The 72,089-nt window shown below is 45.6% G+C and overlaps 2 protein-coding genes across 2 annotated transcripts; one reads left to right on the top strand and one right to left on the bottom strand.

Annotated features, from left to right (window-relative positions):
* Positions 1-16,834: 16,834 nt before the first annotated feature.
* LOC125528588 lies at positions 16,835-23,490 on the top strand. The gene is made up of 17 exons (XM_048693037.1): positions 16,835-17,190; positions 17,700-17,763; positions 17,986-18,094; positions 18,309-18,371; positions 19,032-19,132; positions 19,231-19,297; positions 19,400-19,468; positions 19,766-19,927; positions 20,599-20,672; positions 20,766-20,863; positions 21,544-21,651; positions 21,793-21,890; positions 21,977-22,117; positions 22,207-22,254; positions 22,389-22,503; positions 22,920-23,017; positions 23,099-23,490. Exons 1-17 carry the CDS (start codon positions 17,112-17,114, stop codon positions 23,189-23,191), a joined length of 1,587 nt encoding a protein of 528 aa, XP_048548994.1. The 5' UTR covers positions 16,835-17,111; the 3' UTR covers positions 23,192-23,490.
* LOC125528576 (MACPF domain-containing protein NSL1-like) lies at positions 23,428-25,809 on the bottom strand. The gene is made up of 2 exons (XM_048693029.1): positions 24,596-25,809; positions 23,428-24,511 (listed from the first exon to the last, which is right to left on the bottom strand). Exons 1-2 carry the CDS (start codon positions 25,566-25,568, stop codon positions 23,628-23,630), a joined length of 1,857 nt encoding a protein of 618 aa, XP_048548986.1. The 5' UTR covers positions 25,569-25,809; the 3' UTR covers positions 23,428-23,627.
* Between the last annotated feature and the right edge of the window lie 46,280 nt (positions 25,810-72,089).

The raw sequence follows: 72,089 nt of genomic DNA, 5'->3' as shown, positions 1-72,089 counted from the left end.
TCCAAGAGGAGCAAGTCCACCGTGCCGGTGGCCCCCGTCCAACCGGAGGCGCCGGACAATATGTTGGAGGCGCTCCAAGGCGCCTCCATCGAGGAGGAGCACCGCACTATTATGAGTGCGGTGGTCCAGAAGGTTCAGTCCGCCAAGAGCGGACTAACTGAAGCTTGTACTAGCCTTTTAACAGGCTTTGAGGTAAGTAAAGAATGTGTAAATAATATTACCACATAGACAGTAGCCCCTGATGCTCTGTTTGGCATTCGGGAAGAAAAGCCGAATAGAGGATCAAATAAAATTTGCAGGAGTCTAACAAAAATGAGTCAATATGCATATGCAGGCTTCTCTGCTTGCGTCCGCCGCACTGACTGCGGAAGTGGACATGCTAAAGCAGAACCTCGATCGGTCCGAGCAAGAGCTCGGGCGTGCCAAGAAGCAGCTCGAGGACAATGAAGGTAAGAAATACCTTGTTTTTTAAATATATATAAAAAGGTGCAATTGCAAAGAATGACAGGATTATCGTGGCTATTGTAGGGGCCACGTCTGAAGTGGCGACCCTTAAGCAAGCGCTGGTCGAGGTCGAGAAGAGGGCGGCCTCGGAGCGCACCGAGTGGGAGAAGTATGAGGCCGAGGTTGGCAAGGTGCGGCAAGAGCTCTAGGCTCTCATGGAGAAACATCAGAGTTTGGAGCTTGACTCAAAGACGCGAGCGGTCGAGCTCGCGGTGGCTATTGAAAATGCCAAGTCTGCCAAGGCCAAATCCAGAAGACCCTCCAGGAGTTGGATGAGGTGAAGAAGATAGCGGCGGGTAAGGCATTCTTTATGCAAAGCAAACACATAAATGTGAGTTACTTGTTACTTACCCGAATCCGGAGCTCTCCAGGAAAGTTCGCAGATCTTCCCCGGAGTGTGTCCGATGCCGCCGCATTCTATCGAGCCGAGGAGGGAACTCGACAAAGAAGGTGTTCTGGTCTCAGTATGCTGAGGCCGGACACCCCGTGCCCCTGAGCGACCAGCTGAAGCAACTGGTCGAGCTCCACAAGGCGGCCGAACAGGCCATGAAGGGCCTCATTGTTCGGCTGTGGCCTGGAGGGGCTCTGCCTGGGAGCTATTTCGGGCTGGTGCAGCGGCTAGTGGAGGCCTGTTCAAGGCTCGAAGTCATCAAGCGCTCCATCTGCATTGAAGGTGCCCGTAGGGCCCTTGCCCGTGCTAAGGTGCACTAGGCCAAGCTGGATGCTGAGAAGCTTGTGAAGGACGGGCCACCGCCGGGGAAAGAGCATCGCAAGCCCGAGAATTACTATAAGGATGTTCTGAAGGGTGCCTGCCTTGTGGCGGATGAATGTTCTAGGGATGTAATTTTTGAGTGAAACTTGCTCGTTTTGTCCTGTGCGCTGAAAACTTGTTCATATGCGCTAAGCAATTCTATTGGAATTTAAAATATTACCTTCTGTGTGGTTGTTTATCAATTCTGAGAGATGGCGAGTCGTCAGCTTCTGCCCCCGTGCCGCTAGTGCTGCAGTGTTCAGGGATAAACCTGAGCGCTCTTTTTCCCATGTTTGGCTCCTTCGAGGGAGGCGCTCAGCCCAACGAACAAGGCAATCGGACTATAATGCGTGAACACTCTCACTTAGCCATAGAATTCTATAATTTTAAATTTCGGCGAAGCCCCTGGTATTCGGAAGACCGAGTTCGGGGCGCTATCCACGCCTTGGCCGGACAGAGTCGGCTCCTCGCCCTAAGCGGCATAAGTCTTTAGGGACTCGAAAAACCTCTCGAACAGCGACCAGCTCTCGCTTCATCATGACAGTCAGTTTTAGCTTTCTCCACTGAGGTGCTCGACCCAGCTCAACTGGGTCACAATCGCAGTGGTTCTCCTAGTGCTACCTTAGCCGATATAGCGGAACGTAAGGCACCAAAACATAGGAGCTGGGCAAACCCAACTATTGACCCAAGACATGATTCGGAGTCGATGCATATAATGCTATAAGCTCGGGGTGCCGCACTTGTTAAAGTGTTCGGACTTCTCACACCATATTGAGGGGTACTAAACCCCTGGCGTATTTTGGCCGTACCAACGTGTACGGGTGCAACATGTCGTTAAGGAACATATATAAAGAAAAAAAAGGTAATGCAAAAATAGACGAAAGCTATGCATTAAAAAGGGCTGCGATCAAAGCAGAACGATACAAATAATGCGATAAGTGGAAGGTTGGACTAGTTAACATGTCCGTTCCAGGGGCAAGCTGCGGAATAGTATGCGGAGCAGGTATACTGCTCATGATAGAGACCACCTGGGAGTTCCGTAATGCAGCGTGGTTTGTCTGCTTCCCTGGTTCTTGCATCGTTTGTGCGGCAATTGAACTGCCGAACAGGCCTTCCGAAGGATGGAGTCCTGAAAATAAGAGAAAATTAAAAAAATCAGCAGCCCCTGGTACGGTTTAAGCCGTGTTTTGGGCGTGCCGTGATGTTGGGGAACGTAGCAGAATTTTAAAATTTTCTACGCATCACCAAGATCAATTTATGGAGTCATCTAGCAACGAGGGCGAGAGGAGTGCATCTACATACCCTTGTAGATCACGAGCGGAAGCGTTCAAGAGAACGGGGTTGATGGAGTCGTACTCGTCGTGATCCAAATCACCGAAGATCCTAGCGCCGAATGGACGGCACCTCCGTGTTCAACACACGTACGGAGCGAGGACGTCTCCCGCGCCTTGATCCAGCAAGGAGGAGGGAGAGGTTGAGGAAGAGGGCTCCAACAGCAGCACGACGGCGTGGTGGTGGTGAAGCTGCAGTACTCCGGCAGGGCTTCGCCAAGCTCTTACGGAGGAGGAGAGGTGTTGGGGAGGGGAGGGGCTGCGCCTTGGATGTTATATGCAGCCCTCCCCTTGCCCCTCTATTTATAGGGGAAGGAGGAAGGGGGCCGGCCCCCTCTAGATGAGATCTAGAGGGGGGGTGGCGGCCAAGGGGAGGGGGCTTGCCCCCAAGCAAGGGGGGCGCCCCCTTTAGGGTTTCCCCCCAACCCTAGGCGCATGGGCCCAAGGGGGGGATGCGGCCAGCCCATGTAGGGCTAGTTCCCTTTCCTCTACAGCCCATTAGGCCCTCCGAGAGAGGTGGCCCCTCCCAGTGGACCCTCGGAACCCCTCCGGTGGCCCCGGTACAATACCGATATGCCCCCGAACCTTTCTGGTGACCGTATGACAACTTCCTAAATATAAATCTTCACCTCCGGACCATTCCGGAACTCCTCGTGACATCCGAGATCTCATCCGGGACTCCGAACAACATTCGGTAATCACATACAAGTCTTCCTAACAACCCTAGCGTCACCGAACCTTAAGTGTGTAGACCCTAAGGGTTCGGGAGACATGCAGACATGACCGAGATGACTCTCCGGTCAATAACCAACAGCGGGATCTGGATACCCATGTTGGCTCCCACATGCTCCACGATGATCTCATCGGATGAACCACGATGTCGAGGATTCAATCAATCCGTATACAACTCCCTTTGTCAATCGGTACGTTACTTGCCCGAGACTCGATCGTCGGTATCCCAATACCTTGTTCAGTCTCGTTACCGGCAAGTCACTTTACTTGTACCGTAATGCATGATCCTGTGATCAACCACTTGATCACATTTAGCTCATTATGATGATGCATTACCGAGTGGGACCAAAGATACCTCTCCGTCATACGGAGTGACAAATCCCAGTCTCGATTCATGCCAACCCAACAGACACTTTCGGAGATACCTGTAATGAACCTTTATAGTCACCCAGTTACGTTGTGATGTTTGGCACACCCAAGGCACTCCTACGGTATCCGGGAGTTGCACAATCTCATGGTCTAAGGAAATGATACTTGACATTCAGAAAAGCTACAGCAAACGAACTACACGATCTTTGAGCTATTTTTAGGATTGGGTCTTGTCCATCACATCATTCTCCTAATGATGTGATCCCGTTATCAATGACATCCAATGTCCATAGTCAGGAAACCATGACTATCTTTAGATCAACGAGCTAGTCAACTAGAGGCTCACTAGGGACGTGTTGTGGTCTATGTATTCACACATGTATTACGATTTCCGGATAACACAATTATAGCATGAACAATAGAAAATTATCATGAACAAAGAAATATAATAATAACCATTTTATTATTGCCTCTAGGGCATATTTCCAACAGTCTCCCACTTGCACTAGAGTCAATATTCTAGTTACATTGTGATGAATCGAACACCCATGCAGTTCTGGTGTTGATCACGTTTTGCTCTAGGGAGAGGTTTAGTCAACGGATCTGCTACATTCAGGTCCGTATGTACTTTACAAATCTCTATGTCTCCATTTTGAACACTTTCACGTATGGAGTTGAAGCGACGCTTGATATGCCTGGTCTTCCTGTGAAACCTGGGCTCCTTGGCAAGGGAAATAGCTCCAGTGTTGTCACAGAAGAGAGTCATCGGGCCCGACGCATTGGGTATGACTCCTAGGTCGGTAATGAACTCCTTCACCCAGACTGCTTCTTGTGCTGCCTCCGAGGCTGCCATGTACTCCGCTTCACATGTAGATCCCGCCACAACGCTTTGCTTGCAACTGCACCAGCTTACTGCCCCACCATTCAAAATATACACGTATCCGGTTTGTGACTTAGAGTCATCCAGATCTGTGTCGAAGCTAGCATCGACGTAACCCTTTACGACGAGCTCTTCGTCACCTCCATAAACGAGAAACATTTCCTTAGTCCTTTTCAGGTACTTCAGGATATTCTTGACCGCCGTCCAGTGTTCCATGCCGGGATTACTTTGGTACCTTCCTACCAAACTTACGGCAAGGTTTACATCAGGTCTGGTACACAACATAGCATACATGATAGACCCTATGGTCGAGGCATAGGGGACGACACTCATCTTTTCTCTATCTTCTGCCGTGGTCGGGCATTGAGCCGTGCTCAATCTCGTACCTTGCAATACAGGCAAGAACCCCTTCTTTGACTGATCCATTTTGAACTTCTTCAATATCTTGTCAAGGTATGTACTCTGTGAAAGACCAATGAGGCGTCTCAATCTATCTCTATAGATCTTGGTGCCTAATATATAAGCAGCTTCTCCAAGGTCCTTCATTGAAAAACACTTGTTCAAGTAGGCCTTTATGCTTTCCAAGAATTCTATATCATTTCCCATCAACAGTATGTCATCCACATACAATATGAGAAATGCTACAGAGCTCCCACTCACTTTCTTGTAAATGCAGGCTTCTCCATAAGTCTGCATGAACCCAAACACTTTGATCATCTCATCAAAACAAATGTTCCAACTCCGAGATGCTTGCACCAGCCCATAAATCGAGCGTTGGAGCTTGCACACCTTGTCAGCATTCTTAGGATCGACAAAACCTTCCGGCTGCATCATATACAATTCTTCCTTAAGGAAACCATTAAGGAATGCCGTTTTGACGTCCATTTGCCATATCTCATAATCATAGAATGTGGCAATTACTAACATGATTCGGACGGACTTCAGCTTCGCTACGGGTGAGAAAGTCTCATCGTAGTCAACTCCTTGAACTTGTCGATAACCCTTAGCGACAAGCCGAGCTTTATAGATGGTCACATTACCATCCGCGTCTGTCTTCTTCTTAAAGATCCATTTATTTTCTATGGCTCGCCGATCATCGGGCAAGTCAGTCAAAGTCCATACTTCGTTTTCATACATGGATCCTATCTCGGATTTCATGGCTTCCAGCCATTTGTCAGAATCCGGGCCCGCCATCGCTTCTTCATAGTTCGAAGGTTCACCGTTGTCTAACAACATGATTTCCAAGACAGGGTTGCCGTACCACTCTGGTGTGGAACGTGTCCTCGTGGACCTACGAAGTTCAGTAGTAACTTGATCTGAAGTTTCATGATCATCATCATTAACTTCCTCTCTAGTCGGTGCAGGCACCTCAGGAACATTTTCTTGAGCTGCGCCACTTACCAGCTCAAGAGGCAATACTTCATCAAGTTCTACTTTCCTCCCAGTTATTTCTTTCGAGAGAAACTCTTTCTCTAGAAAGGACCCATTCTTGGCAACAAAGATCTTGCCTTCGGATCTGAGGTAGAAGGTATACCCAACAGTTTCTTTAGGGTATCCTATGAAGACGCATTTTTCCGACTTGGGTTCGAGCTTTTCAGGTTGAAGTTTCTTGACATAAGCATCACATCCCCAAACTTTTAGAAACGACAGCTTAGGTTTCTTCCCAAACCATAATTCATACGGTGTCGTCTCAACGGATTTCGATGGAGCCCTATTTAAAGTGAATGCGGCAGTCTCTAAAGCATAGCCCCAAAATGACAGCGGTAAATCGGTAAGAGACATCATAGATCGCACCATATCTAATAGAGTGCGATTATGACGTTCGGACACACCATTACGCTGAGGTGTTCCAGGCGGCGTGAGTTGTGAAACTATTCCACATTTTCTTAAGTGTGTGCCAAATTCATGACTCAAGTATTCTCCCCCATGATCTGATCACAAGAACTTGATTTTCCTGTCACGTTGATTCTCAACCTCACTCTGAAATTCCTTGAACTTTTCAAAGGTCTCAGACTTGTGTTTCATTAAGTAGACATACCCATATCTACTCAAGTCATCAGTGAGGGTGAGAACATAGCGATAGCCACCGCGAGCCTCAACACTCATTGGACCGCACACATCAGTATGTATGATTTCCAATAAGTTGGTTGCTCGCTCCATTGTTCCTGAGAACGGAGTCTTGGTCATTTTACCCATGAGGCATGGTTCGCACGTGTTAAATGATTCGTAATCAGACTCTAAAAGTCCATCTGCATGGAGCTTCTTCATGCGTTTGACACCTATGTGACCAAGGCGGCAGTGCCACAAGTATGTGGGACTATCATTATCAACTTTACATCTTTTGGTATTCACACTATGAATATGTGTAGCATCATGCTCGAGATTCATTAAGAATAAACCATTCACCATCAGAGCATGACCATAAAACATATCTCTCATATAAATAGAACAACCATTATTCTCGGATTTAAATGAGTAGCCATCTCGAATTAAACGAGATCCTGATACAATGTTCATGCTCAAAGCTGGTACTAAATAACAATTATTGAGGTTTAAAACTAATCCCGTAGGTAAATGTAGAGGTAGCGTGCCGACGGGGATCACATCGACCTTGGAACCATTCCCGACGCGCATCGTCACCTCGTCCTTCGCCAGTCTCCGCTTATTCCGCAGCTCCTGCTTTGAGTTACAAATGTGAGCAACCGCACCGGTATCAAATACCCAGGAGCTACTACGAGTACTGGTAAGGTACACATCAATTACATGTATATCACATATACCTTTCGTGTTGCCGGCCTTCTTGTCCGCTAAGTATTTGGGGCAGTTCCGCTTCCAGTGACCACTTCCCTTGCAATAAAAACACTCAGTCTCGGGCTTGGGTCCATTCTTTGGCTTCTTCCCGGCAGCTTGCTTACCGGGCGCGGCAACTCCCTTGCCGTCCTTCTTGAAGTTCTTCTTACCCTTGCCTTTCTTGAACTTAGTGGTTTATTTCACCATCAACACTTGATGTTCCTTTTTGACTTCTACCTCTGCTTATTTCAGCATTGAATATACCTCAGGAATGGTCTTTTCCATCCCCTGCATATTGAAGTTCATCACAAAGCTCTTGTAGCTCGGTGGAAGCGACTGAAGGATTCTGTCAATGACCGCGTCATCCGGGAGATTAACTCCCAGCTGAGTCAAGCGGTTATGCAACCCAGACATTTTTGACTATGTGCTCACTGACAGAACTATTTTCCTCCATCTTACAGCTGAAGAACTTGTCGGAGACTTCATATCTCTCGACCCGGGCATGAGCTTGAAAAACCATTTTCAGCTCTTCGAACATCTCATATGCTCCGTGTCTCTCAAAACGCTTTTGGAGCCCCGGTTCTAAGCTGCAAAGCATGCCGCACTGAACGAGGGAGTAATCATCAGCACGTGACTGCCAAGCGTTCATAACGTCTTGGTTCTGTGGGACGGGTGCGTCACCTAGCGGTGCTTCTAGGACATAATCTTTCTTGGCAGCTATGAGGATGATCCTCAGGTTCCGGACCCAGTCCGTATAGTTGCTGCCATCGTCTTTCAGCTTGGTTTTCTCTAGGAACGCGTTGAAGTTGAGGACAACATGGGCCATTTGATCTACAAGACATATTGTAAATATTTTAGACTAAGTTCATGATAATTAAGTTCATCTAATCAAATTATTCAATGAACTCCCACTCAGATAGACATCCCTCCAGTCATCTAAGTATAACATGATCCGAGTTAACTAGGCCGTGTCCGATCATCACGTGAGACGGACTAGTCAACATCGGTGAACATCTTCATGTTGATCGTATCTTCTATACGACTCATGCTCGACCTTTCGGTCTTCTGTGTTCCGAGGCCATGTCTGTACATGCTAGGCTCGTCAAGTCAACCTAAGTGTATTGCGTGTGTAAATCTGGCTTACACCCGTTGTATTCGAACGTTAGAATCTATCACACCCGATCATCACGTGGTGCTTCGAAACAACGAACCTTCAAAATGGTGCACAGTTAGGGGGAACACTTTCTTCAAATTATTTCAAGGGATCATCTTATTTAAGCTACCATCGTTCTAAGCAAATAAGATGTAAAACATGATAAACATCACAGCAATCAAATAGTGGCATGATATGGCCAATATCATTTGCTCCTTTTGATCTCCATCTTCGGGGCTCCATGATCATCGTTGTCACCGACATGACACCATGATCTCCATCATCATGATCTCCATCATCGTGTCTTCTTGAAGTTGTCTCGTCATCTATTACTTCTACTACTATGGCTAACGCTTTAGCAATAAAGTAAAGTAATTACATGACGTTTATGTTGACACGCAGGTCATAAATAAATAAACACAACTCCTATGGCTCATGCCGGTTGTCATACTCATCGACATGCAAGTCGTGATTCCTATTACAAGAACATGATTGTCTCATACATCACATATATCATTCATCACATCCTTTGGCCATATCACATCACAAAACACTTGCTGCAAAAACAAGTTAGACGTCATAGGTGTTGTTTCAAGTTTTTACGTGGCTGCTATAGGTTTCTAGCAAGAACGTTTCTTACCTACGCCAAAACCAAAATGTGAATTGCCAATTTCTATTTACCCTTCATAAGGACCCTGTTCATCGAGTCCGATCCGACTAAAGTGGGAGAGACAGACACCCGCCAGCCACCTTATGCAACTAGTGCATGTCAATCGGTGGAACCAGTCTCACGTAAGCGTACGTGTAAGGTCGGTCCAGGCCGCTTCATCCCGCGATGCCGCCGAATCAAGACAAGACTAGTAACGGCAAGCAAATTGACAATTTCGACGCCCACAACTGCTTTGTGTTCTACTCGTGCATAGTAACTACGCATAGACCTAGCTCATGATGCCACTGTTGGGGAACGTAGCAGAATTTTAAAATTTTCTACGCATCACCAAGATCAATCTATGGAGTCATCTAGCAACGAGGGCGAGAGGAGTGCATCTACATACCCTTGTAGATCACGAGCGGAAGCGTTCAAGAGAACGGGGTTGATGGAGTCGTACTCGTCGTGATCCAAATCACCGAAGATCCTAGCGCCGAACGGACGGCACCTCCGCGTTCAACACACGTACGGAGCAAGGACGTCTCCCGCGCCTTGATCCAGCAAGGAGGAGGGAGAGTTTGAGGAAGAGGGCTCCAACAGCAGCACGACGGCGTGGTGGTGGTGAAGCTGCAGTACTCCGGCAGGGCTTCGCCAAGCTCTTACGGAGGAGGAGAGGTGTTGGGGAGGGGAGGGGCTGCGCCTTGGATGTTATATGCAGCCCTCCCCTTGCCCCTCTATTTATAGGGGAAGGAGGAAGGGGGCGGCCCCCTCTAGATGAGATCTAGAGGGGGGGCGGCGGCCAAGGGGAGGGAGCTTGCCCCCCAAGCAAGGGGGGCGCCCCCTTTAGGGTTTCGCCCCCATCCCTAGGCGCATGGGCCCAAGGGGGGGATGCGGCCAGCCCAAGTAGGGCTGGTTCCCTTTCCTCTACAGCCCATTAGGCCCTCCGAGAGAGGTGGCCCCTCCCGGTGGCCCCGGTACAATACCGATATGCCCCCGAACCTTTCCGGTGACCGTATGACAACTTCCTACATATAAATCTTCACCTCCGGACCATTCCGGAACTCCTCGTGATGTCCGGGATCTCATCCGGGACTCCGAACAACATTCGGTAATCACATACAAGTCTTCCTAACAACCCTAGCGTCACTGAACCTTAAGTGTGTAGACCCTACAGGTTCGGGAGACATGCAGACATGACCGAGACGACTCTCCGGTCAATAACCAACAGCGGGATCTGGATACCCATGTTGGCTCCTACATGCTCCACGATGATCTCATCAGATGAACCATGATGTCGAGGATTCAATCAATCCGTATACAATTCCCTTTGTCAATCGGTACGTTACTTGCCCGAGACTCGATCGTCGGTATCCCAATACCTTGTTCAGTCTCGTTACCGGCAAGTCACTTTACTCGTACCGTAATGCATGATCCTGTGATCAACCACTTGATCACATTGAGCTCATTATGATGATGCATTACCGAGTGGGCCCAGAGATACCTCTCCGTCATACGGAGTGACAAATCCCAGTCTCGAATCATGCCAACCCAACAGACACTTTCGGAGATACCTGTAATGAACCTTTATAGTCACCCAGTTATGTTGTGATGTTTGGCACACCCAAGGCACTCCTACGGTATCCGGGAGTTGCACAATCTCATGGTCTAAGCAAATGATACTTGACATTCAGAAAAGCTACAGTAAACGAACTACACGATCTTTGAGCTATGCTTAGGATTGGGTCTTGTCCATCACATCATTCTCCTAATGATGTGATCCCGTTATCAATGACATCCAATGTCCATAGTCAGGAAACCATGACTATCTTTTGATCAACGAGCTAGTCAACTAGAGGCTCACTAGGGACGTGTTGTGGTCTATGTATTCACACATGTATTACGATTTCCGGATAACACAATTATAGCATGAACAATAGACAATTATCATGAACAAAGAAATATAATAATAACCATTTTATTATTGCCTCTAGGGCATATTTCCAACACGTGATGGTGCCCCTCCCCCTGTACCCATGGTATCTCTAGAGTGTAGTTATGTACGCGAAGTACTGGCGTCGCCTTTTTTGCGAGGGTTGGGGTTGGGGCCGCATTGCTACGCCTGCTCGGATCGTGCCAGACGGTCTTGTTGTAGGTTACTCCGGGCGCGCTTGACGGTGTCCGGTCGTTTAGTGGCCGGACTGGAGAATTGCCTGGAGAGGCTGCTTTGTACTTCCGCTGCAAGGGCCGCCGTGTGCTCCTCCGTTCGGAGGGAGCGTTCGGTGTTTCCATTGACCGTAATTACTCCTCGAGGGCCTGGCATCTTGAGCTTAAGGTATGCGTAGTGTGGTACCGCATTGAACTTAGCGAATGCAGTTCGCCCGAGCAGTGTGTTATAGCCACTGCGAAACGGGACTATGTCGAAGATTAGCTCCTCGCTTCGGAAATTATCCGGAGATCCGAAGACCAATTCAAGTGTGCCTGAGCCTGTACAGTTGGCCTCTACACCTGGTATTACGCCTTTAAAGGTCGTTTTGGTGGGCTTAATCCTTGAGGGATCTATGCCCATTTTCCGTACTGTATCCTGGTAAAGCAGGTTCAGGCTGCTGTCGCCGTCCATAAGGACTCTAGTGAGATGAAATCCGTCAATAATTGGGTCTAAAACCAATGCGGTGAATCCGCCATGACGGATGCTAGTGGGATGGTCCCTTCGATCAAAGGTGATCGGGCAGGAGGACCATGGGTTGAACTTTGGGGCGACTGGCTCTACCGCGTATACGTCCCTTAACGCGTGCTTCCGCTCCCTTTTGGGGACGTGGGTTGCGTATATCATGTTCACCGTCCGCACTTGTGGGGGAAAACCCTTCTGTCCACTGTTGTTCGGCGGCCGGGGCTCCTCGTCGTCATCGCTATGCAGCCCCTTGTCTTCATTTTCGACATTTAACTTGCCTGCCTGCTTGAACACCCAACAATCCCTGTTGGTGTGATTGGCCGGCTTTTCAGGGGTGCCATGTATCTGGCACAAGCGGTCGAGTAATCGGTCCAAACTGGACGGGCCCCTAGGATTCCTTTTGAATGGCTTTTTCCGCTGACCGGATTTAGAGCCTCTGAATCCGGCATTAACTGCCCTATCCTCAGCGCTGTCGCCGTTAATGTGGCGCTTCTGCTTGTTGCACGCGACCTGCCACTACTGTCTCTGGTGTCCGAATTACCAGGGTTCTTGGTCATATTGTTGCTACGAGCAAGCCAGCTGTCTTATCTCGCGCAAAAGCGGGTCATGAGTGTCGTGAGTGTTGCCATAGATTTCGGCTTTTCCTGTCCAAGGTGCCGGGCCAGCCACTCGTCACGGATATTGTGCTTGAAGGCTGCTAGGGCCTCAGCGTTCGGAAAGTCAACTATTTGATTTTTCTTTGTTAGGAACCGTGTCCAGAATTGCCTGGCCGATTCCTCTGGCTGCTGAATTACGCGACTTAGGTCATCGGCATCTGGGGGTCGCACATAAGTGCCCTGGAAATTGTCGAGGAATGCGGCTTCCAGGTCCTCCCAACAACTGATTGATCCTGTTGGCAAGCTGTTAAGCCAATGCCGAGCTGGTCCTTTAAGCTTGAGTGGGAGGTATTTGATGGCGTGGAAATCATCGCCGCGGGCCATGTGGATATGAAGGATATAATCCTCGATCCATACCGCAGGATCTGTTGTGCCATCATATGATTCGATGTTTACGGGTTTGAAACCCTCGGGGATTTGATGATCCATTATTTCGTCTGTAAAGCATAGTGGGTGTGCGGCGCCTCTGTACTGGGCTATATCATGACGTAGCTCCAATGAGCCTTGTCTACTGTGTTCGGCCCTGCCGAATTTGTGGCCGGCGTGATGGTTACCGTCTCGAGCCGTGGGGCGCCCACGCGATCCGTAGATCGATCTTGTTTGCCTTGCCTTGTCCTCCAACATGTCTCGTAAGTCCGGCGCATATTCCCGTGCCTTGGTACGGGGTGCGGCTTGAGTGGAGGGCCGAGAGGCCTCTCTGTCGCGGCCACGAGGTGGCCGGTCGGCCGCATCAAATGCTTCCTCCTCTAATCGGGGTAGCAACCTGCGCTTTGGGTAGCTCTTGGAGGGGCGTTCAAGTTTATGCTCTTCGGCCGCAAGGATTTCAGTCCATCTGTCGACTAGCAAATCTTGATCAGCTCTAAGCTGTTGCTATTTTTTCTTGAGGCTTCTTGCCGTGGCCATAAGCCTGCGTTGAAAATGCTCTTGCTCGATGGGATCCTCTGGCACGACGAATTCGTCGTCATCGAGGCTTGCCTCGTCTTCGGAGGGAGGCATATAATTATCGTCCTCGACCTCTCTGTCTGCCGCTCTCTCATGAGGGCTGGTTTCTCCATCCTCCTGTGCTAAATCTTGCTGGAGGGGGTTTTCTTTGGCGCTTTCCGGAGTATTATTATCTCCCGTGCTGGAATCACCGTATTTGTTTTGGCGGGATTTTGAGCGGCGCCGCTGACGCTGGCGCTTAGGCTGTTTCTTGGAGGGGTCATCCTCCGCTGTCCCATCGCCATCTCCCTCTTTTGGGGTGTCCACCATGTATATGTCATATGACGAGGTGGCTTTCCAGGGCCTAGTAGGCGCTGGTTCTTCATCATCTCCTTCATCGGCGTCCATACCGTCGATGTCTTCGGAGTCGAAGTCGAGCATGTCGGTTAAGTCGTCGACAGTGGCTACAAAGTGGGTGGTGGGTGGGCTTTGAATTTCTTCATCGTCCATACCCCAACCTTGCTGACCGTAGTCCGGCCAGGGCTCTCCTGATAAAGAGAGAGACTTCAGTGACTTCAGGATATCGCCGAAAGGCGAGTGCTGAAAGATGTCCGCGGCAGTGAACTCCATGATCGGCGCCCAATCGGATTCGATCGGTAGGGGCGCGGAGGGTTCGGAGTCCGGAGAGGAGTCCGGCTCCTTGGGGTCACGAGTCTCGCAGAGTACGGGGCTGGTGTTCGGCTCAATCGTCGTTGGGGTCGCAGCCCCCGGGGTGGCGTCCGACCGTCCATCCTCGATCGGCGCAGTTGGCTCCGAATTGAGGGTCGGAGCTGATGCGGGTGCGGCCTCCAGGGCACTGTTCGGCGGCAGAGCTAGATCATGCTCATCGTGACAGTGCGGCGCGCTAGGCAGTGGCTCGAATCCGTCGAAGATCAAGTCCCCGCGGATGTCAGCCGTGTAGTTTAAACTTCCAAATCTGACCTGACGACCAGGGGCATAGCTTTCGATCTTCTCCAAACGATCGAGCGAATCGGCCCGCAGTGCGAAGCCGCTGAAGACGAAGATCTGTCCGGGGAGGAAGGTCTCACCCTGGACTGCATCGCTATTGATGATCGTAGGAGCCATCGAGCCTGACGGCGACGACACAGAGGAACTCTCAATGAAAGCACCAATGTCGGTGTCAAAACCGGCGGATCTCGGGTAGGGGGTCCCGAACTGTGCATCTAGGCCGGATGGTAACAGGAGGCAAGGGACACGAAGTTTTACCCAGGTTCGGGCCCTCTCGATGGAGGTAAAACCCTACGTCCTGCTTGATTAATATTGATGATATGGGTAGTACAAGAGTAGATCTACCACGAGATCGGAGAGGCTAAACCCTAGAAGCTAGCCTATGGTATGATTGTTGATGTGTATGTTGTCCTACGGACTAAAACCCCCCGGTTTATATAGACACCGGAGAGGGTTAGAGTTACACAAAGTCGGTTACTATGGTAGGAGATCTTCATATCCGTATCGCCAAGCTTGCCTTCCACGCCAAGGAAAGTCCCTTCCGGACACGGGACGGAGTCTTCAATCTTGTATCTTCACAGTCCAGGAGTCCGGCTGAAGGTATAGTCCGGCCATCCGGACACCCCCTAATCCAGGACTCCTCAAGCACCTCATCCTCTTTTAATAGTACTGACTTTCCTATGGACTCAATGTGATCTTGGATCACTAAAATGAAAATGTAGAGTCTTGAGCTTTTGCCAATCCTTGTCCTTAGCTTCTTGAAGAGGTTCCACATCCTCTTGTCCATGCCACGCCTTTGTTGAACTTTCTGAAATATACTAGATAAAAGTATTAGTCCAACAAGAGATATGTTGACATTAATTACCAAAATCACCCAGGGAGCACTTGTGCTTTCATCTCTCTTACAGGATTGGGGATTGTCTTCACAAGAGTAGTCCATTGAGAATAGATATCGTCTGTTAGGTAATATCCTTTATTGTAGTGGTGGGCACTGATCTCATTATTGACATCTGGGCAATTGCCTTCTGTAAGCCTTGCAAACACACGAGAGCACTGAAGCACGTTGATGTCCTTGTGAGATCCGGCCATGCCGAAGAAAGAGTGCCAAATCCAGATGTCTTGTGAAGTCACGGCCTCAAGTATGATAGTGCAATCTTTGACATGGCCCATACACTGCCTCTACCGAGCAGAAGGGCGGTTCTTCCACTCCCAGTGCATACAATCTATGCTATCAAGCATCCTCGGAAAGGCCCTACTCGCATTGATCGCCAACAACCGGGTTGTGTCTGCAGCAGTTGGCTCCCTCAAGTACTCCGGGCCAAACACTGCTACCACAGCCTTGTAGAACTTATACATGGAGTCTAAGCACGTGGACTCGCTCATTCGGACATACTCATCAATGAGATCACCGGGTACTCCATATGGAAGCATCCGAATAGCTGTGGTGCATTTCTAATAAGAGGATACGCCAATCTTTCCCAGGGCATCCTCCTTGCAATCACAATAGTTATCGTACGCCACCACCCCCTCCCGGATACGGTTGAACACATGTCTAGCCATCCAGAAACGGTGCTGGAATATGTGGTGTTTGAAGAGCGGGTTAGGGGACTCGAAGTAGTCCTGCCTAGTAGGCAATGGCCGCTCTCTCTATTGCGATTCAACAGTATGCCCCGGGACGTGCCCCCGAATATCGGCCTCTGCCTAGTAACGTGGTCATGGGTGACCAAAGCAGCAGCCACAATCTCCTCGTCATTGGATGAAGAATCATCCGAATCGCGAATGAAATTGTGAAAAAGGTACTCGTCACTAGAGTCCATTTGTACCTTGCGGGGCGATCCGTCGAACACCTTGCCGGCGTGGTGGAAGAAGCCGGTCGGTGAAGAGCCTCGCGTCTCTCTGAGGCCAAGTAGCAGGCCTGTCGACGTGGAAGCGTCCGACGAGCGAGGTAGCCGCGCTTGTGTGGTGCCGGTAGGGGAGGCAAGGGGGTGGTGGCGTCGACGTCGGGGTGTTGTGAAGGCGGGTAAAACGATGCACCAAACGCCGGAGTATGGGGCCATCGGGGGGTGGCAATGCTGCTGGGGGAGGTATGTGGGTACGTTCAGCCTGGGCACCGGAACTGGGCGGCCGGGTGTGCCGGCTCTTGATGGGAGGAAAGGGGAATGACCAATGTGCCCCCGACTGGCGGGTCAGGAGAGGACAAGGGCGAGCGTGGCGCCTGTCCGCGCCGAAGCAAATGCGGCCCAAATTTAGGCTGAATGGGTCGCGCGAACAAAAAAGCAGACGCTGGTCCGTTTGCATCGTTCTGTTGGACTGATATTTGTGTCCGTTTCAAGTCAAATGGACACGTGCACAGACTGTTTAGGTGGGCGCGTTGAAGTTGCTCTTGGTGTAGCCTCTCGAGTCTCACGGCGGTGGGACACGAGCACGGCGGGGATCACGCACGGTTTGCGGATAGACCCGTCCCAGCGAGGTCGGCAGCGCCGGGGGCCCCGTCCCCATCTGCCCCGGAACAAGGAGGGGCACGCGGCACGCGCACGGGGAAGGCACGGCACGCATCACTTCTCCAGTCCAGCGCTGGTGGGCGGCGTTCAACTTCGTTCCCAAGCCAAATCCCTCTCCCTCTCCCCACCTTGCCCCCCAAAAGCCGAAATCAAAACCCAGAGCGAGCCCGCGGCGGCGAGAAGCAGCAGCAGCACCAGATGGATCCCCCGGCGGAGATGGATACCGGCGAGCTGGACGCGCTGCTCCGTGCGGCGGCCGACTTCGCCTCCTACCCAGGTTCGGCGCGACGCCTCCCCCTTCTATCACACCTTTCCCCGCCGCATTGGGTCCGGCTGCTCGGGTCATTTCCGCCGCGCCGCTCCTCGCCGAGGCGCGGGGCCAATCCCCTGCTCGCCTACCTACGTCTGGCGACGGGGAGAGCGAGGAAATACGATCTCGGCGGTAGGGCTCGAGCCTGGAGGGGGATCCTGGTTTGTCCCCACAGTCGAACGATTTGGTCGCGGCCGTGTTCCCAGTGAGGATCGTGCGCCCCAATACAGCCTCACTGGTTCAGCGCCTTGGGGTTTGTATTATTCCGTGGTTCGCTGGAATTCTAGTGTAGCTGCGTGTGTGCTTATTTTCCCATCTCCGATTTGGGGTTTAATCCCCTTCTCCCAACAAATCGAAGGGGATGCGTTTGTGAATCCAGGTGGTGGATCGCACTAGTTGCATTTAGAGAAGGCATCAGGTAGTTGATTTGTTGGTGGGTGCTGACCTATCATCGTACCCTGTCTTTTATATTCTAGGGACGCATGGTGAGGACACAGTGAGGCAGTTCCTGGAACAATTCCCTCTGCCTAAGCTGCTAGGGTAAGTTTTGTTCCCCCTCCTCTAAATGTTTCAGGTTCATGTAATTTTCTCTACCAATGTTTGTTTGTAGGCTGCATCTCTCTCACATTACAGCCTTGTCCTGTTCTAGTCGTACCAATGCATCTCTTCTTTACAGCAAATGCCACGAAGAATGTATGCTTTGACTGGCATTTATGTGGACTATTGTGATTGCCGTTTTAATTCTTCTTCTTGGTCCGCTAGTGTATTGCAGAGCCAGGCAGACGTACCTGAGACGGTTGAAACTGTTGCAGCATGCTTGGACAAAGTATTTTCATCCAGATATGGAGCATCGCTTCTGCCAAGCTATGGTGTATGTGTACCCTACCGTCTCTGCCTCTCCGGCGGTTTATTTATTTATTTAGACATGGCCACCTAAACCTCTTGCCTTGACCAGCGCAGTTACGATTTATTAAGTATCTTACAAAATGATCAACATCTTGATGTATCGTATGCTCTTTTGTGCATTATGCATTATGCGCTCGTTTGATTGTCGAAAATGTTGAATTGTCAATTGATTCTTTCAGGAATTTATTCAAGCTGGGTTGCTCACAAACTCAAATAGTATCAGACAATTGGCCTGCAAAGCGGTATGTATCTGATTATATTTCTCTAGCAGATGCTTTCTGTGGATATGGTTTCCTTGCTTTGTTTACTGTAATCATTTAGGTCATTTAGAAAATTTGGCACCAATTGGTTCTTGTAATCAGAAATAGTATTTCATGTCATGCATTTGTTATCTTGAGATGGTAAGTGTGTAAAGAACAATCCCAATCAATGTTGAAATGTTAGCTGTGTACCTTTCAAGGTTTAACTCTTTAAGCACACTTGGCCTCCTGATTTAGCTTACTTGTCTGTTTTTTTGCTCTGTTTTTGCCTTTTTGTATAGCAGCAGGTAGTTGGTTTTGGTCTTGGCCGTGTACTGTGTGCCTTGTGGTATTCTCCTTGAATACAAATGAAACAGATTTCAATGCATGTTTGAGAAAAAAAGTACAAGTTTAAGCTGGTTTTTAACTCCTTTGCCTTCTACTCTCTAATATGGTAGCAAACAGAGTGAAATTTGTGTACAAACAGAACACTGATGTGCTTCACCAACTCCTGCAAATCCATTTCATGCATGATCCTTCTTATTTGTCCAAAATAACCATCCACATACTTTTTAACATCGTCTTGCAAAGAATATCTTCTGTAAATCCTTTCTCAGCCAATGTCTCCAGAGTCCGGACCCTCACTTTCAAGTTCTATACCAGGTGGTTCATCTTCTTGACAAGGCTGGAGATATTGCTGTTGCCGTGGACACATTTGTACAGCACAATCTGTACCCTCTTCTGATCAACTGCTTGATTGAGGGGTATCCTTATTATCACAAACTACATCTGACAAGTCATGTCCCATGACATGCATTATGGTTGTATTTTACTTACTATTAATTATGTTTGCTTTCTGTAGAGACGAAGAGATCTCAGCAATTGTTTTGGATGCCATAAAGCGTCTAGCAGAAATTCCTACAGGGACCGTGAGTATTATATTCTTTTTTCATAAATGTTGAGCGAATCTCCCTCTCAATATGGATAGCAGATGCTAATATTTTTATTTTTGTTTTTGCTTTTGCTTTCAGGATATCATATTTCCACCAGATGGTCAAGGATTGCAACTCAACAAAGTGGCAGCCCAGTCATCCTCAATGGTATGGTATCCAAAAGCCACCGTTATTAGGTCAATTTGTGAAACAATCGATACATGACCTTCTAGGCCAATGGCAGCCTACAACTACAAGCCTACATTTAGTAATGTCTAAAGTAGTTTATCAATGAGCTCTTTTGCTAATACTGGCAGATTACTTACACGTGTTGAGATGCAAAGTTGTAGCTATCTAGTGTAATACAGAGGAATTGTTATTTATGTTGTACTAGATGCTATGAGTATGGTTCTGTACTTCTGTTAAACCTGCTCAAGGTGTTGTTCATGTTCCTCTTCTTTGCAGGCACGGATTCGCATTCTATCTTTGATAGCTAAGCTCTTTGGTGCATCAAGTTGTACTGCTACTGCAATTCGTGACTCAAACCTTCTCAGCTTATTTGAGGACGAGATAAAAGATAGAAAAGATATGCTTAAAACCCTGAGTGCATTAGAGGTCCTCTATGAGGTAATATTATATGTCTTACCTGGATTGCCTTCTCAGGTTTCCCTTGTTATCACCTTATTCATGCATCCCTCTTTTCCTGAGAGAAGGATGCATTTATCTGTTAGCCTGGTTTCTGTAAGAATGGGGTGGATTCTCCATTTCTGCTGCATAATTATGTTGATTAAAACAAAAACATAACATAATTAAAAGAAAGAAACCCCAAACAAGCCAAGCTTGACAAACCAGCTACTACAGGTAAAGAGAGTCTAATTCTTTGTCACTTCAAGTCCACCATCGATTGCCTCTTTAATCTATGTTTGTTAGGAGGGTCTTTTGAAGATCGTGCAATTTCTTTAAATGGAGGAAGTCTAACTTTGTGCCACTTTGAGTCCACAATCAGCTTCAGCCATCTATGTTTGCTAGGAGATCTTTTTACTATATTATACCATTGAAACCAAATATTTTGCGCTTTTTCCTTTGTCACTTCATTTGCCTAAACTCACACTAGTATTTGTTGTTCATCACATGCTATGTAAACGAATTTTATTACTTATCAAATGACAGTAAATACGTAATGATCACAAGGTTTTTGTTACGTAATTGTTGATGATAGAGATCTAAGAATGCAAGATCATAGAATTTCTGAGATAAACTATACATTTTAGCTAATTATGTCTTTACTTGTTTTGCAGCTTGCGGAGCACCCTCACAGCAATATGTTCTTGTTAAAGACCAGTTTGCTTCAACACATAACTGATGTGATCAAGTACTCAGCTCTTGCCTCCATAAGTCCATATTTGTGTTTTTCCTTTTGCGTTTTTCAGCCAATTTATGTTGTTTATTTTTGGTCCTTGTGTAGCGATCCCTCAGCTGATTCTATTGTACGGTCAAGGGCATCATTGATCAGTGGGAGGCTTCTTTCTTCAGCTGATGCTTTTATGACTATAGAAAAATCTTGTAAGCATGACTTGTCTTGCAGCTACTACACCTTCAGTCTATCAGCCCTGCTAAATATTTTTACTTATATTGTTGATCTTTTTAATTGTTTGCATTATTGATCATTATATGTTCTACAGTGTGTTCTCCTCTACACTTCGTTTCTTCGTATCGTACTCTGCTAAAGAGAAAGGTGTTGATACATTAATAATTCAAGAACAGCCCCTTCACTAAAAAAACTTGATTCTGAACATAGCTTCTATGCTAAATTCTGATTTCTTGTGCGTTGTCCTCTCTGCGTATCATTCTCTGCTAAATGGAAGTGTATTCTGACGTTAATAATTCAGAACAGCCCCTTAACCAAAAAAACATGATTTTGAACACAGCTTTTTAATGCTAAATTCTGATTTCTAGTACGTTTTCCTCTACATTTTCTTTCTGCATATCATTCTCTGCTAAATGATAGTGTATTCCTTCATTAATAATTCAAGAATAGCTTCTTCATTAAAAAAATGATTGGGAGCTCAACTTTTATGCTAAATTCTGATAACCCATTTGTTGGGTTGTTGCTGGGACCTTAAATCAGAACATTTATATGCATCTAGGTATTGTTAGCGTGAGAGACTGAGGGTATCTTTGGTGGGATTCTGTAAAAAAAAAGGTACTAGATTGATATGTTAATCGAGATTTCTCCATGTTAGGTGCTACGAATCTGCTCTTGGCCATAGACAAAATATTGAGGACGGAGGAAAGTCAAAATACTGATGAAATTGAGAGCGCGTTGGAGACCTTAGGACTAATTGGTACAAGTAAGTTATGTTTCTATTTCTTTCTTATAACTTTCTGCTGTACTTAAACCTGCATCTGTTTGGGAGTGGTCTCATTAACCATAATACTTCATTTCACTATCTGACCTACTCTTTGTTTGTCTGGCTCCGTTGGTGAAATAGCAACTCAAGGAGCATGCTTGTTGCTCTCTGATCCACCAAAAATTGCTAGACATGTGGTTGAAATGTCCTTTGATAGGCAGGGCAGAGGTAAACAGCTGGTAAGTTCGTCTACTACTAACTCTGTAAGTCACTTGAAAGTCTCCAGAAACTATTCCTCTTAAGAGTGACGCTGTGAAACTTTCAGGCCGCTTTACATGCCTTTGGAAGCATATGTGGTGTTGATCGACAAGAGGACCAGATGAAACTGGATGATCATCAAGCAGAAGAGTGCCTGAAGCGCTTAGTCTACAGTGCCGCATCAAACAGTCCAAAATTAACTCCTTCAGTTAGTGCAACACAATTTGTCTAGTTTTATCTTTCTCACTGAATGTTATAATTAGCCTTTATAGTGATTTTTCTTTAATTTTTTGGCAGGCTCTTCTTCTATCAATTCTACAACAAGATCCAGACGTTCGGATTGCTGTAAGCAATTCCTGCCTGTTAAAGTCTACTTGTTGCTGATATATTCTTTTCATCTGTTGCTGAGTTATGTCTTGTTTGAGTGATCACATTGACTATACTCATTATACTGATTGCATCGCATTGAATGTTTGCAGGGTTATAGAGTACTGTCAGGACTGGTTGTCCGAGAATGGTGCCTAAGGGAAGTTTGCTCAAAGCCAGAGATAATCGGAATTGTTACAGATCCAAAAATGGAGACAACAAAACTTGGTAAGGACTTAGTACTTCTACTACTAAATGCAGTAACTATAGACATGTCATTTCTTATAAAAGCATATATCTGTCACTTCAAAGAAGATTTGTTCCCTGCCAAAGTTAGTGTGCTGCACTGCTGCAATGTTCCTTTTAGCATTTGAATACCATCTATCATAATTGATTCGGAGTTCGCTGCTGGTGATGTAATGCTTACACATAATGTGCCCACTTAACTTCCCTCGATCCAAATGTTTGCTCTGAAGTTTAGTGCACGTCCAAGTGTCCAACTGCCTTCTGACCTCGTAGCATCATTGGCTCTTGGCAATACGCTGGAGCTGTTCTTTGCTGCTAATCCAGTCATGAAGCATGCGATATTCTGTTTACTGAACCAACTGTTCTGATGATGACATTGGTTCGTTATACTATCATAGGCATGGAGGCACGGTACGCTTGCTGCGTGGCAATCAACAAGGCCTTGTCATCGTCGCACCTTCTTCATGAACCGAGCCTTTCTGAACTCATTGGAAAGGTATGTCCCTGGTTCTTGCATCCGCTGGTTGTCGTTTGAAGCGTGACTGTTGAGTGAGGAAACAAATGCCTCTTGGTGCAGCTGAATGAGGCGGTCAGAAGGGGTCCCTATCTTTCCGAGAAGAGGCAGCGTGTGGAGGCACAGCCGGTGGTCGGTACCATGGAGAGGTTTTAAGGTGGCCTTTCGAGTTCTTCGTCCGAGAAACCGAGCACCCTCTGTGCTCGATGCATGTACATTAGGTGCAACTGTGTATCTTCTTACCTGAACTTGTGTGACGAGGATGATGAGATCAGAGGTTCAGTTCTGTTGGGTTTTCTGATATAATTCGGTGGATGCTGGTTCATGCCATTCCATCTTACAATTACAGTTACCAGTGGAAGTTAAAACGGACGACATCTTCGGCAGGGAAATATGCTTAAAATGTGTAGTAGTTTCTATTTTCTACTTTGGACAAATTTCAACATCTCTTTTCAGAGGCTCGCAGTCGCAGCTCTAACTGGTCCTGATTTACAAGAATTGACAAGCACTCTCTAATCTACTGTACTAGTCTGTACTACCTCTTTGATGTATGTGCGCACTCTGTAGTCTGTACACGATATGCACAACTGGTTCAAACCTCGTCGTCCTCTGGCGCCGAGATGAGCAGCGAGTACTTGGCCTTGAGCGCCACCTTGCCGCCTTCCACGCAGAGCTTGGCGCCGGTGACCACCCAGTACCCCGGCAGGTCGTCGGGGCCCCTCGTCACCTCCGTCGTGTCGATGTACTTTGCCATCTTCTGCACGGGCAGCGGCACCGGCGGGCCCTTGGGGAACACGGCCGAGTTCACCTCCACCTTCCCCTCCATCGGCTCCCCCTGCGGCGGCACGGCGGCGGTGCCGGACAGCGCCGCGCTGAGCATCGCCGACAGCGAGCCCGACTTGCGGGTCGTGGCGAGCGGGCCGTCCCACTCCGACCGCCGTATCTTGGTCCGCGCCACGCCGGAGAAGCCGAGACGTAGGAAGAGCACCTTCTTCAGGCATGCCTCGCGCACCTCGAGCCAGGCCGCGGTCACCACGGCCGCGCAGTCGTCGATGCGCGCGCCGTTGTGCTGCACCGGCGCCGTGCACGCGTGCGTCAGCAGCGACGACCTCACGGGCTCGAAGTAGGCGCGCTCGTTCACGGCGTCCCCGACGGCGGTGGTGACCGCCTCGCCGACGACGATGGGGACCGCGCGCGGCGTCGCCGACAGGTGCTGCAGGTGCACGCCCAGCCGGCTGTTCTTCTTGCCCTCCAGGAACAGCCGGATGCCCGTCACCGGCCGGCCCCCGGAGTCCACCTTGGCCGTGTTGACCCGGAGCTTGGGCCCCATGAGCGTGAACTGGAGCGACGGCAGGCTGTCCTTCTTCTTCTTCCTCTGCGGGCCGAGGGCCAGCGGGAGCTCGCCGAACTCCGGCGCCCACTGCCGCGGCACCTGGAACTCCAGGAACTGCTCCAGCTCCTCTATCGGCGGCTTGTCTGATGATCCCACAGCCAAACAAATTAATGGTTAGATGGTCAGAGTCAGACACACAGACACGGGTTGAGAAGATATTATCGTACATCTGAGGTAGAGATTGACGGCGTGGTTGAGGAAGCCGCGGCCGGGGACGCCGGTGAGCAGGGAGGTGATGGGCACGAAGGCCATGGATATGACGTCCGGCGAGGCGGCGACGGTGGTGAGCCACTCGTCGTGGCCCTGCCCGTCGTCGACGCCCCCTCGCCTGACATGGATGCCGACGACGTCGTCCTTGTTGTGGATGACCGGCGACCTGAAGGCGCGCCAGGCAGCGGAGCCGGGGCCGGGAGGTCTCCGCGACGACGACCCACGGCTCTTGGCGCCGGCGGAGCTCTGCCGTCGGTCCAGGGACTGGGAGAAGGTGGCGTCGGCGAGCTTCTTGAGGCGGGCCTGCACGTCCCGCGGCTCGAGGGCGGAGCCCCTGAGCTGCTTGACGCAGACGACGTCCTTGCCCCCCATCCTGACGCCGACGACGACGTGGGTGCCGTGCGTGTCGATGAAGGCGGCGAGCGCCGGGGGGTCCCAGGAGGTCGGGACGTCGCGGGCGACGTGGTCGCGGAGGGCGAGGCGCGCGCCGCGGGGGGCCTCGACGGCGTAGAGCTCGACGAGGCGGGCGTCGAAGCAGAGGCTGCGCGTGGCGGCGGCGTCCCGGTGCCAGCAGCCGCGGTAGTCGAACATGGCGTTGAAGGGGCCCGAGGGGATCTTGCCCGTGAGCGACAGCGACTGGTTGACGTGCTCCGCCATCTGCGTGAAGGAGAGCACGTCGGAGCGGAACCGCGCGCGCTCGCCCTTGTCGGCGACGACCCCCGGTGGCACGCCGGCCACCACGGCCCCGCCCGGCAGGCACAGGTCCCGCTCGCCGCCGCCGCCGCCGAGGTCGAGCAGGCGGTTCTTGGCGCGGAAGAGGCGGAGGTCGTCGGCGAGGTCGTAGCCGCAGCCGACCGCGCGCACGGCGGCCTCGGCCGCCTCCTGCGCCGACGGCGGCGTCGCGCGCGCGGCGCCCAGGTCCATCATCATCCCCGCTCCACTCCACCAGAAGCCAGTTAAGCTCCTCGGCTCCGCCGAGCGCGCATTATAAGCTGTGCTTTGTGGAGAAGGGGTCAGAGAGGAGGGGGAGAGGGGCCGTGGCGTCGGTGTCCGGGCAGGACGGTCGCCGTGTCGTGGTGTGGGAGTGGGAGAGAGCGAGCAACAGCTGCGGGGGCGATGGCGACGGCGGGCGTGGAGTCAAGGCGCCGGCCGGGACGCTTGGGCAGAGTGACGGGCGGGTGGGGGGAGCGGGCTGACGCGGTCTCGGGGTGGCTCGCCGTCGTTTTCGGCGCGGAAGGAATGAAGATCTTTCCGGGAGGGAGACGGCGCGGGGGAGCGGTCAACAGACGCGAGTAGAAAATCAATCAACACACTGTCATACTTCACCGGTCACCGGATACAAGAATCCAAGTCTTCTGGTCTTAAACGTGTTTGCTTCCGGACACGGCTGTTCGGATACGAGCTCAGATGAACAGGAAAAAAATATATCAACGTTTCATGAATGTCATTGATTTTGTTTTTTGTCAGATATTTCACGGATGTCATCTGGTGTTGAAATTTTATAAGCTATTAAATCATTTATCAATGTTTCACACAAAAAGAATTTTGGATTTCTTGATTTTACTGTTCACCCAAGCTCATATGAGCTCGGGATTAGAACCACTTTCGTTTGCTTCCCCCATTTCCCCTTCTCCTAATATTCTTTCTTCGGCCTTGCCGGTCTTGGTCAGCTACGATTTAGGCAGCTGAGGTTTTCCCTTGGATATCGGATCGAGCAACCAAAACAGTAAAATATGAATAATTCGCATAACCTAAATTATAATGCTCGCTGGGGGATAGCAAATCGAATGATTTTATGGTAATTTGTATCGTCTCGCAATTTTAGTTATGCTTGCCAACTAAATTTGCTTTCTTTGGCCAACAAAAATTGTCATGCAAATCGTGCACAATTGTCATGCTTTCAGTCTGATGTTCGCTGGTTAAGAGGGACCATCATTTCTTGCTAAATCCCTGTAGACTTAGACTTGGAATCCGAAACGATCCATCATGGCACATTGGATTGATGATGGGAGTATTTTGCACGCGAGAGAGGACGCACAGGTGGAGCTACAACAGGGCGCAAGACTGCTGGAACGAGTCGCCAGTGAGATTTTCCAAGCGGGAAGAGGCTGGTCATCCTGGATACCAAGGATTGGGAGATGAAAAATGTGGACAGAAGAGATGAGACATGAAGAAAAAAACTTTCGAAGATTAAATCCTGACTGATAGGAGGGGAGAGAGTGATGAGAGGGGAAGTGTAGAATGAGATGTTTTCCATAAAACCATGGAACTAGCTGGTCCTGTTTTCGTCTTCCTAGAGGTGGTGGATTTGTGTTATGGTTGTAATAACAAAGACTTATGGTTTCATTAATGAAATCGAGGGAAAAATCCCTTTCATTCAAAAAAAAAAGAAACGATCCATCATTTACTCGTTGGGTGCGTTTTCTCCCGCACTATCTGGCATGAAATCTTGAGCTGGTGCCTACTGCCTGCCATGGCACCTACGGCCGATACAATGATCTTCAGCTGGTGGCACACCACCCAACAGGCCTCCCCAGAGTGCCTACGCAAGGGCGTTGCTTCGTTGGTCACCCTCGTCATCTGGCTCTTGTGGAAATATTGGTACTCCCGCATCTTTGACGGGGCGTAACCCTTCTTACCCGTGCTACGTGGTGCCGCTCACAATCGCATATCCGAGACTAGGAGGTAGGGACCTTCTTATACTGCGTTTTCAAAGAGTCCGCCTGTTATACAGTATAAGATTTCTAGTCTTTATACTAGTTTCAGGATAGAGTCCAGATCAGACTACCAACCACGATATAATTTGTTGTTAGCGGATCCAATCCGTCGAGTCCTCAAAGCACGCACTTGTGAGCAACACATCATAATAAAGTATAAATTTCTCTAATTATGTAAATCAACAATAGGGTCGTATCTAGTTACACGATCTAGCTTCTTCCAATTATCAGCGTATCCGGATAGTCTTTCCAATATATAAAGCATACTATATTCCACCGATAATTGACCGGCTTCCTTAAGCATGCAACACTTTAATACATTCCAACAAGAGTAATTCCATGCACAAAACACATGTATAATTCCATATGAGCTATTCCAAATATTAATGATAATAAGTGTTTGAATATAGTTGCATGACACATAATCCCAACATCTCCCACTTGTCCAAAACAATCATTCAAAAAATTCGTAAACCCATAGCCTGAACATGCTTACCAAATACCTCCTGACTAAGTGACTTAGTCAAGGGATCAACAACCATATCAGTACTAGGTAGAAACTCTAAAGAAACAGACATAAGTCTATTAATTACATCACATATATAGTGATACCTTCCCTCAATATGTTTGATCTTGTTGTGGAACTTGGGATATCTGGGAACCTTTATTGCAGCCTGATTATCACAACACACCACCACTGGTTTTCTAGCACTTTCAACAAACTTCAAAGTCGAAAGAAATTCCTTCAGCCACACCGCCTCCTTCGCAGCTTCTGACGCAACAATATACTCAGCCTCCATGGAAGATAACACCACTGATTCTTTCTTCTTACTACTCCAAGATATAGCGTGACCAGCTAATATAAATAGATACCTAGGCGTAGACTTTCGGTCGTCCAGATCACCCTGCCAATTAGCATCAGTATAGCTGTCGGTGTCAAAACCGGCGGATCTCAGGTAGGGGGTCCCGAACTGTGCGTCTAGGCCGGATGGTAACAGGAGGCAAGGGACACGAAGTTTTACCAGGTTCGGGCCCTCTCGATGGAGGTAAAACCCTACGTCCTGCTTGATTAATATTGATGATATGAGTAGTACAAGAGTAGATCTACCACGAGATCGAGGAGGCTAAACCCTAGAAGCTAGCCTATGGTATGATTGTTGATGTGTATGTCTTCCTACGGACTAAAACCCTCCGGTTTATATAGACACCGGGTAGGGTTAGGGTTACATAGAGTCGGTTACAATGGTAGGAGATCTTCATATCCGTATCGCCAAGCTTGCCTTCCACGCCAAGGAAAGTCCTTTCCGGACACGGGACGGAGTCTTCAATCTTGTATCTTCATAGTCCAGGAGTCCGGCTGAAGGTATAGTCTGGCTATCCGAACACCCCCTAATCCAGGACTCCCTCAGTAGCCCCCGAACCAGGCTTCAATGACGATGAGTCCGGCGCGCAGATTGTCTTCGGCATTGCAAGGCGGGTTCTCCTCCAAATTCCGTGTACCTGTTTGAATAAAGTCTGGTTTCTTGTAGATGTTGCGCTCCTTGGCTTCTACGCCCAATAATGGCCGCTCCCCACGTGTTAAACGAATATGAAAACTCTGAGTGTTTTTACATTCACACCCCTAGCCGCGTAAATGAGCTTCCCTATTTAAGGGGACGAGGATTTAGATCCAATCCACATCCTCTCCCCTCCGCGAGTGTTCATCAGAGCGCATCCGACAAAGGTCCATCCCACCATGGCCAGCCGTCGCAACTCCTCCCCTCGCCCTTCCAGCCCTAAGCCTGGATATTGGGAGAGATGTTCCATCCCGCATAGCAAGCTAGTGACACTCCAGACCAAGGGATTTCTCCCCCCGTCCTGTATGGTCCCGGTTCGAGCCGGTCTTGCCGTCTACAACGGCGAAGAGCAAGCAGAGAATGCCCCTAATCCCTCCAAAGGAGAGCGGGTGTGCCTCGTCCGTTACTTAATAAGGGGGCTCGGATTTCCAATCCATCCATTTCTCCGGGGGTTGTAGGAGTTCTACGGCCTCCAGCTACATAATCTCACGCCCGCCTCAGTGTTGCATATCACGGGCTTTGTAGCCCTATACGAGCTGTTCTTGGGTGTCGAAGCTCATTTCGGACTGTGGAAGGAGCTATTTTGCCTCGTGCCCTGTTCCAAGAAGGGGTCAATGTATCAAGTGGCCGGAGCCGAAGTGCGGCGCATCGCCGGGACCGGATATCTGTCCGGAACCCCAAAGAAGGCGTCCGAAGACTAGCCCTCGGAATGGTTTTATATAGAAGACGTCCCGCTGCCGGATCCTGTCCGGATCGGCCTCCCTGAATTCAACAGTGCTCCCTTAAAGAAGCGCCTAAGCTGGCGCCCACGGGGCCCTCAGAGGGAAAGTGATAGGGACATCATTTACCTGATGGGCCGAATATGATTGTTAGCCCATTCCGGATTGACCATGATCGGAGTCATGGCCGCATGCATCATGCGAGGGGTGCAGCCGCTACAGTATAGGGGCCACCCCATGTGGGACTTCAACGGGGAGGACGATACCACCCGTTACGGCCGTAAGGGGCCGGATTCGGCTGCGGCTCTAATAAAGACCTTGTCCGCTTTGTACAAGGGAGAAGAGGAGGATTTTCTCCGCGTCGACCCAAAGGGTGGATTTTCTATGTACAATCCTCCAAGCTGGGTAAGTGGTCGCATCTTGCCCATCCGCTTTATATCCCCATTGTTAAATATTCACTCCAGCGATTTCAACGTAGGAACTACGCCAGACTGTTAAAGAAATAAACAGCCCTCCTCCCCAACCTGAGGACCCAGGACGGTCCCTCGACCCAGACTCTCAAGAGGATCCGGACCTTTCAGTGGATCTGATTGATGGAGTGTTCCATCAATTGAGCAGGGACAACGCCCTGGTGGCCATTACGGCTGATTATCCAGGGCTAATCCCGGCTTCCCAGAAATGGGAGGCCGAACCTGCATCGACAAGCCAACGAGGGGCCGCAGGGCCCCGTGGGCAGAAAAGAGGTGCAGTCCGGACCGGGGCATCAGCGCAAAGGTATGGCGCGCCCCCTTATCCCAGGTGTTATACCTTCGAGGCATATTAACACTTGTGCTCTCTTCAGGACAAAGAGACCTCGCCGAACTATATTCGGAGAGACCGCCAATCGCGCCTCCACCAGCCAGGCTCCAAAGCCTGGCCCGGAAGCGGAGCCGAATACAAGGCGCGCACCGGATGCTCCTCCGATGGAGGATGTGGATGGGTTGTCTGCCACCAACTCAGAGGTGGAGAGTGCCATGAACCACAGGCGTCGCTGGACAATTCTTCGTGACGCTTGTTTCTCCCAAGAGGCGTTAGATGCCTTCAAGTCGGGAGATGCGTACCTCCGTGCCGCTCAAAATGGTCTAGCCAGAGCCACGGAGCAATATGTAAAAGACATACGGGTAAGGAAATTCTAGTAATTATATGTATATACCAGTAGCCCCCGAGAATTGAAACAGTTAGAATAACTGATTTAAGGATCATTTGTGATGCTGGTTCTTACGGAAAAGAATTCCCTACTGTCCAAGGAGCTGGAAGAGTGCAAAGCCCAACTTGAGGCCGCACTAGCCGCGGCAGGGGAGCCTAAGGAGACCCCCTCTGGTAATATACACTCCGAAAGATAAGTATTTTGTGAAGCACGGCTTTGGTGCGGATCTGACAAATGAAATTGCAGATGGCGCCGGATTGAATCCGGAAAGGCAACACCTCCTACGCCAGCTAAAGGCTGGTGATAGGGTGCTGATGAAGGTGATGGGGGAGAAGAACGATCTCCAAGATGCCAACACCAAGCTGGGCGTCAAGCTGAAAGATGTTTGTGCCCATCTGCCAGACTCCGTGAAGGAGAATCAGCGGCTTCGGTGCGGCATATTTAGTAAGTGCTTGAACGAACCTTTTGAAAGAAAGTTCGGCGGGGAAGTCGACTAACAGAGCAATGTCTTTAGGTGTGCTAACGGGTCGTCCTGCAGAGGAGATGCCCGGTTCTACGGGTGACCTTCTTCCCGAGCTCTCGCAACTGCTCGATCGAGTTCGGCAGGCGATGCGAGGCGTCGCCCAGGCCCTGTGGCCATTCGTCTCCATGCCCGAAGGTCTTGAAGAGCTTGCGGAGAAGCTAAAGGGAGCACGGCGGCGCTTCCGATTGTGGAAGATATCGGCCTGCCGTCAAGGCGCTAGGGAGGCCTAGGCCATGGTGAAGACGCGGTACACAAAGGCTGACCCCAACCACATGGCCGAGGTCGGTCCTGTAGGGCCCGATGGGAAGGAGATCCCTGTAAGCTTAGTATACGGCCAAGTAGAGTTGGCCGCGAAGTATTCCCAGTAGGACTGTAAATTAGACAGCCTGCTAGATGGTATTGAAGAGGAATACAGTCAGTCAAAATGACTATGTAATTTAATTGACATTTATAATGCCTTCTAGCCGGATTGTAGATCATTTGTCGTGGCCGACCTTTTTGCTTCAGCCTCGGGACCTGACGGTCCGGAGTGTGTCCGAATTCCCATGCGGTTATATAGAAACCGGGGAATGCATGGAGACCAGGCGTAGGGGTCATTAGTGCGTGAACAGACAAGTGCCCGAATAGTTATGTTATATTACATGGTTAGTAAGAAACATCTTCCAGGGAGAATAGTTCCGTTAGGGGTTCCTTTCCCTGGGAGGCATGCCCTAAGGTGCATGTCCATGCTGTGAAAAGAAACGCAGGAAAAACATCTGGGGGCATATAGATAAAAAAAGATCATCTTTATTTCTATATTCCCTTAAGAACGCTAGCTTTCGGCTTCACCCAGTCTGAGGTACATGTCCGGCTGACCCGACAGTAACAATCGCAGAGGTGCTCCCTTTACCACCTAGCCGAACAATCGGGAACGTAGGGGTAAGCACAGGAGCCAGGCAACCCAGCTTGGCCAAAACTTAAGTCATATCGATGCATATAATGGTGAATAAAAGGTACATGCAGAAGTGTGACACATGTGTTGGGCATGAAGCCCGTATGAATAAGCTTCTGTTTAAAGAAGCCCCCAGGTTTAATGAGCACGGATAGCGCGTCACTTTATGAGCCTTTAGAGGCTATAAGAGAGAGAGAAGAAGAAAAATGTAAGACATAAAATATATAAAAAATGGACAGAGGAAGGAGACGAACACAGAGTCCGGCGCTAGGCATAGAATCTTCGGATACGGGCTGCGTTCCATGGGTTTGGCTCGAGTCGGTTATCCGATGCATCCCGCAGGCGGTACGCTCCACCAGTCAGGACTTGGTCAATTATGAACGGACCTTCCCACTTGGGCTTCAGTTTGTCCTTTTTCTTGTCCGGTAGTCGTAGAACTAATTCACCAACGTTGTAATTTTTGGCCCGTACTTCTCTGCTTTGGTATCTTCGAGCCTGCTGTTGATAGAATGCGGAACGGGCTTTTGCCACGTTACGCTCCTCCTCCAATGCGTCCAAGTTGTCCTACCGATCGAGCTCGGCTTCTCTTTCTTCGTACATGCGCACTCGAGGTGAGTCATGAATTATGTCGCAAGGCAAAAATGCCTCTGTGCCGTACACCATAAAGAATGGTGTGTATCCGGTGGTGCGATTCGGCATGGTCCGCAGCCCCCAGAGTACAGAGTCGAGCTCCTCTACCCAGTGCGTGTTAGATTCCTTGAGGGACCGCACTAATCTGGGTTTGATGCCGCTCATGATAAGACCATTTGCACGTTCGACCTGGCCGTTAGTTTGTGGGTGATAGACGGAAGCATAATCGAGCTTGATGCCCATGTTTTTGCACCAGAGTTTCACCTCGTCGGCTGTGAAGTTCGTGCCGTTATCAGTGATGATGCTGTGGGGGACGCCGTAACGGTGTACAACCCCAGATATAAAGTCTATCACCGGTCCGGATTCGGCCGTCTTAACAGGCTTGGCTTCTATCCATTTGGTGAACTTATCCACCATGACCAGTAAGTATTTTTGCTTGTGGGTTCCGCCTTTAAGGGGTCCAACCATGTCAAGCCCCCAGACCGCGAAGGGCCAAGTAATGGGGATAGTTTGGAGGGCGGTGGGTGGCATATGGCTTTGGTTTGCGAAGAGCTGGCAACCGGTGCATCGTTGGACTAAGTCCTGAGCATCTGCCTGGGCCGTTGGCCAATAAAAGCATGTTCGGAAGGCCTTGCTTACAAGGGACCGGGCTGCAGCGTGATGACCGCCGAGTCCGGCATGAATTTCAGCCAGGAGGTTCCGCCCCTCCTCTTCGGAGATGCACCTTTGAAGGACTCCGGTAGCGCTTTTCTTATAAAGCTCCCTCATGGACTCTGTAGGCTTTGGATCGCCGCACTATGCAGCGTGCCTCATTTTGGTCCTCGGGGAGTTCCTACCTAGTAAGGTAGGCGAGGAATGGTTCTGTCCACAGGGCGATAACGGCCATTATTACGTGGGCTGAAGGTGTTATTTCATTGGCAGAGCCTCCGATTGTGTCAGAATGTTCGGCGTCGGGCAGTGCGGTTTGGTCCGGGCTGTTATTGTTCAGCTCCCCTTCCCATACTACGGATGGCTTGAACAGCCTTTCCAAGAAGATGTTGGGGGGACTACATCGCATTTTGCGCCGATGCGTGCCAGGACATCTGCCGCCTGATTATTTTCCCGGGCTATATGGTGAAATTCAAGCCCCTCGAATCGAGCTGACATTTTTAGGATGACATTGCGGTAAGCTGCCATTTTTGGATCCTTGGCATCAAAGTCCCCATTTATTTGGGATATTGCGAGGTTCGAGTCCCTGCGCACCTCTAGGCGTTGGATGCCCATGGATACTGCCATCCGGAGACCATGTAAAAGGGCCTCATATTAGGCTGCGTTGTTGGAGTCCGTGTACATAATCTGTAGTACGTATTGAACTGTGTCTCCTATGGGGGACGTCAAAACGACGCCAGCCCCCAGTCCGACCAACATCTTGGAGCCGTCGAAGTGCATGATCCAATTTGAATATGTGCCGTACTCTTTAGGGAGTTCGGCTTCCGTCCATTCTGCGACGAAGTCGGCCAAGACTTGCGACTTGATGGCTCATCGTGGCTTATAAGTTATGTCGAACAGGAGGAGCTCAATGGCCCATTTTGCAATCCGTCCTGTTGCGTCACGGTTGTTTATAATATCGTTAAGTGGTACTTCCGAGGCTACTGTTATTGAACACTCTTGAAAGTAGTGTCGTAGCTTCCGGGATGCCATGAATACCGCGTACGTAGTCTTTTGATAATGCGGGTACCATGATTTGCAGGGAGTAAGGACAGTGGACACATAATATACCGGCTTTTGAAGGGGGAATTTGTGTCCGTCCGCTTCTCGTTCGACGACGAGCACTGCGCTTACAACCTGATGTGTTGCTGCAATGTATAACAGCATTGGTTCGCCAATGTTTGGCGCGGCCAGGACTGGGTTTGTTGCCAGTATGGCTTTTATTTCGTTGAGTCCGGCCGTGGCTGTGTCCGTCCATTTGAAGTGTTCGGTGCGCCGAAGGAGGCGGTAAAGGGGTAGGGCCTTTTCTCCCAAGCGGGAGATAAAGCGGCTTAGAGCCGCCACGCATCCGGTTAACTTTTGTATTTGTTTGAGGTCCTTTGGGATATCCAGTTGTGACAGAGCTCGGATCTTGGCTGGATTTGCTTCAATTCCTCTACCGGATACAATGAAGCCCAAGAGCTTTCCGGCTGGAACGCCGAAAACACAATTTTCCGGGTTGAGCTTGATGTCGTATGTTCGGAGGTTATCAAATGTGAGCCTCAAGTCATCTACTAGAGATTCAACATGTCTTGTTTTGACGACCACATCATCTACATATGCCTCCACTGTTTTGCCGATCTGGCTTGCCAGACACGTCTGAATCATGCGCTGATATGTTGCGCCGGCGTTTTTGAGCCTGAAGGGCATCGTGTTGAAGCAGAATGGCCCGTATGGTGTGATAAATGCCGTTGCGGCTTGGTCTGGTTCTGCCATCTTGATTTGATGGTAGCCAGAATACGCGTCGAGGAAACACAACGAATCGTGTCCTGCGGTAGCGTCGATAATTTGATCGATGCGGGGGAGGGGGAAGGGATCCTTTGGGCAAGCCTTGTTAAGGTCTTTAAAATCAACACACAAGCGCCAGGAGTTGTCCTTCTTTGGTACCATCACCAGGTTTGCTAGCCAGTCCGGATGTTTTATATCTTTGATGAATCCGGCCTCCAATAGCTTTGCTAGCTCCTCTCCCATGGCCTGTCTCTTAGGTTCGGAAAAACGCCGAAGAGCCTGTTTGACAGGTTTGAATCCTGTTTGGATATTTAAGCTGTGCTCGGCCAGCCTGCGTGGGATTCCTTGCATGTCTGAAGGGTGCCAGGCGAAAATGTCCCAGTTCTCTCGTAGGAACTCTCGCAGTGCGACATCTACATCAGGGTTTAACTGTGCCCCGATGGAAGCTGTTTTATTGGGGTCCGTTGGATGGACTTGGAATTTGACTATTTCGTCCGCCGGTTTGAAGGAGGTGGACTTGGATCTTTTGTCGAGTACCACATCGTCCCTATTCACCATAGAGCGGAGCGCAGTCAGTTCCTCAGCCGCTAGGGCTTCGGATAGTGCCTCGAGGGCTAGTGCGGCTGTCTTGTTTTCGGCGCGGAGTGATGTGTCCGGATCACTAGCGAGAAGGATGATCCCATTAGGCCCGGGCATCTTGAGCTTCATGTACCCATAATGGGGTATTGCTTGGAAGATTGTAAACGCTTCCCGCCCTAGCAGAGCGTGATAACCGCTGCTGAACGGAGCCACATGGAATGTGATCTCTTCAGACCTGTAATTATCCGGCGTGCCGAACACCACATCTAGTGTGATTTTTCCTGTACAGCGCGCTTCCCGACTGGGGATTATTCCTCTAAAGGTTGTGCTGCTTCGCTCAATGCGGTTCCAGTCTATTTCCATTTTTTGAAGGGTTTCCTCGCAAAAGAGGTTCAATCCACTGCCGCCGTCCATGAGTACCTTGGTAAGACGAAAGCCGTCCACTATTGGACTAAGGACCAATGCGGCTGGTGCTCGGGCTGTTTGGAATTTAGGTTCATCACTGGCGTTAAAGGTAATAGCCGTGTCACTCCATGGGTTTATTGTTGCTACTTGGTAGACTTCGGCAAGGCTGCGGAGTGTCCTTTTTCGCATATTATTTGATGCGAAAGTCTCGAAGACTGTTAATACCGTATTGGTGTCTCTGGGGTGGCTTTCAGTGGCCTCCAGAATTAGGAGATTTTTGGCAATTTTGGCCACATGCCGGAGTATCCAACATGCTCTAAGGCTGTGAGTTGGTGTGGCGTCCTCTGTACCGCGAATTTTACAGGGTCCATTAAGCCATCCTTCCAGTACGGTTCCATGCCCTGTAGAGGGTTTTGCTTTTTTGTGTTTGACCCGGGTGTCTGGTGATGATGCACCCTTTTATTTCGGACTGGGTTTGTATTCAGGGCCGGATTGTCCCAGAATTTTATTTTGGTTTTCCAGGCGCTTTCCATCGCACAATATTTTCGTACAATGGACGCCAAGTCAGCAAAGCGTGTAATATCACAGCGACTTATGGCGTTGAGTATTCCCTTGTCCGTGCAATTATTGTAGAAGATTGAGATTGCGTCTTCCTCGTGGCAGTCCCTTAGCCCGTTCTTAACCAGGAGGAATCTGGCCCAGTAATGATGTACTGTTTCGTCTGGCTCTTGACTGATTTTGGATAGATCGCTTATGTTGGGGTGGGTGGGTGGAGTTAAATACGAAGCCTCACCCCGTCTGAGGCTCAGAGGCCAAGAAATTTCCGAACTCGAAAATTTGGATCCCTAGGTGTTGCCCAATGAATCCAGCCCGTCGCCTGACTTTAAGTTTAGGTCTTGAGTGATATCCTCCCCTCCGCGGGTATCCGGCTTGGAGGTATCGGGAATCCGGACGTAGCGAGTCCTTAAGATAGACGAAGGGTCGCCGCACTGCCCCTCTACCACGGCAACGTGATGGGTGACTTGGGGAGAGTTAATCTCTCTCAGATCGGGTTTAGGACCAATCTGGTCGTAATCCATAGCGACTCCCAGGGCGGCGAAGCGATCCAAGAGCTCGTTTATGGAGGAGAGCTCCATTGGATCTAACTGCTCGGCGAGTTCCGAGCTGACATGAAGATTGTTTTCGATGGCTCGAGAGGTCATCGTCGGGGCAGAAGCCGAACAGGCGGTCATAAGAAAACCACCTAGCCGGAAGGTTTGGCCGACAGCCAAAGCTCCCTTAGCAACGGTGCTGTCTTTAAAGACGGGGCGAGGCATCCTTCCTGATGGCGACGACACAGAGGAACTCTCAATGAAAGCACAAATGTCGGTGTCAAAACCGGCGGATCTCGGGTAGGGGGTCCCGAACTGTGCGTCTAGGCCGGATGGTAACAGGAGGCAAGGGACACGAAGTTTTACCCAGGTTCGGGCCCTCTCGATGGAGGTAAAACCCTACGTCCTGCTTGATTAATATTGATGATATGGGTAGTACAAGAGTAGATCTACCACGAGATCGAGGAGGCTAAACCCTAGAAGCTAGCCTATGGTATGATTGTTGATGTGTATGTCGTCCTACGGACTAAAACCCTCCGGTTTATATAGACACCGGGTAGGGTTAGGGTTACATAGAGTCGGTTACAATGGTAGGAGATCTTCATATCCGTATCGCCAAGCTTGCCTTCCACGCCAAGGAAAGTCCTTTCCGGACATGGGACGGAGTCTTCAATCTTGTATCTTCATAGTCCAGGAGTCCGGCTGAAGGTATAGTCCGGCTATCCGAACACCCCCTAATCCAGGACTCCCTCAATAGCCCTATAGTTGTAGATCCTTTTGGTTAAAATAGAGTGAATAATCCAGTGTTGCTTGAACATAATGAAGAGCATGTTTAATTTGATTCCAATGCCCAATTCCTGGATTCATTTGATGTCTACTCAACACTCCAACAGTATAGCACAAATCAGGGCATGTGAATAACATGGCATACATCAAAGATCCCAATGCAGAAGCACATGGAGTCTTCTACATTCTCTTCTTTTCCTCAGGAGTGTTAGGACACATCCCCTCACTGAGTTTAATTCCTACAGCCATGGGCCCTAAAGCAGGCTTGCAATTTTCCATAGAGATACGTTTAAGAACAAATTTTAGATAATTACTTTGACACAAACCCAAAGTTCCTTTATTCCGATCTCTAAGTATTTCCACTCCAGCATTTTTCATATCTTTCATTTCAAATGTAGAAGATAACCAAGTTTTAACTTCTATCAACATTTCCTTACTACTAGAAGCAATAAGTATATCATCAACATACAGTGACAAGAACGTAAAATTTCCTCCCAATATTTTAAAATAAATGCAATGATATCCCTCCATCATAGAAAACCCATATGATGTGATATCATCATCAAACAAGATATTCCATTGCCGTGAAGCTTGCCTAAGACCATAAATAGATCTATTTAGCTTACACACTTTTCCCCAATTTTCCTTTTCAACAAAACCATCAGGTTAAGACATATAAATCTCTTCCTTCAGATGACCATTCAAGAAGGCAGTTTTAACATCCATTTTGATGAAGTTCCATATCAAAATAAGCAGCCAATGCATCAATAATATGAATAGAAGTAAATTTGCTACAGGGGAAAAAAATTCCAGAAAGTCAACGCCTTCCCTTTGTGTGTACCCTTTAGAAACCAACATATCTTTGTATTTTTCAACATTATCAGAAGCACTCAATTTTCTTTTAAAAATCCATTTTGATCCAATTGCCTTTTGGTCATTAGGTAGATCAACCAATTCCCAAACTTTATTCTTTTCCATGGAGTTTAATTCCTCACGCATGGCTTCCATCCATAACTTCGATTCTGAACAAGACATGGCATGTTTAAAAGATTTTGGTGCTTCCTCTAAACTTGAAGTTTTAGAGTATACTTCCCCCATAAATACATAATAATCATCAAGGTATGATGGGGCAGCCACATTCCTCCCACTTCTCCTAGGTAAACTAGTTATATGAGTCTCAACATTTACGTTGCATCAATTTGGTTTTCCTGATTGTTAGAATCACTTTCAACATTAGTATCTAACGGGGTTGTCGATAATTCTACTCTCGCATGTTTGGCACGATGAGGTGTATCTTGATCTAGAAAAATGGCATCTCTACTTTCAATTAACTTCTTCTTCTCTGGGTCATAAAATCTATAGCCATTTGAACCAGAAGCATATCCAATAAATATTCTTGGAAAACTCTTAGGTTCCAATTTTGTTCTTAGTTGACTAGGTACTCTAATATGTGCATTGCATCCCCACACTGCTAAGTTTCAACAATGTAGGTTTCCTCCCTTTCCATAATTAATAAGGAGTAGAACTAACAGATTTAGAAGGCGAATGAATAAGCAAATAAACACCAGTATGAAGAGCCTCACCCCAAAAAGATAATGGAAGATTAGAATATGCCATCATAGACCTAACCATGTCCATTAAAGTTCTATTCCTCCTTTCAGCTACACCATTTTGTCGAGGAGTATAAGGTAAGGTATAATGATGAACAATTTCATTTTCCTTTCCTTGCAAAAATCATCTAATATTCCTGATGCATATTCACCATCACTATCAGTTCTAAGCACCTTGATCTTTTTGTTCAACTGATTTTCTACCTCGGCTTTAAATACCTTGAACATGTCAAAACCTTCCGACTTATGCTTAATTAAGTAAACTTAGCCGTATCTAGAGAATCATCCATAGAAGTAACGAAATAGACCTTCTGCCCAAATGTAGGCCTAGACATCTTGCCACAAATATCTAAATGAACAATAGCACGTGGTTCAGTAGACCTTGACGCTTTAGGAGAAGGCACCCAAGTCATTTTCCCTACAACACTTGCCTCTCAAATGCCATAGTCTTCCCACTTGAAGTTTAAAATTCCAGAACTAATTAGCCTTTTAATTCTTTTCTTTGAGATATGACCCAAACAAAGATGATGCCAGAGGTATGACTCTGAACAATTATTGTTTCCATCTATATTCCTCACTACCGAATTCTATTCAATCACCATACAATCCATTCTATCGATGTCCATAAAATCCTCAATATAGTAGAGACCATCAAATCTATTTCCTAGTTGAACTAAATTTCCATTCATCGGTATTTTAACTTTGCCATCTCCAAATAAGACCTTAAAACCAATAGATTCCAGTGTAGAAATAGAGATTAAATTCTTTCTCATTCTAGGGGAATAGACTGTGTCTTTCAAATTTAATTTTCCTCCACCAGGGAGTTTGAGTGTATAATCATCTATGCCCAAAATATCAGCTTTCGTAGTTGTTCCTAGATAAGTAAATCTAGTTCCTTTCGATGTGGGTTTTAAAGAGGTGAAACCAACACTATTCATTGCAATATGCAAAGTGGAACAAGAGTCTACTACCCAATGATCCGAAGCTGAAGTAGTAAACAATGATTCAAAACAAACAAATAGATTGCATGTACCATCGGGAGAAGAATTATCCTTCTTGTTGCCCTGATGCTTGTCCTGGTGCTGCTTGTTAGACTTGTCATATTATTTATAAGGCTTGTTATTCTCGCACTCAGTTCTAAAATGTACATACTCTCCACAACCATGACATCTAAATCCCCTCTTATCAAAACTAGAGTTTGGACCTCTTCCATTATGATCATGCTAGTTTCTCTTCCTGTTGATTTTATCCCTCAAATCACCTCCTTGAGGCTTCTTCTGCTAGCGCCTCCTATCTTCACCAAGGTGCAACTCCTAATGGTGTGAGTGTCTCTCTTTCCCTTGTGAAGTTGCCTATCTTCTTCCATGAGCAAATGATGCCTCAAATTGCGCATGTTCAGTAATATTTCAGAGTGACAAAATGATATTTTGAATTGTTCCAAAGTGTGCGGAAGTGAGTTCAGAGCCACCATTACTTGCACCTCCTCAGAAAGAGGATAGCCAACATTTTTCAATTCCTCATCCAGCATGCACAACTTGTTTAGGTGTTCATTGACAGAAGTATTATCTGCCATCTTAGATGTTAAGAATTTGTTCAGGAAGCTAAGAACTTCGATTAAAGAAACTTCACCAAAATCCTCTTCCAGCCTTCTCATAATCCTGTGTGCGGCAACCTCTGTTTCATATTCACCTGCCAATGAATCGAACATGGAGCCAAGAATAAAAATCCTTGCCTTTTTATTGTCCTTATTCCACTGCTTGAGTTCTTCTACATAACTATCCTTTTCCTCATCCAAAGCATCATCAGCAGGTTCGCTAGGCTCGACGGTCGAAATTACATACTCAACATTCTCAGCTGTAAGTAGAAACATCATCTTCCTTTTCCAAACAGTGAAGTTTGCGCCATCTAACTTGTAGTTCCCGAGCAACTCAGCAAACACGCTATTGGAAGCCATCTATCCACAAAGTTCAGAACAGAAAAATTCCTTTGGTGGTGTTGAATTGCAGGTGAGAGGCCTAACCAATTCCAAGCAACCGTTAAAGACTAGCTTGTGTACCTGATGAATCCTTGAGGTAGTTTGCTTGGAGCAACCGGAGAGAGGTCAAGGACTTGATGACAGGCAGCTAGCAGGGGCCCGATGCTGCAGCAGACGACAATGATGGCTGATGCGGCTTGAAGCTACGTCGGTATTTCCCCAAAGAGGAAGGGATGATGCAGCACAACGACGGTAGGTATTTCCCTCAGTGATGAGACCAAGGTTATCAGACTAGTAGGAGAACCAAGCAACACTACGTAAACAACACCCGCACAGAAATAACAAATACTCGCAACCTGACGTATTAAAGGGGTTGTTAATCCCTTTCGGGCAACGGCGCCAGAAATTGGCAAACGGGCGTGAGGGAGTATTAAATATTGATAGATAAAACGCCAGATAAAATAAAGTGCAGCAAGGTATTTTTGTATTTTTGGTTTAATAGATCTGAAAATAAAAAACAAATAAAATAGATCACAAAGGCAAATAATATGAGAAAGAGACCCGGGGGCCGTAGGTTTCACTAGTGGCTTCTCTCGAGAAAAATAGCAAACGATGGGTAAATAAATTACTGTTGGACAATTGATAGAACTACAAATAATCATGACGATATCCAGTCAATGATCATTATATAGGCATCACATCCAAGATTAGTAGACCGACTCCTGCCTGCATCGACTACTATTACTCCACACATCGACCGCTATCCAACATGCATCTAGTGTATTAAGTTCATGCAGAAACGGAGTAATGCAATAAGAATGATGACATGATGTAGACAAGATCTATTTATGTAGAAATAGACACCATCATTTTATCCTTAGTAGCAATGATACATACGTGTCGGTTCCCCTTCTGTCACTGGGGTCAAGCATCGTAAGATCGAACCCACTACAAAGCACCTCTTCCCATTGCAAGATAAATAGATCAAGTTGGCCAAACAAAACCCAAATATCAGAGAAGAAATATGAGGCTATAAGCAATCATGCATATAAGAGATCAAAGAAACTCAAATAACTTTCATGGATAAAAAGATAGATCTGATCATAAACTCAAAGTTCATTCGATCCCAACGAACACACCGCAAAAAGAGTTACATCATATGGATCTCCAAGAGACCGTTGTATTGAGAATCAAACGACAGAGAGGAAGCCATCTAGCTACTAACTACGGACCCGAAGGTCTACAAAAAAACTACTCACACATCATCGGAGAGGCACCAATGGAAGTGGTGAACCCCTCCGTGATGGTGTCTAGATTGGATCTGGTGATTCTCGACTCTGTGGCGGATGGAATTGATTTTCATCGACTCCCCTAGGGTTTCTGGAATATTGGGGTATTTATAGAGTAAAGAGGCGGTTCAGGGGGCACCCGAGGTTGGCACAACCCACCAGGGCGCGCCTGGGCCTCCAGGCGCGCCCTGGTGGGTTGTGCTCCCCTCGGAGCAGCCCCCAAGTGCTTCTTTGGCCCATTGGATGTCTTCTGGTCCAAAAAATCCACAAAAAGTTTCACTGCGTTTGGACTTGATTTCCTGCAATGTAAAAAACATGCAAAATATAGCAACTGGCACTTGGCACTATGTCAATAGGTTAGTACCAAAAAATGATATAAAATGACTAGAAAATAAGTATAAAACATCCAAGAATGATAATATAACAGCATGGAACAATAAAAATTTATAGATACGTTGGAGACGTATCAGCATCCCCAAGCTTAATTCCGGCTCATCCTCGAGTAGGTAAATGATAAAAACAGAATTTATGATGTGGAATGCTGCCTAACATGTCATCTCATATTCTTTTCTTTATAGCATGGACATTTGGACTTCTATATTGTTTAAAGCAATAGTCTAGTTTTGACATGATAACTTAAATACTCAAGCATATCAACAATCAACCATGTCTTTCAAAATACCAACGCTAAAATAAGTTATCCCTAGCCTATCATGCTCAATCATTGATTCATTCATGAAACACACTTGCATACTAGCTACACCCAATGCTCAAGTACGATCATAGTGCCCCTAGTTGGTGCTTTATAAGAGAGGATGGAGACTCAATTAAAAATAAAATTTGCATAAAGTAAAAGAAAGCCCCTTCGCAAAGGGAAGTAGGGATTTGTAGAGGTGCCAGAGCTCAAAACAAAATTTGAGAGATAAAAACATTTTGAGAGGCATACATTTCCCACCAACGAAAACGACTTAGAGTTCCCAACACTTTCGATGCTAGATATATCATAGGCGTTCCCAAATAGAAATTAAAGTTTATTCCTTTTTCCACCATACTTTCACTTTCCATGGCTAATCGTATCCACGGGTGCCTTCCATACCAACACTTTCCAAGGACTTTATTATTTGACAACATAAAGTAAATTCATTTTTCATTTCGGGACTGGCATCCCTAATACCTTTGCCTTACTCTCGTGCAATGACAAGTGAATAAACACTCATCATGAGGATAACACATCTAGCATGGAAAATATTATCCACCCTTCACCGCCTCGCGAGCAGTACGAGCACACAAAAGAGAAATTTATTTTGAATATTAGAGATGGCACATACAAATTTGCTTAGGACGGTAAAAGAATACCGCATATAGGTAGGTATAGTGGACTCATGTGGCAAAACTGGTTTAAAGGATTTTGGATGCACAAGTAGTGATCATACTTAGTGCAAAATGAAGGCTAGCAAAAGATTGAGAAGCGACCAACCAAGAAACGAATAATATCATAAGCGAGCATTGAGCATAATTAACACCGAATAATGCACCACAAGTAGGATGTAATTTCATTGCATGACTCTTGACTTTCATGCTTGCATAGGGAATCACAAACCTTAACACCAATATTCTTACTAAAGCACAATTACTCATCAACATGACTCACATATCACATCATCATATCTCAAAACTATTAAAAGGAATCAAATTTATTTTGTCCAATGATCTTCATGAAAGTTTTTATTATATCCTTCTTGGATATCTATCAATTTGGGACTAATTTTCATATGTTGCTTTTGATAAGCTCAAACAAATATAAGTGAAGATCATGAGCATAATTTTTCTTTCTCACAAATTAATTTAAGTGAAGCAAGAGAGAATTTCTTGAAAATTTTACTAACTCTCAAATAAATCTAAGTGAAGAAAGAGAGCATTTCTTAAAAAATACTAAAGCATACCGTGCTCAAAAGGATATAAGTGAAGCACTAGAGCAAATCCATAGCTCATAAAAAATTTAAGTGAAGCATAGACAACAATTCTAACAAGTCATGACATAAATTTGTCTCTCTCAAATAGGTGTGTCCAGCAAGGAATCAAGACTTAAAACACAAAATAAAACAAGCAAAGACTCATATCATACAAGACGCTCCAAGCAAAACACATAGTATGTGACGAATAAAAATATAGCTTCGAGTAAAATACCGATGGTCGTTAGAAGAAAGAGGGGATGCCACTCGGGGCATCCCCAAGCTTAGTTGCTTGCTACTCTTTGTATAATGTCTTGGGGTGCCATGGGCATCCCCAAGCTTAGGCTCTTCTTATTCCTTATTCCTTCATCCATCGTGACATCACCCAATACTTGAAAACTTCAATCACACAAAACTCAACAAAACCTTCGTGAGATCCGTTAGTATAAGAAAACCAATCTTTACTATAAGTACTGTAGAAAACTTATTAAAATTTTGTTATTGCTTTATTTATACTGTATTCTAACTTTTCTATGGAAAAAACTCTTCAAATAAAACCATATAATTATCAAAATAAGCACATAACACAACGAAAACAGAATCTATCAAAAACAGAGCAGTCTGTAAAGATGCAAATTGTTTTCATACTTATGTAACTCCAAAAATTCTAAAAACTTAGGAAAACAGAAGCAATTGGTATATGAATCTACTGTAAAAAATTCACAGTTTTTCGTCACTTCTATGAATTTTGAAAATTATAACTCTGGACGCAAAAGTTTCTATTTTTTCAGCAAGATCAAACAACTATCACCCAAGAAGATCCTAAAGGATTTACTTGGCACAAACACTAATTTAAACACAAAAACACAATCATCACAGTAGCATAATTTTGCAAACACTCAAGAACAGAAAGCAAAAGGCAAAAATAAATTTTATTCATTGGGTTGCCTCCCAACAAGCGCTATTGTTTTACGCCCCTAGCTAGGCATAAAGCAAGGATCTAAGTTTTGTCATCTTTGTTTCGAGATCCATAAGATTCCCTCATGATTGATTCATATGGTGACCTAATTGTTGTTCTAGGAAGTGTTCCATACCCTTCCTTAGTGGAAATTGGAACTTAATATTGCCTTCTTTCATATCAATCACGGCACCGATAGTGCGTAAAAATGGTCTACCAAGAATAATTGGACAAGACGGATTGCAATCAATATCAAGAACAATAAAATCTATGGGTACATAATTCTTAATTGAAAGAATAAGAACATTATTAATTCTTCCCATTGGCTTTTTAATTGTAGAATCCGCCACGTGCAAGTCTAAAGAACATTCTTCAATACCGGTGAGACCGAGCACATCACATAAAGATTTCGAAATTGTAGAAACACTAGCACCGAAGTCACACAAAGAAAAACACTCATAATTTTTAATCTTAACATTGATAGTAGGTTCCCACTCATCATATAATTTTCTAGGAATTGAAACTTCTAATTCCAACTTTTCTTCTAAAGCTTTCATCATAGCATCAACAATATGTTTAGTAAAAGCTTTATTTTGTTCATAGGCATGGGGTGAATTTATCATGGATTGCAACAAAGAAATACAATCAATCAAAGAGCAAGTATCACAATTAAAGTCTTTGTAATCCAAAAGAGTGGGCACATCACTAGTTAAAGTTTTGACCTCTTCAAACCCACTTTAATCAATTTTCTCAACAAGATTTTCACCCTCCGAATTATCAGGACGCCTTCTAGCTAAAGTTGACTCTTCTCCAGTCCCTTTTTCATCAATCTTAATTTTACTAAACAAGGAATCAATATAAGAAACACCAATCATTTTAAGATCTTCATCACTTTTACGAAAGCAATCACTAGAAAACGCTTTTTCTAAAAATTCTCTTCTAGCTCTAAGCATAGCGGTTCTTTTCTTACTTTCATCCATAGAAACATAAAGAGCTTTAATTGATTCCCCTACCTTAGGCACAAAAAATTTCATCCTCAGATTTTCTACATCATGAGAAATTCTATCAACACTTCTAGACAAATCTTCAATCTTATTCAACTTTTCTTCTATTGCAGTGTTTTAAAACTTTTTGTGTGTTGATAAATTCTTTAATATTAGTCTCAAGATCAGAGGTGTTCCTATTATTATTATTATATGAAGGATTTCCATAGGAATTACCATAATTATTAGAGGAATTACTAGGAAAAGGTCTAGGATTAAAATTACCTCTATAAGCATTGTTGTTGAAATTATTTTGAGAGATAAAATTCACATCTACGGCATCACTATTTTGCTCAATCGAAGTAGACAAAGGCATGTAATTGAAATCAATAGGAGCACTCTTACTAGCAACCAATTTCATAAGAGCATCAACTTTTCACTCAAAGAAGAAATTTCTTCAACCGAATTAACTATTTTACTAGTAGGAGCTCTTTCGGTATGCCATTGTGAATAATTTGCCATAATATTATCAAGAAATTTGGTGGCTTCATCAAAAGTAATTTCCATAAAAGTACCACCCGTGGCGGAATCTAAAAGATTACGAGAAACAAAATTAAACCCCGCATAATATTTTTGTATGATCATCCAAAGATTTAACCCATGAGTTGGGCAATTCCTTAGCATCATTTTCATCCTTTCCCAAGATTGTGCAACATGCTCATGTTCAAGTTGCTTGAAATTCATGATCTGGGTTCTAAGGGAAATAATTTATGCGGGCGGAAAATACTTAGTGATAATAGCATCTTTGCACTTATTCCAAGAATTGATACTACTGCGAGGCAAACAAGAAAACCAATTTTTTGCAGAATCACACAAAGAAAACGGAAATAACTTCATCTTCACAATATCATTGTCCACATATTTTTTTCTTTTACATATTGGATAATTCCACGAAGGTTATTAAGATGAGATGCGACATCCTCATTAGGAGTACCGGAAAATTGATCTTTCATAACAAGATTCAGCAAAGTAGTATTAATATCACAAGATTCCGCACTAGTGGCGGGAGTAATCGGAGTGCCAATAAAATCATTGTTGTTGGTATTTGAGAAATCACACAACTTGGTGTTCTCTTGAGTCATTGACTACGCAACAAGATTGCCCTCAAAAAACAGATCTGGTAAGAAATCGGCGAACGAAAAAGAGGGCGAATAAAAACGACAAATTTTTGTGAAGTGGGGGAGAGGAAAACGAGAGGGAAATGGCAAATAATGTAAATTGCGAGGAGATGATATTTGTGATCAGGAACCTGGTAGATGTTGAAGATCCTCCCCGGCAACGGCGCCAGAAATTCCTTTTGATGCGGCTTGAAGCTACGTCGGTATTTCCCTAAAGAGGAAGGGATGATGCAGCACAGCGGCGGTAGGTATTTCCCTCAGTGATGAGACCAGGGTTATCAAACCAGTAGGAGAACCAAGCAACACTAGGTAAACAACACCCGCACACAAATAATATTACTCGCAACCCGACGTATTAAAGGGGTTGTCAATCCCTTTCGGACAACGGCGCCAGAATTTGGCAAACGGACGTCAGAGAGTAGTAAATATTGATAGATCGAACACCAAATAAAATAAAATGCAGCAAGGTAATTTTGTATTTTTGGTTTAATAGATCTGAAAATAAAAAGCAAATAAAATAGATCGCAAAGGAAAATAATATGAGAAAGAGTCCTGGGGGCCGTAGGATTCACTAGTGGCTTCTCTCGAGAAAAATAGCAAACAATGGGTAAACAAATTACTATTGGATAATTGATAGAACTTCAAATAATCAGGACGATATCCAGGCAATGATCATTGTATAGGCATCACGTCCAACATTACTAGACCGACTCCTGCCTGTATCTACTACTATTACTCCACACATCGACCGCTATCCATCATGCATCTAGTGTATTAAGTTCATGGAGAAACGGAGTAATGCAATAAGAACGATGACATGATGTAGACAAGATCTATTTATCTAGAAATAGACACCATCATTTTATCCTTAGTAGCAACGATACATACATGTCGGTTCCCCTTCTGTCACTGGGATCAAGCACCGTAAGATCGAACTCACTACAAAGCATCTCTTCCCATTGCAAGATAAATAGATCAAGTTGGCCAAACAAAACCCAAATATCGGAGAAGAAATACGAGGCTATAAACAATCATGCACATAAGAGATTGAAGAAACTCAAATAACTTTCATGGATAAAAAGATAGATCTGATCATAAACTCAAAGTTTATCCGATCCCAACAAACACACCGCAAAAAGAGTTACATCATATGGATCTCCAAGAGACCATTGTATTGAGAATCAAACGAGAGAGAGGAAGCCATCTAGGTACTAACTACGGACCCGAAGGTCTACAAAGAACTACTCACACATCATCTGAGAGGCACCAATGGAAGTGGTGAACCCCTCCGTGATGGTGTCTAGATTGGATTTGGTGGTTCTGAACTCTGCGACGGCTGGAATTTATTTTCGTCGACTCCCCTAGGGTTTCTGGAATATTGGGGTATTTATAGAGTAAAGAGGCGGTTCAGGGGGCACCCGAGGTGGGCACAACCCACCAGGGCGCGCCTGGGCCTCCAGGCATGCCCTGGTGGGTTGTGCTCCCCTCGGAGCAGCCCCCATGTGGTTCTTCGACCCACTGGATGTCTTCTGTTCCAAAAAAACCCACAAAAAGTTTTGCTGCATTTGGACTCCATTTGGTATTGATTTCCTGCGATGTAAAAAACATGCAAAAAACAGCAACTGGCACTTGGCACTATGTCAATAGGTTAGTACCAAAAAATGATATAAAATGACTATGAAATGAGTATAAAACATCCAAGAATGATAACATAACAGCATGGAACAATAAAAAATTATAGATACGTTGGAGACGTATCAATGGCCGATAGCAGTGGGGACTGCTGCAGGACATGGGCTTGGGGTCAAGCTTCCAGTGGATAGATGTTGGAGCCAAGGGGCTGAGCATGATCATCCCTGAACATTAGGCCTTTGTAATCTAGGGCCGAGCATCCCCTTCTCATCTGCTCGTTAGCAGCCATAGCCACCTCTCGTGTAGTGTGCGTTGGCATTGGCTTGCTACTTGTAATTTCTAATCTCTATTAAAGAAATGATACGCATCTAGCGTATTCGTGAAAAATAAGAAGACTTAGCCTTGGATAAGTCTAAGTTGATGAAGACTATATCTGTGAGATTTTACATGCAAATTTGTGCGATTTAGTTTACATTTTCTATTTTTTACCTTTATCTTTTTTTGCGAGAGAAATTTTCAATCTATTCATCAATCATGGCAGTACAAAGAACAATAGAGGTAATAAAAACTACAACCAGGTCCATGAACCACCTAGCGACGACTACAAGCACTGAAGTGAGCAGAAGGCGTGCCGCCATCATCGCCCCTCCCTCAAGAGATCCAGACAAACCTTGTTGTAGTAGATAGTCGGGAAGTCATCGTGCTAAGCTCCCAAAGGACTAGTGCACCAGAGCAGCAACCATCGCAATGAAGAGAGTTGTGGATCGAAAAGATCAAACCTATAACCACACGCATGAAGACGAACAAAATCTGGATCCAAATAGATCCACCGAAGACTAGCACCAACCGACTCTTATGAGATCCAATGAAGACACACCCTGATACGTCCATTTTGCATCATGTTTTTGAGAGAATTCCTTATTCAACACCGTGTCTAAATTTTATGCCCTTTTTGACATCGACAAATAATTTCTTCCCTATCTAACAACGAGTCTAAATTTTATGCCTTTTATAACACTTATGTCCATTTTAAGCCTAAATGACACCTGGAAAGACCCTTTTGCCCTCATGTGGTATATTTGTGTGCGCGCATGTGTGATGTTGGGCGTGTGCATGTGTGCGCACGTGCGTGTGTGCTACAGGTGCGTGCGCATGTGTGTTTGCTACTGCATGTGTACGTGTGTGCTCACGCGCTGTTCATGCTGTGTGCTGCATGTGTCTATGCTGTGCTGCAGCCAGCATGTGTGTGCTGCTACTGCATGTGTGCGTGTGTGCTGCATGCATGTGTGCTGCTACTTATAACTGTGTTGTGTGTGTGCGCGCGCGTGCGTGTGTATTGTTGTGTGCGTATGTGCTGCTGCATGTGTGCTACCGCCCTCGCACTGATGGTGTGTTTATGTTCTACTACTCCGCACACACACATACCCCATGAGGGGCAAAAGGGTCTTCTCAGGTGTCATTTAGGCTCCAAATGGACGAGAGTGTCATAAAAGACATAAACTTTAGACTCGTTGTTAGATAGGGAAGAAATAGTTTTTCAGTGTCAAATAAGGAAACGAAATTTAAGATAGTGTTAAATAAGGAATTGTTTCCATGTTTTCCTACTGTTATTTATAGTGTTTTTAATCAATATAACACTTTATCAAGCAATTCTAATGCCTTTTCTCTCTAAATATGCAAGATTTACATGAAGAGTGAGATTGCCGGCAGCTGGAATTCTGGACCTGAAAAAGCTATGTCAGAGATAGCTATTCTGCACATCTCCAAATGAGCTGAAATTTCACGAAGATTTATTTTGGAATAAATAAAACATATTGGAGAAAGAAGTACCAGAGGGGGCCACCCAGGTGCCCATGAGGCAACAGAGCACCATGGTGGCTTGTGGGGCCCTTGGCCAGCCTCGGATGCCCATCTTCTGGTATATAAGCCCATTTGCCCTAGAAAAATAAATAAAGGGAGGACTTTCGGGAGCCGCCGTTTCAAGGGTAACTTTGGCAGGAGCACTTTTGCTCTCCGGCGGAGCGATTTCGCAGGGGACACTTCCCTCTAGGAGGGGGGGAATCAAAGCCATCGTCATCACCAACAACCCTCTCATCACGGGAGGATCAATCTTCATCAACATCTTCACCAGGAGCATCTCATCTCAAACCCTAGTTCATCTCTTGTATTCAATATTTGTATCAAAACCTCAGATTGGTACCTATGGGTTGCTAGTAGTGTTGATTCCATCTTGTAGTTGATGATAGTTGGTTTATTTGGTGGAAGATTATATGTTCAGATCCATTATGCTATTCAATAACCCTCTGATCTTGAACATGAATATGATTATGAGTAGTTGCCTTTGTTCTTGAGGACATGGGAGAAGTCTTGTCATAAGTAATCATGTGAATTTGATATTTGTTCGATACTTTGATAATATGTATGTTGTGATTCCCTTAGTGATGTTAGTGAACATCGACTACATGACACTTCACCATCTTTGGGCCTAAGGAAATGTATTGTGGAGTAGTAATTAGATGATGGGTTGCTAGAGTAACATAAGCTTAAACCCTAGTTTATGCGCTGTTCTGTATGGGGCTGATTTGGATCCATATGTTTCATGCTATGGTTAGATTTATCTTAATTCTTCTTTTGTAGTCGCAGATGCTTGCATGAGGGGGTAATCATAAGAGGGAGGCTTGTTCAATTAATAATGGCACCCAAGCATCGGTCCACCCACATATAAAATTATCAAGGCAACGAACGCAAATCAAACAAACATGATGAAAGTGACTAGATGATATTAAATCCCCGCGTGTCCTCAAGAACGCTTTACTTATTATAAGAGACTGTTATGGCATGTCCTTTGCTACAAAAAGGATTGGGCTACCTTGTTGCACCTATTTCTACTATTTCTACTTGTCACTTGTTACAAATTATCTTCCTATCAAACTATTTGTTACCGACAATTTTAGTGCTTGCAGAAAATACCTTGCTGAAAACCGCTTGTCATTTCCTTTTGCTCCTCGTTGGGTTCGACACTCTTACTTATTGAAAGGACTAATCCCCTATACTTGTGGGTCATCACACCCCCACATATCCTCCGACGATGCTATCGGACCATCGGGGTGTGGATTGGACATGGGAGACATTATTACTACTGAGGGACATTGCCACCGTGACACAACCTCAACCAAAACGTTGAACATAATAAAAACGAGAACGGGGTCCCTCTCGCTGGCCGCACTGGCAGAGGAGGAAGGAGACTTTTCTTAAGGAGGAAAGGGGGCTTGTTATTTTTATCCGTTTGATTGAGTTCATGTTTCTATTGACTATAATGGCATGCCGGTCGCGCACAACTTTTGTTTCATGCTTTTGCACCAACACAGAACTATAGTTGCATGTCCAGCAATGTGCGTAGTCACACACATACGTCCGCGCAAAGCCGTGTAATTGCAGTTGCATGTCCATGGAGCTCATGCAACTATATTTGCATGTCTGTCAATTGCATGCAACTGCAACCGCATGTCGGCTGATATCGCGCATGTTACATGTCCAACGACTGGGTGCAACTGCTAGTTACATGTTTGCGGGAGTGTATGTTACTTGTGAGCTGCGTTGGGATTTCCCCGAAGAGGAGGGGATGATGCAGTATAGTAGAGATAACTATTTCCCTGAGTTATGAAACCAAGGTTATCAATCCAGTAGGAGAATCACACAACAATTTATTAACAACACCTACACACAAAATAACAAATCCTTGGACCCAACGCAAACAAGGGGTTGTCAATACCTTGACGGTTAATTGCAAGATTAAATTGTATGGTGGTATATAGATAGATCGAACAAAAATAAAAAAGAAAATAAATAAAAGAAAAATGCAAGAAGGTATTTTTAGGATTTTTAATATATGATAAAGTAGACCCGGGGGCCATAGTTTTCACTAGAGGCTTCTCTCTTGAAAATAGCATACGGTGGGTAAAAAAATTACTGTTGGACAATTGACAGAAAAGCAAATAATCATGAAGATATCCAAGGCAATGATCATGTATATAGGCATCACGTCCGAGACAAGTAGACCGACTCCTGCCTGCATCTACTAGTATTACTCCACACATCGACCACTATCTAGCATGCATCTAGAGTATTAAGCTCATAAAGAACGGAGTAACATCTTAAGCAAGATGACATAATGTAGACAAAGTAAAACCACACATGAATAAACACCATCTTTTTACCCATAATGGCAATGGTACATACGTGTCATGTCCCCTTCCGTCACTAGGATTGAGCACCGCAAGATCGAACCCATTACAAAGGACCTTTCCCATTGCAAGATAAATCAATCTAGTTGGCCAAATCAAATCAATAGATCGGAGGGAAATACGAAGCTATAATAATCATGCATAAAAGAGTTCAGAGAAAACTCAAATAATATTCATGGATAATCTGATCATAAATTCAGAATTCATCGAATCCCAACAAACACACCGCAAGAAAAGTGATTACATTAGATAGAACTCCAAGATCATCAAGGAGAACATTGTATTGAAGATCAAATAGAGAGAAGAAGCCATCTAGCTACTAACTATGGACTCGTAGGTCTGTGGTAAACTACTCACGCATCATCGGAAGGGTAGAAAGGTTGATGTAAAGCCCTTCCATGATTGATCCCCCCTCTAGCAGAGTGCACGAAAAGGCCTCCAGATGGGATCTCTCGAGAACTAGAACTTGCGGCGGCGAAAAAAGTATTTCGTGGACTCCTTTGTTGGTTTCTCAATTTTTGAGAATTTATAGAGGCGGAGTTAGGTCAAATGGAGCTACATGGGGCCCCACGAGCCACCAGGGCGCGCCCTACCCCCTGAGTGCACCCTGATGTCCCGTGGGCTACTGCTCCATCTTCTCGTCCGCTCCCGAAACTTCCAGGGTCTCTTATGTCCAGAAAAAAATCACCAAAAAGTTTCGTGGCATGTGGGCTTCGTTTGGTACTGATATTCTGAAAAAAGCAAAAACAGGGGAAAAACTGGCATTGGGCACTAAGTTAATAGGTTAGTCCCAAAAATGATATATAGTTTCTTGCAAATGTATATAAAACATCCAAGATTGATACTATAATAGCATGGAACAATAAAAAATTGTAGTTGCGTTGTAGACGTATCAAGCATCCCCAAGCTTAATTCCTGCTCGTCCTCGAGTAGGTAAATGATAAAAATAGAATTTTTGATGTGGAATGCTACCTATCATATTCATCATATAATATTTTATATTGTGGCATGGACATTTGGACTTGAATGATTCAAAGAAATAGTCTATAGTTTGACATGAAGACATCAATACTAAAGCATACTAACAAGCAGCCATGTCTTTCAAAATATCAATGCTAAAGAAAGTTATCCCTAGCCCATTATGCTTAATCATTGATCCATTCATTAAACACACTCAAAATTAGGTACACCCAATGCACAAGTATGACAATAGTGTTATCTAGTTGGTGCTTTGTAAGAGAAGATGGAGACCAAAATAAAAATAAAAATGCATAAAAGTAAATAGATAGGCCCTTCGTAGAGAGAAGCAGAGATGTGCAGAGGTGCCATCGCTCAAGGCTTAAATTGAGAGATGAATTATTTTGAGAGGCATGCTTTTCCTGTCAACGAAAACGACTGATAATTCCCAATATCTTCCATGATAGACACTTTATAGGTGGTTCCCAAACATAAAATGAAGTTTACTTCCTTTCCACCATTCTTTCACAGTCCATGGCTAGCCATATCCACGGGTGCCTTCCATACCGACACTTTCCAAGGAATTTATTATTATCATCATATTATTATTTTTATTTCGGGACTGGGCATCCCTATCACCTGCCACACTCTCGTGCAATGACAAGTGAATAAACACTCATCATGAGAATAACCCACCTAGCGAAAATATTGGCCCCCTGTCGCTTCATGAGCGGAACAGGCACACAAAACGGGAAATTATTTTGAAAAATTAGAGTTGGCACATGCAAATTTACTTAGAACGGCAAGGAAATACCGCATATAGGTAGGTATGGTGGACTCATTTAGCACAACTTTGGGTTTAAGGAATTGGATGCACAAGCAGCATTCCCGCTTAGTACAAATGAATGCTAGCAAATAGATTGAGAAGCAACCAACCAAAAAAACAAAAACGGTCATAAACATGCATTGAACATAACTAACACGAATAATGTACCATAAGTAGGATATAACTTCGTTGCATAACTATTGACTTTACGTGCCTGCATAGGGAATGACAAATCTTCACATCAATATTCTTTCTAAACCATAATTACTCACTAACATGATGATACGTCCATTTTGTATCATGCTTTTATATTGATATTTATTGCATTATGGGCTGTTATCACACATTATGGTACAATACTTATGCCTTTTCTCTCTTATTTTACAAGGTTTACACAAAGAGGGAGAATGTCGGCAGCTGGAATTCTGGACCGGAAAGGAGCAAATCTGAGAGATCTATTCTGCACAACTCAAAAGTCATGAAAATTTACAGAGAATTATTTTGGAATATATAAAAAATATTGGGCGAACAAGTACCAAAGAGGGACCCACCAGGTGGCCAAAAGCTTGGGGGCGCACCCCTGTCTTGTGGGCCACCTAGCAGGCCTCCGGTGCCCATCTTCTGCTATAGAGTGTGTTTTGACCTGGAAAAAATAAGAAGAAAGCTTTCGGTATGAAGCACCGCCATCTCGAGGCGGAACTTGGGCAGAACCAATCTAGGGCTCTGGCGGAGCTGTTCTGCCGGGGAAACTTCCCTCCGGGAGGGGGAAATCGAAGCCATCGTCATCACCAACGATCCTCTCATCGAGAGGGGGTCAATCTCCATCAATATCTTCACTAGCACCATCTCCTCTCAAACCCTAGTTCATATCTTGTTTCTGATCTTTGTCTCAAAACCTCAGATTAGTACCTATGGGTTGCTAGTAGTGTTGATTACTCCTTGTAGTTGATGCTAGTTGGTTTCTTCGGTGAAAGACCACATGTATAGATCCTTAATGCTATTCAAAACCCTCTGATTATGAACATGAAAATGCTTTGCAAGTAGTTATGTTTATTCCTGAGGACATGGGAGAAGTCTTGTTATAAGTAATCATGTGATTTTGGTATTCGTTCGATATTTTGATGAGATGTATGTTGTCTTTCCTCTAGTGGTGTTATGTGAACGTCGACTACATGACACTTCACCATGATTTGGGCCTAGGGGAATGCATTGGGAATTCATAAGTAGATGATGGGTTGCTAGAGTGACAGAAGCTTAAACCCTAGTTTATGCGTTGCTTCGTAAGCGGCTGATTTGGATCCACATGTTTCATGCAATGGTTAGATTTATCTTAATTCTTCTTTCATAGTTGCGGATGCTTGCAATAGGGGTTAATCAAAAGTGGGAGGTTTGTCCAAGTAAGGACAGAACCGAAACACTGGTCCACCCACATATAAAATTATCAAAGTAACGAACGCGAATCATATGAGCATGATGAAAACTAACTTAACAACAATTCCCATGTGTCCTCGGGAGCGCTTTGCTTTATATAAGAGTTCGTCCAGACTTATCCTTTGCTAAAAAAAGTATTGGGCCACCTTGCTACACCTTTGTTACACTAGTTACTTGTTACCCATTACGAATTATCTTATCACAAAACTATATGTTACCGATAATTTCAGTGCTTGCAGAAAATACCTTGCTGAAAACCGTTTGTCATTTCCTTCTGCTCCTTGCTGGGTTCAACAATCTTACTTATCAAAAGGACTACGATAGATCCCCTATACTTGTGGGTCATCACATGACTCACATATTATCATCTCCATATCGCAAAACTATTGCAAGGAATCAAACTTATCATATCCAATGATCTTTCATGAAAGCTTTTACTATATTCCTCTTGAATATTCATGACTTTTGGGACCAAAACCATATCTTGTGCAAATTACCATTACTATTATCAACTCTAAAAATGTATAGTGCAAATATTTTCTTCAAAATTTATCAACTCTCAAAATAATACAAGTGAAGCATTGCTACTTCATGAGCTTGCGTTGATTTTTCCCTTGAAGAGAAAAGGGTGATGCAGCAAAGTAGAGATAAGTATTTCCTCAGTTAAGAACCAAGGTATCAATCCAGTAGGAGGCACAATCAAGTCTCCAATATATGCACCTGCACAAACTAACAAACACTTGCACACAGCGCGAAAAAGGGGTTGTCAAACGCTTCACGGTCACGAACAAGAGCGAGATCTAATAGAGATAGGTATAAAAGATAAATAAAAGAGAAAAATAAAGTAAATATAAATAAATTACAGAAAGGTATTTTTTGTTTTTATTGATATGAAAATATATGATGGAAAGTAGACCCAGGGGCCATAGGTTTCACTAGAGGCTTCTCTCTTGAAAAAACATACAATGGGTAAACAATTTACTATTGAGCAATTGATAGAAAAGCGCATAATTATGAAGACATCTAAGGCAATGATCATGAATATAGGCATCATGTCCGTGACAAGTAGACTGACTCCTGCCTGCATCTACTAATATTACTCCACACATCAATCGCTATCCAGCATGCATCTTGATGGGTAACGTAGCAAAAATTCAAAATTTTCCTACGTGTCACCAAGATCTATCTATGGAGAAACCAGCAACGAGGGGAAGGAGAGTGCATCTACATACCCTTGTAGATCGCTAAGCGGAAGCATTCAAGAGAACGGGGTTGAAGGAGTCGTACTCGTCATGATCCAAATCACCGGAGATCCTAGTGCCGAACGGACGACACCTCCGCGTTCAATACACGTACAGCCCGGTGACGTCTCCCATGCCTTGATCCAGCAAGGAGAGAGGAAGAGGTTGAGGAAGACTCCATCCAGCAGCAGCACAACGGCGTGGTGGTGGTGGAGGAGCGTGGTACTACAGCAGGGCTTCGCCAAGCACCGCAAGAGACGAGGAGGGAGAGGGGTAGGGCTGCGCCAAGAAGGAGAGGAACTCGTGTGTCTTGGGCAGCCCAAACCTCAAGTATATATAGGGGGAGGGGAGGGGCTGCACCCCCACCTAGGGTTCCCTCCCTAGGGGTGGCGGCAGCCCCCCAGATCCCAACTGGGTGGCGGCCACAAGGGGGAGAGGGGGAGGCACACCTGGGTGGGCCTTAAGGACCATCTGCCCTAGGGTTTGCCCCCCTTCCCTCTTAGAGGCGCCTTGGGCCTTGGTGGGGGGGTGCACCAGCCCACCTGGGGCTGGTCCCCTCCCACACTTGGCCCATGCAGCCCTCCGGGGCTGGTGGCCCCACTTGGTGGACCCCCGGACCCCTCTGGTGGTCCCGGTACACTACCGGTAAAACCCGAAACTTTTCCGATGACCAAAACAGGACTTCCCATATATAAATCTTTACCTCCGGACCATTCCGGAACTCCTAGTGACGTCCGGGATCTCATCCGGGACTCCGAACAACATTCGGTAACCACGTATATCTATTCCTTATAACCCTAGCATCATCGAACCTTAAGTGTGTAGACCCTACGGGTTCGGGAACCATGCAGACATGACCGAGACGTTCTCCGGTCAATAACCAACAGTGGGATCTGGATACGCATGTTGGTTCCTACATGTTCCACGATGATCTCATCGGATGAACCACGATGTCGAGGATTCGATCAATCTCGTATACAATTCCCTTTGTCTAGCGGTACGATACTTGCCCGAGATTCGATCGTCGGTATCCCGATACCTTGTTCAATCTCGTTACTGGCAAGTCTCTTTACTCGTTCCATAACACATCATCCCGTGATCAACTCCTTGGTCACATTGTGCACATTATGATGATGTCCTACCGAGTGGGCCCAGAGATACCTCTCCGTTTACACGGAGTGACAAATCCCAGTCTCGATTCGTGCCAACCCAATAGACACTTTCGGAGATACCCGTAGTGCACCTTTATAGCCACCCAGTTACGTTGTGACGTTTGGCACACCCAAAGTATTCCTACGGTATCCGGGAGTTGCACAATCTCATGGTCTGAGGAAATGATACTTGACATTAGAAAAGCTTTAGCATGCGAACTACACGATCTTGTGCTATGCTTAGGATTGGGTCTTGTCCATCACATCATTCTCCTAATGATGTGATCCCGTCATCAACGACATCCAATGTCCATGGTCAGGAAACCGTAACCATCTATTGATCAACGAGCTAGTCAACTAGAGGCTTACTAGGGACATGGTGTTGTCTATGTATCCACACATGTATCTGAGTTTCCTATCAATACAATTCTAGCATGGATACTAAACGATTATCATGAACAAGGAAATATAATAATAATCAATTTATTATTGCCTCTAGGGCATATTTCCAACAGTCTCCCACTTGCACTAGAGTCAATAATCTAGTTCACATCGCCATGTGATTAACACTCACAGGTCACATCGCCATGTGACCAACATCCAAAGAGTTTACTAGTGTCACTAAACTAGTTGACATCATCATGTGATTAAGACTCATTGAGTTCTGGGTTTGATCATGTTTTGCTTGTGAGAGAGGTTTTAGTCAACGGGTCTGCAACATTCAGATCCATATGTACTTCGCAAATCTCTAGGTCATATTATAAATGCTGCTTCCACGCTCCACTTGGAGCTTATTCCAAATGGTTGCTCCACTATACGTATCCGGTTTGCTACTCAGAGTCATTCGGATAGGTGTTAAAGCTTGCATTGATGTAACCCTTTACGCCGAACTCTTTATCACCTCCATAATCGAGAAACACGTCCTTATTACTCCAAGGACAATTTTGACCGCTATCTGGTGATCCACTCCTGGATCACCTTTGTACCCTCTTGCCAGAGATGTGGCAAGGCACACGATCAGGTGCGGTACTCAGCATGGCATACCGTATAGAGCCTATGACAAAAGCATAGGGGACGACACTTCGTCCTTCCTCTTTCTTCTGCCGTGGTCGAGCTTTAAGTCTTAACTTCATACCTTACAACTCAGGCAAAGAACTCCTTCTTTGACTGATCCATCTTGAACACCTTCAAGATCATGTCAAGGTATGTGCTCATTTGAAAGTACCATTAAGCGTTTTGATCTATCCTTATAGATCTTGATGCTCAATGTTCAAGTAGCTTAATCCAGGCTTTCCATTGAAAAACACTTTTCAAATAACTCTGCATGCTTTCTAGAAATTCTACATCATTTCCGATCAACACATGTTAACAACATACTCATCAGAAATTCTATAGTGCTCCCACTCACTTCTTTGGAAATACAAGTTTCTCATAAACTTTGTATACACCCAAAATCTTTGATCATCTCATCAAAGCATACATTCCAACTCCGAGATGCTTACTCCAGTCCTTAGAAGGATTGCTAGAGCTTTGCATACTTATTAGCATCTTTCAGGATTGACAAAACCTTCCGGTTGTATCACATACAACCTTTCCTCAAGAAAATCGTCGAGGAAACAATGTTTTGACATCCTGTCTGCAAGATTTCATAAATAATGCAGTAATCGCTAATATAATTCCAACAGACTCTTAGCATCGCTACGAGTGAGAAAGTCTCATCATAGTCAACTCCTTGAACTTGTCGGAAAAAAAATCTTAACGACAAGTCAAGCTTTCTTAATGATGATACTTACCATCATTGTCCGTCTTCCTTTTAAAATCCATCTGTACTCAATAGCCTTACGACCATCGAGCCGTTCTGCCAAAGTCTACACTTTGTTTTCATACATGGATCCTCTCTCGGATTTTATGGCCTCGAGCCATTTATCGGAATCCGGGACCACCATCGCTTCTCCATAGCTCGTAGGTTCATTGTTGTCTAGCAACATGACTTCCAAGACAGGATTACGTACCATTCTGAGGTAGTACGCATCCTTGTCATCCTACGAGGTTTGGGAGTGACTTGATCCGAAGTATCATGATCAATATCATAAGCTTCCACTTCAATTGGTGTAGGTGCCACAGGAACAACTCTTTGTGCCCTGCTATACACTAGTTGAAGTGACGGTTCAATAACCTCATCAAGTCTCCACCATCCTCCCACTCAATTCCTTCGAGAGAAACTTTTCCTCGAGAAAGGACCCGATTCTAGAAACAATCCCTTATTGCTTTCGGATCTGTGACAGGAGGTATACCCAACTGTTTTGGGTGTCCTATGAAGATGCATTTATCCGCTTTGGGTTCGAGCTTATCAGCCTAAAACTTTTTCACATAAGCGTCACAGCCCCAAACTTTTAAGAAATGACATCTTAGGTTTCTCTAAACCATAGTTCATACGGTGTCATCTCATCGGAATTACGTGGTGCCCTATTTAAAGTAAATGTGGTTGCCTCTAATGCCTAACCCATAAACTATCGTGGTAATTCGATAAGAGACATCATGGTATGCATCATATCCAATAGGGTGCAGTTATGATGTTCGGACACACCATCACACTATGGTGTTCCAGGCTGTATTAGTTGTGAAACAATTTCCACAATGTCTTAATTCTGTGCCAAACTCGTAATTCAGATATTCATCTCTATGATCATATCATAGATCTTTTATCCTCTTGTCACGACGATCTTTAAACTTCACCCTGAAATTACTTGAACCTTTCAATAATTCAGACTCATGATTCATCAAGTAAATATACTCAACATCTACTCAAATCATCTGTGAAGTAAGAACATAACGATATCCACTACATGCCTCAGCACTCATTGGACTGCACACATCAAAATGTATTACTTCCAACAAGTTACTTTCTAGTTCCATACTGAAAACGAGGCTTTCAGTCATCTTGCCCATGTGGTATGATTTGCATGTCTCAAGTGATTCAAAATCAAGTGAGTCCAAACGGTCCATTTGCATGGAGTTTCTTCATGCATATACACCAATAGACATGGTTTGCATGTCTCAAATTTTTCAAAAACGAGTGAGCCCAAAGATCCATCAACATGGAGCTTCGTCATGCCTTTTATACCGATATGACTCATGTGGTAGAGCCACAAGTAGGTGGTACTATCATTACTATCTTATATCTTTTGGCATGAACATGTGTATCACTACGATCGAGATTCAATAAACCATTCATTTTAGGAGCAAGACCATTGAAGGTATTATTCAAATAAAAAGAGTAACCATTATTCTCCTTAAATGAATAACCATATTGCGATAGACATAATCCAATCATGTCTATGCTCAACGCAAACACCAATCTTGATGGTAGAGGGAGCGTACGATATTTGATCAACCTTGGAAATACTTCCAACACATATCGTCATCTCACCTTTTAGCTAGTCTCCGTTTATTCCGTAGCTTTTATTTCGAGTTACTAACACTTAGTAACCGAACCGGTATCTAATACCCTGGTGCTACTAGGAGTACTAGTAAAGTACACACTAACACAATGTATATCCAATATACTTCTACCGACCTTGCCAGCCTTCTCATCTACCAAGTATCTAGGGTAATTCTGCTCCAGTGGCTGTTCCCCTTATTACAGAAGCACTTAGTCTCGGGTTTGGGTTCAACTTTGGGTTTCTTCACTAGAGCAGCAGCTGATTTGCCGTTTCATGAAGTATCCCTTCTTGCCCTTGCCCTTCTTGAAACTAGTGGTTTCACCAACCATCAACAATTGATGCTCCTTCTTGATTTCTACTTTTGTGGTGTCAAACATCGCGAATATCTCAAGGATCATCATATATGTCCCCGATACATTATAGTTCATCACGAAGCTCTAGCAGCTTGGTGGTAATGACTTTGGAGAAACATAACTATCTCATCTGGAAGATCAACTCCCACTCGATTCAAATGATTTTTGTACTCAGACAATCTGAGCACAATCTCAACAATTGTGCTTTTCTCCTTAGTTTGCAGGCTAAGAAAATCGTCGGAGGTCTCATACCTCTTGACGTGGGCACAAGCCTGAAATCCCAATTTGAGCCCTCGAAACATCTCATATGTTTCACGACGTTTCAAAACGTCTTCGGTGCCTCAACTCTAAACCGTTTAACTGAACTATCACGTAGTTATCAAAATGTGTATGTCAGATGTTCGCAACATCCACAGACGACGTTCGAGGTTCAGCACACTGAGCGGTGCATTAAGGACATAAGCCTTCTATGAAGCAATGAGGACAGTCCTCGGTTTACGAACCTAGTCCGCATAATTGCTACTATCATCTTTCAACTAAATTTTCTCTAGGAACATATCTAAACAGTAGAACTAAAGCGCGAGCTATGACATAATTTGCGAAGACCTTTTGACTATGTTCAGGATAATTAAGTTCATCTTATGAACTCCCACTCAGATAGACATCCCTCTAGTTATCTAAGTGATTACATGATCCGAGTCAACTAGGCCGTGTCCGGTCATCACGTGAGACGGACTAATCATCATCGGTGAACATCTTCATGTTGATCGTATCTACCATACGACTCATGCTCGACCTTTCGGTCTCTTGTGTTCTGAGGCCATGTCTGTACATGCTAGGCTCGTCAAGTCAACCTAAGTGTTTCGCGTGTGTAAATCTGTCTTACACCCGTTGTATGTGAACGTTAGAATCTATCACACCCGATCATCACGTGGTGCTTCGAAACAACGAATTGTCGCAATGGTGCACAGTTAGGGGGAACACTTTCTTGAAATTATTATGAGGGATCATCTTATTTACTACCGTCGTTCTAAGTAAACAAGATGCAAAAACATGATAAACATCACATGCAATCAAATAATAGTGACATGATATGGCCAATATCATATAGCTCCTTTGATCTCCATCTTGGGGCTCCATGATCATCTTGTCACCGGCATGACACTATGATCTCCATCATCGTGTCTCCATGAAGTTGCTCGCCAACTATTACTTCTACTACTATGGCTACCGGTTATACAATAAATAAAGACAACTCATATGGCTCCTGCCGGTTTTCATACTCATCGACATGCAAGTCATGATTCCTATTACAAGAACATGATCAATCTCATACATCACATATATCATTCATCACATCCTTTTGGCCATATCACATCACATGGCATACCCTGCAAAAACAAGTTAGACGTCCTCTAATTGTTGTTTGCTTGTTTTACGTGGCTGCTATGGGTTTCTAGCAAGAATGTTTCTTACCTACGCAAAACCACAATGTGATATGCCAATTGCTATTTACCCTTCATAAGGACCCTTTTCATCGAATCCGTTCTGACTAAAGTGGGAGAGACTGGCACCCGCTAGCCACCTTATGCAACTAGTGCATGTCAGTCGGTGGAACCTGTCTCATGTAAGAGTACGTGTAAGGTCGGTCCGGGCCGCTTCATCCCACAATACCGTCGACAAGATTGTACTAGTAACGGTAAGCATATTGAACAAAATCAACACCCACAACTACTTTGTGTTCTACTCGTGCATAGAATCTACGCAATAGACCTAGCTCATGATGCCACTGATGGGTAACGTAGCAAAAATTCAAAATTTTCCTACGTGTCACCAAGATCTATCTATGGAGAAACCAGCAACGAGGGGAAGGAGAGTGCATCTACATACCCTTGTAGATTGCTAAGCGGAAGCGTTCAATAGAACGGGGTTGAAGGAGTCGTACTCGTCATGATCCAAATCACCAGAGATCCTAGTGCCGAACGGACGGCACCTCCGCGTTCAACACTTGTACAGCCCGGTGACGTCTCCCATGCCTTGATCCAGCAAGGAGAGAGGGAGAGGTTGAGGAAGACTCCATCCAGCAGCAGCACAATGGCGTGGTGGTGGTGGAGGAGCGTGGTACTCCAGCAGGGCTTCGCCAAGCACCGCAAGAGACGAGGAGGGAGAGGGGTAGGGCTGCGCCAAGAAGGAGAGGAACTCGTGTGTCTTGGGCAGCCCAAACCTCAAGTATATATAGGGGGAGGGGAGGGGCTGTGCCCCCACCTAGGGTTCCCTCCCTAGGGGTGGCGGAAGCCCCCCAGATCCCATCTAGGTGGCGGCCACAAGGGGGAGAGGGGGAGGCGCACCTGGGGTGGGCCTTAGGGCCCATCTGCCCTAGGGTTTGCCCCCCTTCCCTCTTGGAGGCGCCTTGGGCCTTGGTGGGGGGGGGGGCGCACCAGCCCACCTGGGGCTGGTCCCCTCCCACACTTGGCCCATGCAGCCCTCCGGGGCTGGTGGCTCCACTTGGTGGACCCCCGGACCCCTCCGGTGGTCCCGGTACACTACCGGTAAAACCCGAAACTTTTCCGGTGACCAAAACAGGACTTCCCATATATAAATCTTTACCTCCGGACCATTCCGGAACTCCTCGTGACGTCCGGGATCTCATCCGGGACTCCGAACAACATTCGGTAACCACGTATATCTATTCCTTATAACCCTAGCGTCATCGAACCTTAAGTGTGTAGACCCTACGGGTTCAGGAACCATGCAGACATGACCGAGACGTTCTCCGGTCAATAACCAACAGCGGGATCTGGATACCCATGTTGGTTCCTACATGTTCCACGATGATCTCATCGGATGAACCACGATGTCGAGGATTCGATCAATCCCGTATACAATTCCCTTTGTCTAGCGGTGTGACACTTGCCCGAGATTCGATCGTCGGTATCCAGATACCTTGTTCAATCTCGTTACTGGCAAGTATATTTACTCGTTCTGTAACACATCATCCCGTGATCAACTCCTTGGTCACATTGTGCACATTATGATGATGTCCTACCGAGTGGGCCCAGAGATACCTCTCCGTTTACACGGAGTGACAAATCCCAGTCTCGATTCGTGCCAACCCAACAGACACTTTCGGAGATACCCATAGTGCACCTTTATAGCCACCCAGTTACGTTGTGACGTTTGGCACACCCAAAGTATTCCTACGGTATCCGGGAGTTGCACAATCTCATGGTCTGAGGAAATGATACTTGACATTAGAAAAGCTTTAGCATGCGAACTACACGATCTTGTGCTATGCTTAGGATTGGGTCTTATCCATCACATCATTCTCCTAATGATGTGATCCCGTCATCAACGACATCCAATGTCCATGGTCAGGAAACCGTAACCATCTATTGATCAATGAGCTAGTCAACTAGAGGCTTACTAGGGACATGGTGTTGTCTATGTATCCACACATGTATCTGAGTTTCCTATCAATACAATTCTAGCATGGATAATAAACGATTATCATGAACAAGGAAATATAATAATAATCAATTTATTATTGCCTCTAGGGCATATTTCCAACACATCTAGTGAATTAAGTTAACAAGAACGGAGTAACGCTTTAAGTAAGATGCCATGATGTAGAGGGATAAACTCAAGCAATATGATATAAACCCCATATTTTTATCCTTGATGGCAATAATACAATACATGCCTCGCTACCCTTTCTGTCACTAGGTGAGGACACCGCAAGGTTGAACCCAAAACTAAGCACCTCTCCCATTGCAAGAAAAAACCAATCTAGTTGGCCAAACCAAATCGATAGTTCGAAGAGAAATACAAAGATATCTTAATCATGCATAAAAGAGTTCAGAGAAGACTCAAATAATATTCATAGATAATCTTATCATAAATCCGCATTTCATCTGATCTCAACAAATGTGCCGCAAAAGAAGATTACATTGAATAGATCTCCAAGAACATCGAGGAGAACATTGTATTGAAGATCAAAGAGAGAGAAGAATCCATCTAGCTACTAGCTATGGACCCATAGGTCTGTGGTAAACTACTCACACATCATCGGAAGGGCAGAAAGGTTGGTGTAGAGGTCTTTTGTGATCGAATCCCCCCTCTGGTGGAGTGCCGGAAAAGGCCCCAAGATGGGATCTCATAGGAAAAGAGGCTTGCGGCGGCAGAAAAGTATTTTTTGTTTGACCTATGCCATGGGGGGAATATTTGAGGATTTATAGTGCGAAGATTTGGGTTAGGAGGTCACCGAGGGGCCCACAAGCCCTGTGGGCGCACCCCTACGGCTTGTGGCCTCCTCGTGGATCTTCTGGACTCCTCTCTAAGTCTCATGGGTTTCTTCTGGTCCAAGAAAAATCGCCATAAAGTTTTATTCCGTTTGGACTCCATTTGATATTCCTTTTCTATAAAAGTCAAAAACAAGGAAAACCATAAACTGGCACTAGGCTCTAGGTTAATAAGTTAGTCCCAAAAATAATATAGTATATTAATTAATGCATATAAATTATCCAAAACAGATAATATAATAGCATGGAACAATAAAAAATTATAGATACGTTGGAGACGTATCAAGCATCTCCAAGCTTAATTCCTACTCGTCCTCGAGTAGGTAAATGATAAAATAGAATTTTTTATGTGAAATGCTACCTAACATATTTATCAATGCAATTTTATTTATTGTGGCATGAATACCCAGATCCATAAGATTCAAAACAAAAGTTCAATGTTGACATAAAAACAATAATACTTCAAGCATACTAATAAAGCAATCATGTCTTCTCAAAATAACATGGCCAAAGAAAGTTATCCCTACAAAATGAAATAGTCTGGCTATGATCTATCTTCATCATACAAAATATTTTATCATGCACAACCCTGATGACAAGCCAAGCAATTGTTTCATACTTTTAATGTTCTCAAGATTTTTCAACTTTCATGCAATGCATGAGCATGAGCCATGGATATAGCCCTACAGGTGGAATAGAATATGGTGGAGCTTGTGAGGAGAAGACAAAAAGGAGAAAGTCTCACATCAATTAGGCAAATTAATGGGCTATGGATATGCCCATCAATAGATATCGATGTAAGTGAGTAGGGATTGCCATGCAACGGATGCACTAGAGCTATAAGTGTATGAAAGCTAAAAAAGAAATTAAGTGGTTGTGCATCCAACTTGCTTGCTGATACGTCCATTTTGCATCATGCTTTTATATTGATATTTATTGCATTATGGGTTGTTATTACAGATTATAGCACAATACTTATGCCTTTTCTCTCTTATTTTACAAGGTTTACATGAAGAGGGAGAATGCCGGCAACTGGATTTCTGGGCTGGAAAATGAGCAAATATTAGAGACCTATTCTGCACAACTCCAAAAGTCCTAAAACTTTACGGAGAATCATTTTGGAATTAATAAAAAATACTGGGCGAAGAAAATACCAAAGGGGACCCACCAGGCAACCACAAGCCTGGGGGCGCGCCCTACCCCCTGGGTGCGCCCCTGGCTTGTGGCCCACCTGGCAGGCCTTCGGTGCCCATCTTCTGCTATATGGTGTGTTTTGACTTGGAAAAAATAAGGAGAAATTTTTCGGGATGAAGCGCCACCATCTTGAGGTGGAACTTGGGCAGAACCAATCTAGGGCTCCGGTGGAGCTATTCTGCTGGGGAAACTTCCCACCGGGAGGGGGAAATCGAAGCCATCGTCATCACCAACGATCCTCTCATCGAGAGGGGGTCAATCTCCATCAACATATTCACCAGCACCATATCCTCTCAAACCCTAGTTCATCTCTTGTTTCTGATCTTTGTCTCAAAACCTCAGATTGGTACCTATGGGTTGCTAGTAGTGTTGATTACTCCTTGTAGTTGATGCTAGTTGGTTTCTTCGGTGGAAGATCACATGTACAGATCCTTAATGCTATTCAAAACCCCTCTGATTATGAACATGAAAATGCTTTGCGAGTAGTTATGTTTGTTCCTGAGGACATGGGAGAAGTCTTGTTATAAGTAACCATGTGAATTTGGTATTCATTCGATATTTTGATGAGATGTATGTTGTCTTTCCTCTAGTGGTGTTATGTGAACGTCGACTACATGACACTTCACCATGATTTGGGCCTAGGGGAATTCATTTGGAAGTAATAAGTAGATGATGGGTTGCTAGAGTGACAGAAGCTTAAACCCTCACTACTAGGGAAAAGCCTAGCAGCAGCGAGGGTTTTGGGCCTCTTAGTAGCGCGGGTACCGGCGCTACTAATAAGGCGCTACAGCTAACATATAGCAGTAGCGCCTGTTGTCCCACGCTACTGCTATACATGAATAGCTGTAGCGCTCTTTGGGAAAGGGCGCTACTGATATTATCTGCAGCGCTGTTTGCTGGGACGCGCTACTGATAATGCGGCACTACTGCTAAATTTTCCCCCTCGCTACTACTAGTTTATTTATTAGTTTTTTCCTGCATATTTGTTTTGTATTTGTTTTGTATTTGAATAGGCTTTATACAATAATCTTTAGCATATCATACATATACAAATGTAATCATAGCATATACATACAATTAGTCTCATCAAATCATGTCATCATCATAATCATCATCGAACACAAAGTGGTCTCTCGTCATCATCTCGAAAATAGCGATACAAGTCTCGAATGATATGCAAATACATCGTCATCCATCTAAAAAATGATATATGCGAGAAGAGCTATCACTTTGAGAACATGAGTTCGTATCCCTCTCTCCCATTAGTGTGAACCTAAACTAACTACTGCCTGTCGCTCGGAAACCGGAAGGGCCTGACACTCCGGCCACTTGTTGTATATATACTCCTGGCATAGCACTTCTTCGCCATCTATGATCTATGCACCTGCATCATCACATGAGTCGATGATATGCAACATATATAGTTGAGCAACAGAAAGAGACAGACTTGGCAAAAATAGAAACAACATATCATAAGCATAAATAACAAAGTTCATCGTACCCCCAAATGCCCTAACTACAGCGATTTTCGCTAGTCGAGGAGGAGGACGGTTTAATTACATCAAAAATAAAGTTTCACCGTGCATAACTCAAAGTTTTGTCATACAGAAAGTATGGACTAAACGGACACATTGTCATATATCGACAATCACTCCAACATGTCGTTCCATCCATCCAAGTTAGGGAGATAGTCCCCGAGCCTAGTGAAAGGCTTCAGGTCGAGACGCTGAGAGGCTATCCATGTTCAGACCTCTTCCCGCGACATTTGTCCTTCTCCGTAGAACATCCATGTTTTTCCGACAACCTCCTTCATGATGATTTGGGCAAGTTCGCGCTGGATGTTATAGAACTCAGCTCGAAGTCGATGATCCTCGATATCTCCTATGTCCTTTGCCCATTGCAGAATATGGGCATCGCCGGAAGAAGGTGCCATGCGAAGGTTCTGCTGATCCCGTATGTAATCCAGCATGTGGTGTAGGACATAGAATCCATCATTAAGAGAATCGTTCGGTTGCTGGATGCAGCAGAAGTCGGTCTTATGGCCGAAGGCGACCCTGCCGCCCCTTATCTTCTTGTCCCTGACCTCTCCACCCATTGATTGGTAGTAATACATAACACTGTCGAGAACATCCTTGATGTGGGTGTAATCCTTTTTGTGAATGTTCTTCGATGAGTCCAAGTAAAGAGCATGGGAGAATCGGGGGTAGAGGATGATGAGGACGGCGCGCCCGCCGCTGCGCAAAATAAGTCCTCAAATTAATTAGCCTCCACCGTGCAAATGAATGATTGAAATCGAAGGACAAAGGATAGCAGCACAGATGACTTACACGGGATGATAAGGCACGAGAATCACCCCCTTGTCCTTATTGGCGAGCATGAAACTAACAATGTAATCCCTTGCGTATTCACGGTGATTTGCGCAGACTCCCAAGAAGCCCTCGTGCATGTAGTACGGGTCAGTGACACAGATATGAGATATCTGCTCAACCCCGATGATGTAGTTCATGTGCAAGGCATAAAGGCGGACAAACGTAAAATCCAGCTTCTGCACGTGAAACATGTCGAATATGTAATCGAATCGGAGGAAGAACTTATCCGCGGGGAAGCTGTCGACATACGACATTTGCCGCGGAATGTTAACCATGTAGAGTGGGTATCCTGGATCTTTTGAGGTGATGAGGTCTTTCTCTACCCGCAACACATCGTCAGGAAGTCTCTTTAGATCGCCGAATCTGGCCCGTAGCGCTGTTGCAGGTAGGATTGGTTGACTGGGGATATGCCATTTATCCGCATCAGGGATATCTATACGGTCCTGAAGCCGAGGCTGCTGAGGCGGCTGGATCATAGAAACAACTTTTTTGCCTTTCCTTTCTCTCTTCCTAAACTTCTTTACTACCGGAAGGTTGTCCATAATATGTTGAGACGGCAATTTAGGCACCGACTCATGACGCTCAAACCCTGAGGAGGCGCCAGTATAGACATACTGTTCAGCAGGTCATCCTCATCCTCATCCATGGTGACGTCATCAGCGACTAATGGAGCCTCCTCCTTACCCCGTCCGCTATCACCCAACCCGACACCCGACGCTAATTGAGTAGGTGGGGTGTTGATGTTCATACCTTGCTGAGGCTGCGTGCTCGTGGGTATGCTCCTGGCTGC

The sequence above is a fragment of the Triticum urartu genome, chromosome 1 (genome assembly GCF_003073215.2).
Source record: "Triticum urartu cultivar G1812 chromosome 1, Tu2.1, whole genome shotgun sequence".
NCBI lineage: Eukaryota > Viridiplantae > Streptophyta > Magnoliopsida > Poales > Poaceae > Triticum > Triticum urartu.
The sequence above is the reverse complement of the archived record's forward strand: the minus strand, read 5'-3'. Positions and strand labels throughout refer to the sequence as shown.

Excerpts from the sequence above, each read along its gene's own strand:
- LOC125528588 (XM_048693037.1), top strand. The coding sequence starts at position 17,112 with ATGGATCCCCCGGCGGAGATGGATACCGGCGAGCTGGACGCGCTGCTC. Across the intron at positions 18,095-18,308 it reads CGCTTCTGCCAAGCTATGGT|GAATTTATTCAAGCTGGGTT; the intron begins GTATGTGTACCC and ends TGATTCTTTCAG. Across the intron at positions 18,372-19,031 it reads GACAATTGGCCTGCAAAGCG|GTGGTTCATCTTCTTGACAA; the intron begins GTATGTATCTGA and ends GTTCTATACCAG.
- LOC125528576 (XM_048693029.1), bottom strand. The coding sequence starts at position 25,568 with ATGATGATGGACCTGGGCGCCGCGCGCGCGACGCCGCCGTCGGCGCAG. Across the intron at positions 24,512-24,595 it reads CGTCAATCTCTACCTCAGAT|ACAAGCCGCCGATAGAGGAG; the intron begins GTACGATAATAT and ends TGGGATCATCAG.